At 39.2% G+C, this 72089-nt stretch overlaps 1 protein-coding gene across 2 annotated transcripts; it reads left to right on the forward strand.

Moving 5' to 3' along the window:
* Positions 1–6802: 6802 nt before the first annotated feature.
* ITGB1 (integrin subunit beta 1) lies at positions 6803–50096 on the forward strand. 2 transcript variants are annotated; one of them, XM_083864476.1, is made up of 16 exons: positions 6803–6849; positions 26339–26408; positions 26655–26740; positions 28239–28461; positions 30438–30608; positions 30929–31167; positions 32351–32506; positions 33518–33613; positions 34428–34517; positions 35145–35285; positions 35424–35626; positions 36615–36853; positions 38262–38484; positions 39261–39493; positions 41620–41786; positions 48834–50096. In XM_083864476.1, exons 1-16 carry the CDS (start codon positions 6841–6843, stop codon positions 48897–48899), a joined length of 2412 nt encoding a protein of 803 aa, XP_083720602.1. In that variant the 5' UTR covers positions 6803–6840; the 3' UTR covers positions 48900–50096. The 2 variants fall into 2 exon arrangements, with proteins under 2 accessions (XP_083720602.1, XP_083720603.1); XM_083864477.1 differs by lacking the exon at positions 6803–6849 and adding an exon at positions 26135–26152.
* The last annotated feature ends 21993 nt before the right edge of the window (positions 50097–72089 follow it).

A 72089-nucleotide genomic window follows, 5' to 3' on the forward strand; every position in this document is an offset into this window, starting at 1 on the left:
GCTGAAGGCATCTAAGAAAATCATTCTCCTGCAGTTGTGTGTTTTCCTTTGGAAAGTAAAAACAGACCTGCCATTTTCAATAGCGTAAAACTAAGATACAAAAAATTAAGTTAAAATAATTCCTGCAACCTCCCATTCTCAGGGCAAAGGTCTTAAAGCCATTAGAGGCATCTCTGGCCTTTCTTATCGTACTACAGCATTGTAAATTAGGCTACTTTATAAGACTGGACACATATATAAACTAGAATTTGACATTTTCCAAAGCTTTGTTTATAGCATGCAGACTCCAATTGGAAAGTAGCTTGGTAGAACCTGCAACTTTCCTTGGAACCTGCAGGTTCATTTTCAGAGGACATTGTGTGCCTCAACAGCTCTTGGAATTCATCTTTTCTGCATGGGAACTGGGGACAGATCAGTGCAGCAGGAATGCGTAAGCATGAGGGTGTACGTGCCACTGGCAAAACGAACAGCCTAGAGCTCACACTGCAGACCAGAAAAAGAGGACTGCTCAAAGCAGGTGAGGAAATCTGAATGATGACAGACGAAAATGGAGAGAATAAAAAGGAAGGACAGGGTAAGACGGACGATGGATCACATATGGTACAAGACTTTTTGTGATACAGACACCAGACAAGCAAAGAGAATTAAGATTCATGTTTACTAGTTTGAAGACAGTTTAATTTTAGCTAAACCTCAGCTACAGCAGAAAGCCAATGCCACATACTCAAGTATGTGGTTACAGAAAATACCACAGATCCCAAGTAAGCTGTGAGGCAAAAGGCTGAAAGCCAAATGCCTTTCTATCACCTGAGCAATGGGACATCCAGGATACCCTACATGTGCATTAGAATTATAGTAACTTTAAAATACATTTTTAACCTGTACTAGAGTGATCAAATCACCTCCTTGCAATGTTCAACCTTGTTCTTTTTGAGCTTTTTCTCAAAATCGCTTGTGAATCTCTCTGTTGTATGTAAGTTCATCAACAACTATATTTTCACTTTCATTCTTTGTTGGTTCATTACACCCAACTAAAATCAGAACTTCATATTTTTAAATACGTCAGCTGTGGCCAGAATATCCTACTACAAAGAATACTAGCAAATTGCAATACTCCCTACATGATGATGAATTTCATTTAAGAGCCTGCACCTGCAGAATGAGAAACTCAATTGTTTGCTTGATAAGTCCTGCCAGTTATACAGCTTACTGCTGCAAAATAACTGCAACTGCTGTCAGAATCATAAAGAAGGCAAGAAAACCTGGGTGAACAGACAACAGAAAGTCAGAATTGCTTAGTATTAGACTCTGCTTAGATGACAAGGTAGTGGGATAAATCAATATTCAAGCAAAACTGTTGTTAATGTCCAGACATAACCTCTTAAGAAAGAGAATATTGATGACACTTGTTCTAGAAAGACGACATCATACGGGGATCATTGAGAGTGCACAAGCAAAAGATTCTGGTTTTAAATCTCTGGCATCTTCATCCCAACATCATTACTGCCAAAGCATTTAAGATATAAGCCTTAAAAAAAAAGCTTCTAACAAAAGCCAATGAAATTAGTTGAAGAAACACAATCATGAAAATAACTTCAGGTGTGTAATAACGGGGAGGATAAATTGGGGGTTTCAAAACAATCTCAGTATAGGACTCTTCTACTTGACAGAAATAGTATTAGAAAAATATTCTGTTCTGCCATTTTTTCCATTATTTTCTACTAGAACAGCAAATCACCTTATACAAATCTTTTTTCCCAGTGGTATCATTACTATTTATTTCCTTCAGACTATTTTTGTCTTTTTCCTTGCCTACTAGTCTTGCTTAAAATATTCTGTTTTCCACATAGCTCCTCTTTCCCCTACATATCAATGAACATGAAATCTGTCCTTAGTCCCACTCTCACAACAGACTCTCAGTACTAGTAGACTGCTACCATCTCCTAATTTTACTGCAGCTGATGTTACCAAAATCCTCCTTTGTCATTTCTATCCTTCCTCTCCTCTGCAAAAGTCTAAATTTCAGTAATTTTATGCACTAATAACTACTTCATTGAGGTTGCAGAATGTCCCTCTGGGCAAAACCAAAGCAGAATTCTTCAAGGAAAGCTCTTGCAATTGTCCTTGCTTCTTTCTTTGGGGGCCGTGGAATTCATTTTTTCCTCGAATGAGCATGAGCTGCTTGTCTAAACAGTGGGAATCCCCTGAGAAGGAGGGAACAGAATATGTAAGCACGTGATCTCAGAGTCTCACAGAATAAAAGCAGCACATGGTAAGAATTAACTAACTGCTGAATCTCAGAAACTTACTGTGCATTCAGAATTATCATCCTCTGGGGATATTTTTAATCTCCCATAGGCAGATTTTCTTGGGTAATTAAACACTAAAATATCTTCAAGCCTGAAGTTTTTTAATCTAGTTCTCTAGAAAACATGCTTCATTTCAAGCAACATAAGGAGCTGGTGCAGACGTTCTCTGCCCTGTGTTATCATGAGTATGCTTGCTTGAACATAAATCTCAAAGACTTCAGTCTCCTCACTTAACTCCTGCTCACTTCTATACTTTGGAACACAGGTGGCAACCCGTGGTTCATGCCTAAGGATAAAAAAGAATTCCTGCCTTGCTTACTGAGGATCAAAAGTATCTTATAGAATTTCTGCATAAAACAAACGATCTTCAGAATGACATAGGAGCACAAAGTGCTTTGGAAGATATAAGTTTCACGTGACAAACAAGAAGGAATCTCTAATGGCAACAGGGATTGTAACAGCAACAGCTCAGCCTACTCAAACATACGCACAGAGGGGAGAGCAACTCTTCAGCTGAAGGAAGTGCAGAAAACGTGTCAGAGGAGGGATCAGAAGGCACAGTGTAACAAAAGCTGTCCCACAGACCCTCCACTCCAACAGCCTGCTCTGTGCCAACAAGGGCACAGTCCCACCAGAAGGGCCATGTGCCCTGGTGACCTTTCCTTTATTCCTGCCTGACAGACACAAGTTGCTTTTTAAACGCTGGTGAGCTGAAGGAAGGGCTTGGTGGACTCTGACCTTTTCAAAGGCTCATGTTAAACACAGGACTGCCGATTGAACAAAGCAGAGATCTAAGCATTGATCATAAACCAGGTGTTAATATATCAGCTTTATTGCACCTATGTGCTGCACATAGCTCCTGTGACCAGCAGGCAGACAACCTTGCAGAGCAAACCTTTGCCCCCAGGATACAATCTATGGCAATCTCCTGGCTGAACATTTGTGACTCACTTCACTCCTTGTGTGAGGCAGAAGAACCTGGCTCCAGTGTAAACACCACATTCCATACCATGGGCACACTGTACATGGCTGTCAGGCTGCCAGACTTGCTCTCTGCCTGCTTCCAGAGAAGTGTTGCTCTTCCCTCATGAGGAGCCAGATAGAGGCTGTTATCAAAAGCAATGACCACAACCATTTAGCACCATCATTTCCTGTACTAAGTGACCCTTCTAATAATACCTTCTCTATGAATCTTGTGTGCAAGCCCTAACATCCCCTCCATCCTCCACACTGGAAGCCAGAGCCCAGTGCTGACCAGCTGCCAGCGAGGTCTCAAGGCTCACTGTGCCCCTTGGAGACTGCACAGCTGCTGCTGGAATAAAACAGCAGCTGCAGCTGCTGCTGCTCTGCTCCAAGGCCAGACCAGGAAAACTGGGTGCTCCCACAGCCAGCTCAGCCCAGGTGGCTGCAGTCTGATGTGTTCCCAGGAGATCTGCTTGCTTTTCCTGGCTCCATTGCTATCCTTGGGAAAATGGGAAAATGACATTGGCTTTCTGTTTTCTCTCCCACCCTTTATCTATCTTTTGCGATTAGACCATGATTTTTCACCTCAGGTTTATAACTTGGTTTTCTTTAGTTCAGAAAGAAAAAAATTCCTTAAGTAGGGTAGGAGCATTTTGAAGAGGCAGGGAAGGAAAAGAAGAGGGGCAGTAAGGGAAAGTACTCTGCTGTCAGTAACAAAGTTTGTTGGGAAAGTGGAGCAGTAGGTAAATTATCACTCCCTGGGGCAGAGGTGAGCGAGATATCTAGTGCAGCAGGAAGAAGTAAAGGTGGAAATGTTAGCGGCTGGTGAGATTCTGAAGTTGCCTAATGAGTGCCCTGATGGGAGGCATTTGCATTTGGGTATTAATGTGCAAACCATGGCAGTCCTGTGTTTGTTATCGCTGAGGCCCTAGTTGAAAAATATCTCCCTCCAAACCCTCTGCAAGCTGCAGGAGTGGAGCAGATGCTGGAGAACAGGGTAACAGCTCCCTGGCTGTGGGCTTTACTAAGTCAGAGTTCAGAGGCTTGGCAGCAACATGTGGCCAACGGGAAACTGCAGCCAAGGAAATAACCCGATAACTGGTTAGGAGCTGCTGCAGCTTCTCCTACCAACCAGTTCCTGCTTCTCTGGAGGCAGTGGCTCCCGAGGCACCCCAGTGACCCTCATTCCTGAGGTTCCCAGCCTGGCACTGGGAGGGATTGTAGTAGAGCTGCCTGGCACAGGGATACTCAGCCCCAGCCCTGGAGCTGCAGCAGGGCACCCCTGATTTACAGAGCTGACTTCTTTACAAAGGCAACAGTGGACACACCAAAACCTGGTTTGGGATTCATTTCATGTAAAAGTTACAACGAAATCCGTATCTGCAAGATAAGTTAACAGTGAACCAAACACTTCCCAGCTTCCCACTCAATCCATAAAAAACCATCTTTTCTAGAGCCCTTCTGTGCAAAACTGTTCACTCATTCTCCCAGATGTCATGTACACTGCAGTATAGAGATGCTACATTAAACATTTTGACATCACCTACAATTGTGTCTATGGGCTCAGATACTTCCAGCACTTTTTTTTTCCCTGACATCTTTAGTACTTCAGAAGTGTTGGAAAATAACAAATGATTTTCATACCCATCTGTGCTCTCCAAAGGAGTCCAGAAAGCAGCCAAATAATTCAGTGATTTTTTTTCCAGCCATTTGTGAGACTTTTTTCCTGTCGATTTCCTATTGCTCAGCACAGCCAGCCACTGGCTACTTGACACAGTAAGATCTGAGCAGAGCATTGGGTAGCACTTGAACCAGTCTATTGAGCAGTTTTATTTACTCCTCAGAGCCCCAGTGATCTTGGGTAGCACATTTTTTGCCACCACTTCTTTGAGTTACACTTTAGTGAATGGCTGCTCACTGTTTGCATATTCTGGCAATATCACAGAATATTCCAAGTTAGAAGAAACCCACAAGGATCAAGTCCATCTTTTAAGTGAATGGCCCATGCAAGGATCAAAATCCACAACCTTGTCATAATTAACACCAGATGTGCTTTTTTTTTTCCTCTGCAACAAAGAAGCAGAAAAGAATACCTTGGATAAAAGTAATCTTCCAATACTTAAATTTCCCAGATTTTTGGCAGATCACTATTCCTCTTGCATTTGCTTTTAGTTTGAATGGCATAAATTTTTACCATTTTTAAAACTTTGGCTTTCTGGTGGCTTTCTTCTTTCCTGACAGTGTTAATATTATATATTGATTTACCTGTTGAAACATATAGTCCCTGCTGTCCTTATCTCTGAGTGTCAGTTATTTATCTACTATTTCATTTGTCCAGTGCTTGCTTTTGATGGAGCTGCTTGGAGCAGCAGTCTGTCATTTTAATCTCCTTTTCCAACACCACTAAAACAGTTTTGCAATTACAGCTGTACCAGCATTAAAAGCTTTTGCTAAAACAGCTGTTACAAGACTGCACCCTAAAACCACTGCACTGCCTGAGTGGAACACAGGGTTGAATCACAGGCTACACTTGAGTAAAGTAAAAAACATCATTCCTTTCTTATTTCAAAATGCAGCTAGAAAGCAAGCAGGGGAAAAGCTACTAAAATTATAAACAAGTTGTAGCACTGCTGTTTAAGTTAACACAAACCCAAGAATTGGCACAAGCCCCAGTTGTCACACATAAAGGCGCAGTGCTTAGAGCTCTGAGCTGTGAGCTCATAGCTTATGCCTCCCAACACCTTACCTTCAAAAAGGTGTCGAATGGCATGGGGTTTGTTGGGTTTGGTTTTTTTAATCGGTAATTTCCCAAGTACCTGCTCTAAAGGGCACTTTAAAATACCAAGGGCACGCCACGGACACCAGCGGGCTTGGGGGACTCGGGGAAAGCCACTTTTAGCTCGGAGCGTGTGTTAGCACCAGACAAGCCCACTCGTGGCTTAGTGACTCCCATTTCCATCGATCGCTTAGTGACTTCCACTGCTTTTGGAAAAGCTGCCGGCAAGAGGAAGGGGCGATCCCCCTTTGCTCGGATTCCCCGCTGGCTCCGCGCTGGAGCAAGGGAACAGCTCTGGCAAAGGCCGGGCTCGCACAGCCCTTGGGGCTCGGAGGCCGCGGGGCAGCCCCAGCCCCGTCCCCACCCCTCGGCCCGGCCCGGGGGCTGCAGCGCTGGGGCTGGGCCCGGCCCGGGCCGCCGGCAAACCCCGCCAAATAAGGCGCTGGCGGGCGGCGCGGACGGGAGCGGGAGGGAAGCGGGCACCGAGCCCCGCCTCGAACGCGGCTCTCCCGGTCCTGCCCGCCGCGCCGCAGACGCCTCCCCGGCCCGCTTGACGGCAGCGAGGAGGAATGTGTTTCCGGGGCGGGTAACGCCGAGTGCGGACCTCCTCTCCCCTCCCCCGCGGGCCGGGCTCCGCAGCAGCTCGGAGCAGGCGGCGGCGGGCAGCCAGCGAGCAGCGAGCCCGGGCGTCCCGCCGCGCCCAGCCCAGCCCAGCCCTGCCCAGGACGCCGGGGCACAGACAGGGAGCCGCAGCGAGCCGGGCGGGCCGGAGCGCGCCCGCTGCCCGCAGCCATGGCCCAGGTAACGGGAGGACGGGCGGGGATCGCAGCCGGCCGGGGGCGAGATGAGCGGTGCCGGCGGCAGCCCCGGGGCTCGGCGCCTCGGGCGGGCTCGGGCGGGCTCGGGACTGCGGGCGCCGCTTCCCGCCCCGGGAGCCGCCGCCGCCCCGTGCGCGGCTCCCTCGGCGCCGGTCCCGGGCGGGGGACGGGGCGCCGCCTCCCGCCGTGCCTGCCCGCCGTGTCTGCCCGCCGTGCCTGCCCGCCGTGCCTGCCCGCCGTGTCTGCCCGCCGTGTCTGCCCGCCGCTGTGGGCGGGAAGGTGGCGGGCCCGGCCTGAGGTTTCCTGTCGCGGCGGGACGGCGGCCTCGGGCCTCTTGTGCCGCCGGGGCCGGCCGGGCCTTTGTCCGCTCGGGGCCGGCCCTGCCCGGCAGCGCCCCGACCCCTCCTCTGTGAGGGGGACGGAGCCCGAGCCCGTGCCGTGTCCTGTCCCGCTGGTTCCCGGGGAAGGGGCAGCACTCAGTTGGAAAGTTTCGGGCGGCTTCCCGGGAGGGCGGCGTCCGGAGAGGGAAGGTGCCTGCCGCGGGAAGCGGGCGCTGGAGGCACGGGAATGGGAGCGAAAGGAGTGCAGGAACTCGAGTAGCCGGGGTTTGACCTGCCCGTACCTGCGGGAGGCCAGCCCTGAGAGCGGGGTATGCGCGGTTTGAATGGCGGGATGGTCGCAGTGCAGCGTTTGGCTGCTCCAGCCGTCCAAACTGGCTCTGAGCCGCTGTAGCTTCCTATAAACTTGTGTGGGAGGCCTCTATGTCATGTCCTGCATGGGGATTTCTGAAAAATCTTACAGCGGTAGCGCAGTGCTTTGTCTCCTCTTAGTGCCTTCATTTACTAGTGGTTGGAAGGAAACATGAAGCGATGGGAAATTCATTCTGACTCACTGTTTAGGCCCATGTCAGATGTCTTTATATTATGGAATAAGTATCTGACTGCCTGTTAAACTCATTAGGTAGTCTTTGTGACTCTTTGTGAAAAAAAGTTGATCAGCATTCGTGTTTGCTTCATTTGTCCTTGATAGAATACAACAGTCCATTCATGCCAGCACATGTGCACATAGCTGTTGGGTGAAAATGTTGATTTTTCTGGTAGATTTGCCATTGCTGCTACAGTCCTGTTCATGCCAAGATACACAAACCTTTAGGAGTAAGGATTGTCTCCATTTAGATTAGTGGAACCACTCACGGCTAATGCTACTTGTGTGCTAAGGTGTTGAAATGAAGCAGGACTTCATGTATGTGGAAACAGATTTAAGCAACTTGTACTCCTGGCACACAGATCATTTGGTAGGTGATGGTGGTAGCGTGAGAAAAATCAGTTTTGAGAAATGAGACAGCTTGGTAGCAGTGAGGGGGTTTTGTTGTTCTTGGTTGTTTGTACAAGGGTTTTTAAAGTAGTATTATACTACTAGAAAGATGTAAATTAGACTAAATTAAACAAGACTAAGAGTAGCAAAGACATTCATTGTCCAAATCCATCCCAGCGACGAAACCGATGATTCATTCTCCTGTCACAAAAAATATTACTTGCCTCTGGGAAATGATTAAGTAGCATTTTGCAAGCTTGCCTAAGGCTCTATTTTTAAGGGTTGCAAAAACAGTGAGCCATTGGCAATATGTTGGCAAGACAAGACAAGTTTAAGATGTGAACACCTTCAACTTTTGTCCTTTTCAAAGACGTTTCAGCTGAAAGTTGAAAAGCTGACAGGCATGCATAATCTTACCTTGATCAAAGTTGGAGCTGGTAAGTGCTGTATCTGTTTGCCAGCCACATGATAAATAAACCATATTTATTTCAAAATGAAATGTCAGCAGTTAAAACTCTGGTGTTCTTTGTAGGTGCAGCCAGGGAGCTCATTCTGCTGTGTTCAGGTATCTGATCTGTGCCATGTCCCCAGTAATGCCCACCCTTGTGAAGGACGGATTTGGAGGATTGCTTGTTTCTCTAAAAATATGCACGAGTTTCTGATGGGAGTGCAGAATTTCAGTGTTTTTTCTTGAGTGTTTTAAATGACTCAAGTGGTTTGCCTTATACCACTTCCTTTGGGAAGTGATTCCCAAAGCTGAAAAAAAACTGTCTGAGAACTTTTCCTGCTGTTCTTTCTTCCTGATTCGTGATTTCATTCGTCTCTCTAAACGGTCCTCTCTGTACCTCTCATTGAGTAGCTCTGCTGTAGTTCAGATCTGAAAAAGCCTTGTTTGCTCTAGCAGCAGCTCAGGAAGTAGATAACTTGGGTAGCAGAAAAGCAAACTTGGGGAGAGCTAAGCACACGCGGGGTGGGCACGTGCTGCGGTCTCCCTTGCCCTGAGTACGATTCCCTTGCTGCTGCTGGTATGAGTGCCCGTCAGTTTTTTGTAAATTGTTGTTATGCCTGCCTTTCCACCCAGTCTCGATTTAGTTGAGTGATGTGATGCACACTTAGCTTGTGGTTCTCCCAGCTTCTCATCAGTCTGCCATCGGCTTCGTGGTTGTCTGTGGTTCTTGCTACTGAAACAAGGTACTGCAGCTGTGATTGCTCAACAGGCTGTTAAGGACCTTCTCTTGATGGGACCTTTTAGTAAGCAAAGGCTCTAGCTCTGCATCGGGCTCCCTTTCCTTCTGATAGATAGCCAAGCAGAGTCCCTGTTGTTCCTCTGCTGCAGGTGGTCCCGGGGCCTGAGTTTCTTCTGTATGGACTGGCTCATGATGCCTCGTGCAGCCTTTGCTTGTGTCACATGTCACTGCTGCACAGGAGGTGGATGTGTGAGCTGTGCTACTTTCTCTGGTAGTTCTCACATGGTGTGGGAAGTCAGTTTTGTGGAGGAGGGCTGGATGGATCTTGCTGCCCATTGGTGTACCTGACCTTCCTCTTCCTCATTCCTTTCCAAATGTGTTTTGTACCCGTTCCATATAAGACAGCCTGTTGTAATCAGTGAGACATTGCAAAAATGAAGTTAAATCAGTATTAATCACTAGCTTTAAGATTGCTTGTGCCACCTTACGTGACACTTGGAAAAGGCATTGATATTCTCCCTCTTTTGCTTTTCTAGAATGTCAAGTGATTTTTTTTCCCCAACTTTTTTTAGGATGGCCAATCCCCTTGGCATCCTTCTAATTCTTAGGAGCTGCCGTCAGTGCTCTGAGAGGGAATCCTTGTTGGGAGTGCCTTTTTTTTTTTCTTTTTTTTTTTTTTTTTCTTTTTTTTTTCTTTTAAACTGTTTCTATTGGTAGAGCTCATAAAGCAATTACATAAATTAAATCAATCTTAAAAATGTAATTAAGGCAGTATGTAGTTAGATTTATTTTGGAAGTGTCATTAAAAAGTACTTGCCAGTATGTGTACTATTCCCCTGTGACTAGATTTTTAAGTCAGCTGCTATATTCTGTGCCCGGTGGAAAATTTCCGGTCTCCCAGCAGCAGAAAACTCAAGAGTTCAGTCTATGTTTTCCTGGCTCTCATCTCCCATCTGTCTTTATATTGCTGATTCTACAAATTGTTTCACTCGCCCCACTCGCCTTGCCTTGCAGTCAGGTTCTAATAGCAGTGTTCTCACCAGTTATAATGTTGCTGGTTCTGCAGTGAAAGTTTTTCAGGCTTCTACTTTGGCATAGGTGTGCAGGGATGTTTTTTAGACAAACACATCTCAAAGCTTCACATGACTATAAGTTTTTGTTGTATGGGAAAGTTAGCTGGTTTTTTTCTGAAGAGGATGTTTGTTTGCTTTTCAAGAGGGAAGGAGCATCACAGATTTGAGAACAGATGAACAAATTCTGTGGCTCTGTCTCTTGAACAGATACTGGCAATATCTGTGTCTGATTTAATGCTCCTTTTGTGTCAGAAATTTAAAAGCTGTTGGATAGTTCTAACGCTGATGAATATTGTCATTTATGGTGGCAGATATGTTCTCCTTTTTTCTGTGTAGTTCCTCCTTGCTCTGCCCTGTGGTGTATTGTGTTGTCAACTTTCTAAAAAGGATGATATTTCTTGTCATGCGGTAACCAGAGGGGACCACAATATTGACCAGTATCTGTCAGTTTTTGTGGTTATGGCGTTTCTGGCGTAACCTACAAAGCCATTTGTGTGTTTACCCACAAATGGGAAGACAAATTCTGTTTCTTTTTTTTCTTTTCTAATTTGTCCTGCATAGGTGTGGTCCAGTAACCTAAACTCCTAAAACTGTAAATCAGAATAAATTTATGAGAAGACTCTTTCTCTGAACTTTTTTCTCTCCCACCATGTGGATTATTAGTGTGCTAGTAAAAAATATGCACAGCTTCATTGTAAGAAATTGTCTTGTGCTTTAGCTGTGTGAGTTTCTAGCCTGATTTAAGACACATGTAAGCTTGCTGAACAGCTTCTGTTGGGAATGTTACACAGAAAATGAAAATTTTAACTTCTGTGAATGAAAAATAAGATACTAGGCACCTTGTTATACATCACTAAATAATACAGTTGCTTTTTTCAGTATTGAAGGTGCTCTCTTTAGCAGAATGTTGTTAATAAACTTCCCATATTTTCATAATAACCACCTTCTCTTACTTTTCTGTTCATAAAATAAGGTAGCTAGTGGACTTCCTGGGCTATTGTATTCCCCCATTAATAGACTGGATATATTCAGAGAGGTGGTAAAGTCTCTAACCTATAACAAAATGTGCACATAATCAAGCATGTGGTAGGAGAATTAACCTGATGAGACTATAATATTAATGTTTTCTTTTGCAAAAGGTGATAGAGTTCCTACTTGTAAATATCTTTGGGATGTCACTAAGCAGAGGTTCTTTAATGTATTGGTGATTTATTTATTTTTTTTTTTGCTATATCTTTCTCATTTCTCTTTACAGTCAGCTGCAAAATAGGTTATGAAACATGCTTTCTGTCTTAAAAGCAGTTTCATGTGCTTTTTTTTCTTTTCCAACAGCAGCAACAAAATACCATTAGTATTCTTGTGGTTTTATTAGAGGGGAAAGTTTTGAGTAACAAAGCTGAGGCTGGAATCTTAACTCTGTTATTGCTTGTAAGAGCTAAGAAGATACTCTCTTCTTTTTCTCACCATCCTTTTCATTCCTTTCTGTCCCAGAAAAATGCTTTGCAAATCTTTGTTAAATTAATGCAGTTCTCACATTTTGTCATCAAATCATTAGACTATGAAAGTTGCTTTCTCAAAAAATCTAATCTGCGAGACTATGTTTAAGTGCAGATTCCTCTTTATAATGCTCATAAACTGCAACATATACCATATCTAATGCCAGTATTCCCTCCTCCAAATGATTGGCATCATATTTGTAGTTCTCTTATTTCTGCTTTGTGTTTTATATGACATCACTTACTTAACTTAGTCCTAGTTTTGACACACTTAGTTTTAACTTCTGCTCTTGGTACATTCTAGTGCAAAAGCAGGAAGAAGGGCTGTTGTTTGTGCAAATTCTTGTTGCTTTAAACTATAAATTTCTCTGTAGTATTTATACTATGAAGAAGTACTTGCATGTAGTTATTTTTCTTTTACAGCTATTAAGAATTTTTTTTAAAGTTTATGGATGTGCAAGTAAAAGCATTTTTGATGTGGAAGCTGAACAGAAAAAGAGAAATCTTTCTTCTTTTCTCATCTTTTGTGGTAGAATGAAAAACAGTAATTATATATTGGGCTGAACTGAAACACTGAACTTACCCTCATTTAAAGATAACTGATTTGTGGTTATTTAAAAGAGAAGAAAAGTAATTGTTTAAAAAGTAATTGATTCATTTAGAAGGAGTCAGTATTTCACTTAGGAAATGGCGATGAGTCAAAGGTGGTATCTTGGATATCAGTGCATACTTGGTCTCTGGGAAACAAACCTGAAACTGGGATGTGTAGTTTGGCATAATCTTGCCCTTGAAGTAAATATTGAGATAAGTATGTGTCCATTCTATAAGGGGAAAGGGAGGATAACTTGTCATTCTGGTGTTTCTTAATTTTCTTTGGTGGAATCGTAGTTTAACGTATCTTAACATGTGTTAACCTTGGGCAGCGGCACCGAGAATCACATCTTCCCCTTGTGCAGGAAGCTGCTCTACAAAGCCATCTGTCTTCATCTCTCATCTGATCTGTCCTCATCTCCTCTGAGTCCTTGTAGACTGGCAAGACCTGCTGGGAATGATCTTCCACAATGCAGAGGATGCTCTCCCCGTGAGCAGTGGGGTAACCAGAGCATCCCAGGGACCATAGGAGGTCATTTGAAGGACCTGGCATTCTAGAAGCTTGGCCAGCATCCTCCACAAATTCAGCTGCCTGAGTATTAAACTGGCAACATCCAGCTTTGCCTAGACCCTCAGATGTCTGGTTTCCAAGATCTTGGGGTAAAGAGGTTTTGTATAAAGATGAGTACATGAAAGAATGTAATATTTTTGATGTTAAATCAGAGCACTCTCACAGATGTCAAAAGATGACGCATCTTAGTAGTTGGTTATCAATAAATCTGGAATAAATTTTATATCAGAATGACTTCTGATATTGCTTACACGTTTTTAAGAATGGAGTGGCTGAAGGCTTTGTGCTTGTCCAGTCAGCAAGTGAAATGCTCCCTCTTCTGTTAATGAAAAGGAGAAATGAAGAAATCTTTGCTGTCATTATCCACAAGGTTGGCTAGGGTAAGCATGGTTGATGTGCTGCCAGTGACTTCTGGCTGGGCTTTTTTCTTATTACACTGATGTTTTATTTGCTTGTGTATTAGGGAATTAGTTTTGGTGGGCTTAGGATAAAGTCAAGAATTACGTTCTCAGAGGTTTCTTTTGTGCTTTTGCAAGGTTGTATTTACTGTGCCATTACTGTGCTGACTTTGTGATGCCAGGTGGAGATTGTCCCAAAGCTGAAAGGCATGCTATAGCCCATCTGCATAAAATACAAGGCTTGTCAGTTTTTGAATTCTCAATTTGCTGATTTTGTGTTAGAATAGATTCAAAATCTATCTTTAGGTTACATATGAATATAACTTACTTGCATTTCCGAAACATCTGAAAGTGTAACATTTTAGAAGGTAACACTTGTTCTTTGCTTTTACTGTGCAGTTCAAAAATGGGGAGTGATTTTTTTTGTGTGTTGTTTTTGTCACTTCTATGCAAATACAAATCAGTGTGTGAAATTTATGTACAAGAACTTCAGTGTAATTTTTCCTGGGTGTGGGCTTCAGCATAAAAAAGGAAACAGCAAATTTCCTTTTTTGGAAGAACATGCTGTACATATCAGCTATAGGTTGTTAAAAATGCATAATAAAATCAATAAACTTTTTTTTTTCTATGTATGTGTTATCTCCCTCCAGTACACATGTTGTTTACATACTTTTCAAAGGGTAGTCTAAAATGTTACACAGCCATCTTACAGATATCTCGTTTCAGTGAAAAACTCAACTTCAGCTTTAAGGAGTAACTAAGATTGTGTAAGATTGCTGCCAGCATTTTTACCATTGCCAGCTGTCGAGTTTGGAGAGTATTTGGATAGTAATAAAAGAATTTGCACAGATACTGCCTCTTTTTGGTGCATAATTCACAATGCAGTTTCGCTTTCTAAATGAATAATATCTGTATTTAATATGATTAACATTTGTTTGTAGCTGGATGCATTTTTAATGCCGTGTCTCTGCAGAGTTAGGAGAAAAAAAGCTCACTCATTAGTGATAACTCAAAACTCTTCAGCAGACAATTGGTTTTCAAATTTACCAAAATGTTCCAATGGCTTTTGAACCATGAATTCAACTAAAATTATGTTTAATTTTCATAGGAGTGTGGTTCTGCAGCAATTTATAGCAGCTGTAGATCTCAGCTGTCCCTCCTGCCCGTAGCTCTGCAGTTTTGCCGTCCTGCTTGCATCAGCTGTGGAAGTTATAGGGCTGTGCATCAAGTTATTGAAATAACTGTTCTGGTTGAAAAATAGCTTGGCAAAAAGTTAATTTTCAGCTAGATCTGCTGTTGCAGCTATGAGACCACATGCACTGCAAGGGGCATGCTTCAGAGCCAGGGCAGGAACGGGAAAACCTGCAACTCATAGCGAGAGCGTGTGGCACTGTGGCAGTGCAGAGATAAGTTGGCATAAACTGCCGTGGAACCTCACAGCATCTGCTCGTGCCTGCTTCAGTGCTCTTCTGACTTGAGTAATCGATCTTAACTTGCTAGATGAGGTGAGAAATCACTCAGCAAGGTGTTATTGCTCAGCTTGTTCCACTCTTGGCTCAGCCAAGAGGTGAAAGTATCGTCCGCAGTTGGCACCAGAGAAATGAAGGGTGCAGAGTGGGGAATTTTAGGGTCTGGAGAAGTTGAGCTGTTGCCTGGGTTCGGTAGTAGCAAATGGGTACATGTACTTGGCTACTATGATGAGAAACCTCATCTTTTATTATCTTTTGAAGTGCTCTTAGAAGCAGGACTCCAGGCTTAAAATCCTGCTCTGGAAAGCAGCAGAAGTGTATGAATAGGCAGATTTTTCAGGCAAGAACTGCTTTTTATGAAGTACTTTGTGATGAGTCTGGGTGGTTTTGATTTTTTTAATTTAAGAGTCTTTTAAGCTTGAAGTTATTTTTTTTCTTGAGATTGATGAGCTTTTTGCAAGTGCTCAAATTTGCATCAAAATCTGGGTGAAGTCCACTGTTTGTTTCAGTTTGTGCTTCTGCCTTGCCAGTTGTCACTGCCATTGAATTAATAATCATTGTTAGTTATGTACACAAAAATATATAACATACATATGAAAAATTAAATATATATAGAATTAAATTATATTCAAAATCTCATAGGTACAGATTTATAAGGCTGTATGTAGTTCTGTAGGATGACCAGGTTTTTTTTATTTCTGCATGGTCATTTTTCTGGGCACTTACTTGGCATTAAAAGAATATTGAGGATGAGAGTTGTTTCAGTACAAGTCTCATTCTAAATTGTTTGAATAGTGAATATACAGTGAATATTTTTTAAAACTTGATGTTAAATATTTGAATATTATCTGTAACTATTATTTTATGTGCTTGCTATTCAAATTCTGAACTAAAATATGAACAAACAACAACAAACCTAAAATCTTCCAGTATTTTGTTCTTTGCTTGTGTTAATTTTTTCAGCCAACTAATTTATTCTGATAACCTGTAAAATAAAATCAGAGTAATTCCCCAAACTGGCTGGCTGTGTTACAGAGCATTTATAAACAATTTGTCCAAGATCAGCTTAGGATAGTTGTCCAAGATTAGCTGTGACAGCCTGAATTTAGGCTGGTTTAGCAGCAGAGAGCCCAGTGTAATTTTGAAGGGCAGTCAGTCTGACAGCCACCTGCCCCTACTTAGAAGCTGTTTCCTCAGCACTCCTCTGTCCATATGGAGGTCTGGTTTTCACTGAGGCTCACAGAAAGTGGCTTTTGGCATGGAGGGGAAGAGGATGGCTTAAGGTCCTAGTGGAGCTGACTTGGGATAGAAGCGAGGGAGGTCCCTGAGTGGTAGTGCAGAGTCAGAGGTTGCTCTTTTGGAAATGCTGCAGCACTGCTGATGCTTTCAGCTGCAGTTAGCTTTCATCTGGGTTTTGGCTGTTGAAACCGTACCCTGGGTGTTAATGATAACTCCTGGTGGGTGAACTCTGCCATGTAACGACGAGAAGTTTCCGCTGATTTTGCTCTTTGCGGTGTGCCAGCTGCTGGCTTCCTGCAGTACCTGCAGCAACAGCCAGCGACATGTTTGCAATTGTTTTTTCTTAAAGAAATAGATGAGAGAGACATTGCACTTATTGAAATTCTCTAGCTTTTTACTCAAGAGCATACTTGCCTCTGTTCTGTTTTTCCTTTAAAAGCTTGGATTAAAGTAAGTTTAGCCAGATGTTGTGGCAGTCATGGAGGCAATACAGCCTCGGAAGCATCAGTTACAGTCAGCTGTGTAAGAGCTATATTTATATGCTTAACTAAACTTTTCATTTCCCCATGTGGATAAATGTGAGGTTTAAGTTGCACAAAATTAAATAGTGTCTTTATGGGAGTAGTAAGTGGTGCAGAGTGTGCAGGAATTTAATACCACCTCACAGAATGGACCCCCATGTTTTCTACTAGAATGGCTCAAAATATATGGTATTCCTGATTGTAATCTGCCTGTGCTAAACTTAGCCAAGAAGTCTTGTAGGCTGGAAAAAAAAACTATGTAAACAAGTTAAATATCCAGTTCACACTTTCTCCCACCAAGAAAGGTGTTATATTTAGACTAGAAAAGAAATTAAGTTATTATGGCAAAAACAACTCCTGGTTCTAAAAGCATTTGAAAAGTAATGAAACAACAGATTTTTAAAATTCTGTGTTAACCAGAATTGTGTGAAGAGATGCTTATAATAATGAAAATCCTGAAATACTTGTTACAGAAAAAATCCTACTGATAATAGAAAGAATAAGTAGGGTGATAAGTCTTAAAAATTTCTGGAGACAACATGCTTTGAGTCAGTAGTAAGGAAACTTATGTTTGAAATAGTATGGAAAAGGGATATTTTTGACAGTGATAGTTTTAAAGGTAATACAATCTACATATTTTTGTTATTGGCACATGTCCACATTGTATATTTATCCTTTAAAAGGAAACTTTTTAGGTGTGCGTGTTTTAGAGGTGTTGTAGATGCAGCAAACAGTTTCAACCGCAGTATCGGGGTAGCAATGGGCTTGGTGTGTTTTAGTGGTTTAGCTTGGAGAGGTGCCTTTGCAGGGTGCTTGCATGCCAGCATAAGCAGCACAGGAACAGGTTCTATTGTTTTGTCCTTTCCTAAAATTCAAAGAGCTTCACAGTATCCATATAGGAATCCCCAGGTTCTATGGGCTGGGTGCACCAACATGGGATTTCATAAGCACAACAGCTTGAAAAGTGTAGAGCAAGATGCAGTTGCAAACTGGATTGTCAGAGATGTAAATGTTATAGCTTAAACTAGATATAAAGCCATAGGTAATTAACACGTAAAGCACATTGCTGATGTTTTAATGAGGCGTAGCTGCAAGCCTGAGTGCTCTGATGGAAAGCATGCAGAGTTGTATTTCTCTCCTAATTTAGTGTTGAACAGTAAGCACAATACACCTGTTTGTTAGTCTAGTTTTCCAAAATACAGCTGTCAGAACTTACGCTGTAAATTGCAGTTTGTGGATAACTGCCTGGTAAAAATATTTAAATAAAAAGGAACATTTTCATGAGAAAGAGTACCTGATTTGGCCATTGAACAGTTTTGTATACGTGGCTATCTTGCACAGGTTGCTTGTTCTTGTGAGCTGTGTCGAAGTACTACCTGTCAAAGTGTTGAGATGCTTTCCAAAGGAACTCCTGAACTGTGGAATCTTGGCTTCAAATTCTGACTCAACAGGTCAAGAAAGTGTTATACAAATAGTCTCTTCATGTATATAAAAACCAAGCCAGGGACAAGGATGGTTAATACAGCAAAGTAGTGTTCTTAAATTAGTAATGATTTGTGGTATGGTAGTAATGTGAAGATGTAGTAGTGAATTACAAGCTGTCTGTGCATGGCAGTGTGTACACACACACTGTTTGAAAAAAGGTCTTTCCTTCAAAAGTGGTGCTGACTAACCAATGTTAATCCTGCCTCCACCACCCTGCTCTCCAAAAGGCCTGAGAACAAAGGGAAGAGATCAAGGTTGCACTTGGGGTTTGCTGACTAGAAAGAGGAAGGAAGGCTTTGTCAGTAACTGCATCTTCAAGTTGCCCCTGTGCATCTTTCCCCCATTCTTTTACCTTGTGTCAAGATCATCAGCATGAAATTTGGACATGTGTGGGTTCTGAAATAGCAATATTTCATGAAAAGACAAATCATGGTGTGATTCTTGGGACTGTCCTGTGCAGGGCCCAGAGTTGGACTTCAGTGGTCCTTGTGTGTCCCTTCCATCATGAGAACATTCTGTGAATAAATTGAGTGGGCTTTAGTAGCAGTAGTCTCCTTTACAATTTGCTACGGCACTTGTTTTTCTTGTGATGAGTATTACTTAGGTGTGCAGCTGATTGCAGGAGTTTGTCATTAAGAGAAATTATCAATAGATTTTGCTAATGAAAACACAGAAATATAGTGAAACACATATAGAAATACAATTAAATCAGGCATGGTATGTAATTTACCCTGCCTTAATGGGTTTGCTATGTTCTATAAAAGTCTAAATTCTGTAGGTTTTTCTGGCTTTCCAGAAGCTCCCTGGCTGCCTTTGGTTCCTTGTATTTAGCTCCTTGCATTCACTTTTAATTTAAGTCCCTACAGAAGTCCATATAGTTTGGAATGGTCAGGTCTTCAAGTAGAGAGAGATTTCAGCCCAATGTGCAGTGGTCACTCATCATCCACGACACAGGAGGTTTGCAGTCGAAGCTCTTATGTGTCTGAGTGTGAACGTATATCTGTTTCCCTTCAGTTTCCTTCAGGGTAGAGAGCATTTGATAGGGAAAAAAAAAAGGTTCATACTCCAAATTATGAACCCAAGTCTCTGTTTTTTCTCATGGATAATATGCTGTAAATCTGTAAATTTTACGGGGAACAGTAACTGGAACCCCACTTACACCTTTTTATCTGCCTCCTCCTATATGAGCCCTTCAGTAGGAAAACTACAGGCAAAACTATCAGTTCGTTTTCGGTCTCTGTGTCTTTTGTTCTGTGTAGCAGCTTTGGTTTAATTAAAGCTCTTACTTGTATATCCTGTAGGATGACAGAGCATTCCCAGGAAATGGGAATGCAAACCCTCTGGGGCTGGGGAGGGACCTTTTAAACCTTGTTACCTTACATCCTGTGTATGCCACAGTACTGTAAAATATCTGGGATCCGTTACCACCTTCTGTCATGTCCTAACTGGATCTGCTGCATTTTATCTTTCTCATTGTGGAGAGATGTCACATACCAGAAAACTTTATCATCTGCAGTTGTTCTGAAACCACTACCTGTATTTTTTCTGATTATAGATTAAATTGATGTTTTCCATTAAGAAAAATCTTCCCCTCCACAATTCCCTACAGGCAGCACCTAACTTGGGCAGATTTGTTTCCATTCCATAATTCAAATCAAAACAAAAAAATTCTTTGCATAAAAATACCCAGTTGTTTGTCATTCCATTATTTAGAACTGTCAACTTTCTAGTTGAGAGTCCTGTGAAACCCAGAAACAGATACCGGCAAATTCTGTGTAAAAGCAATAATATGGTCAAACCATGTGAGTACTTGTGAAGTTAGTGGTTCACTCTTGAAGCAGCTGTGTCCTGTATAAACTAACAAACACCCCATACTCTTGGGACACAAGATGATACCATGAACAGCCTTCCAGCTCTGTTCTCATGAGCTGTGGCCTCAGCCTGCTCGTACTTGTACTTGAACATTTTCATTTATTCTGCTGAAGAGGCATGTGATGTAGCGGCCCATGCTGGGATTTCAGCAAAAGACACAAGGTTATTTTGGAAACTAACACCTACTGATTTTTCCCACTACATTCAGTCCTTCTTGGTGAATTTCAAGCTACTTGATTTTGTGGGAAATTTTTTAGAGCTGTATGAATAAACTGTGGGGTAGTAATGTAGTGTAACACAGTCTTAGCAGTTGCGTTACTCTTCATGTTTCTCTTCCTTATTGGGCACAGAAGCAGGGCACAGCAGTTTCAGTATCAAACTTGTAGAATTGTGATATCTTTTCTCATGGTTTGGACATGCAGAAATGCATATTCTTATCTCTTTTTGGCCTCCAACCCTGCCAGGGGAATCCTCTGAACAGTGACATACACTAATTGTGGCAGGTGACCTTACAAAACTGTGCTGGAATGGAGGAGCTGGTCTCCTTAAGCTAAGCAGAAAAACAGTTTTCTGTAGATTTTAACTCTCTTGTAATTGAAACTTAAATCCTAAATGATTTATTATATATTATTTTAGTATATGATGCCTTGCTAAAGCAGTGTTCATGGAAGCGATTCTCATAAATATTTGGAGACTTGTTTTATTCCATTCACTTAGAAATAACTGACAGAAATTAAGTCCAATGTGAAATACTGTTAATTTTTTTATGCTGTACCAACATGGGAGCTGAAGTGGTTATGCCTTAAAGTTTTGTCAGGAAACATTTTGAGTAAGCAGTCTTGATGTGCTGAACTTTTTGTGTAAAAGTTATTTCAGTGCTAAAGAATTTTTTATTTTGCACTTCAGTCTGAGATAACATCCCATTCTTTCCATATTACTGCAAGCAGTTCAAATCCTGCCGTGTTCATGTCTGTGAAGTTATTAGGGGCAGAAGGAACATTGTGGTCTTGAGCTGTGCTGTTAGGCTGGTAGTTACACAGGCTGTTGAAGGAAGGCTTACCTCTGGCATTCCCATTTGGATTGGTGTGTTGTGAAGTTCAGCTCTTGGGACTGCACTTGTGTTGTCCATCTTGGCCTTTCACATCAAATTCACTTTCCCTACATGGTGTGATGCTCTGCTAGCTCATTCCTGATGATGCAAGGTCAGGAGCTGGGCTTCTCTGAAGGGCAGCTATCATAGGGCTGGTCTGCATCCAGGGAACAAATAGTTTTGCAGGATGAGTTTAGGATTAGGTTCTCTGATTTAAATTGCTGGCAATTCAAGCACCAGTTTTTATCCTGAATCTCTGCCTTGCTTAATGAAGAGTGCATCACATAGTTTCTTAATGGCGGTCCTGGAATTTACTGTGCAGTGTATTCTAACTATACTTCAGTATCACAGTAACACCAATTAAGTAAATAAGATAGCTGCGAAGGTCATAAATGAAGAATTACCAATTTAAAATTTGTGGGAAAAATCTATACCACAGGCTTGAAAGCTTTCATCAAAAGTAACTCCATGTAAAACTTTTTTGTACTGGTCCTTTACTCAGCAATATGCTTCTCTCAAAGCAGAGCAGCAAGATACCATTTTACTGCTTTCATTTATAGTGAATTGCTTCTTTACAGTGAATAGTTGTACAAGCAGGTATGTTTAGCGTTGTTTCATGTGCAGGCAACTTGGGGATTGTAATTAATGACATCTGTTGTGGGAGTTCTGCTATCAAGAATATTTGCAGGTCATTGCTAGAGGTTCATAGTGTCTGTATGATTGCTGTCCCATGTCACTAAGGTTGTTTGGTTTTCAGTCCCTTCTTTTCCCCCCACTTTTGTTTTCAGAAATACCAATGGGATTCATTCTGCCAGTCAGTAAAATTCACACTGAAAAACATAGCCCTCAGCTAATGCCAGGAAACCTTCTGGAGGGAGGGAAGAAGGAACTGTTTTAGCAGGGTAGCCATCGAGTTCTGAAACAGGCATCTCTAGAGACTATTTCATTCTGCTTATTTTAGAAAAACATGTCTCTTCCTGCTCCTTTTTTAACCAGAGCCTTCATGCCGGGGGGTGGGGGCTTGGCTGTGTGAGCAGTGTAGTCTAGCACACAACCACAGGCTGTGGCTGACCAGCACGAGCTTTTGCTTCCCCACCCCCTCCGAGTTCTCTTTTTCTCCATCCTCATCTCATCACTTCTGCCACACCAGGATAAGCGATTTTGTACCCAGGTGGAAGAAACAAGACACTTTCTTTGTTGGATTAGTTTCAGACAGATCAAAAAGGAAAGCAGTAAGAATAATCAGCCGGGAGGTTGATTAACAAGAGCGAATAATCAACGAGGAGGATGGGGCAGCTCTTTTAAGTGATTTTCTATCCTTGCGCTACATATGAGTGGCCGTAAACATAATACCAGCTCTAGGAGGAATCAGTTCTGTGCAGCATTTCTGAAGCAGGATTTAAACCCATGAAACTGCAGCTCATGGTAAGAGGCGCCAGGCTGCGGGAAGCACGAATGCGAGTCCAAAAGTGTGAGTTGTGTATTCATTTCTAGGTTTATAAGTGTAATTAGAGTGGTGTGTGGGGATATGAGTAAGTTGACTGTCTGGATTCTGCCTCAAAAAGGTGGCATGTGCACAACAGCTCTGAAATGTTTCCCCTGTGGTCTGGTTGCGTGTTTCAGTGGGAAGCTTTGCAGTAAGGCACAGGTCAGAACGCAGCAGGGGCAGATGCCATGTAGTGTTTTCCTGTGATTGCCATCAGCTTGGTTGGTACTGCATTACTGGGTGAGATGAGGAGCAACTCAGCTGAGTGGAATAATACTGCAGGAACCTAACATGTTGTTGTTAATATTGCTTTAATATCTGTATAAACTGTGGCCTGTGGCTGGAGAGTGATGAGAGGAGATCAGCATAGCCATCAGTATTTAATTTCAAAGGAATAAATGTGTGTAGAACTCTTAGCTTTCTTCCTTGATCCCATTTGCCCAGTTAATTTTCTGCAGGGATGCTATTGCCGTTCTAATAAATAAATTTAAAAAGGCTTCAATACTATGGAGTGGTTAATTTCTAAATATCTCGATGATTAGCAGAATGTGAAGGTCCTAAATACTTAATTTACAAATTCAAAATTCTATGGAGAAATAATCCTTCCTTCTTTCTGTTGTCACTTAATGAGTCTCTCATTTCAAATTAAAAGCTCCAGAAATTTCCATCAAAACTGATTTTATAAATTAAAAAAATTCTTCAGGCATTACTGTTTGTCAAGACAGACAGTTATCAAAATATAACAACTTCAAAAGCATTAAATCTAAACATTAAAGGTTATGTCCATGTTTGTTTTCCTAAAATATTTAACAGAAATAGAGTATGGTTCACAAATGTGCAGAAATTATTTTAAAATCAGTTTTTCAACAGCACATCATTTGCAGCCTTTTAAAAAGGATCCAAGCAGTGATACAGTTTTTATTAAAGAGATTTCAATCACTTGGCTTTGAGTAGCTTTTTTTCAGGGAGAAAAGAAACCCACTTTTTCAAGGATTCTGGAATATTTTTCGAGGATTTAGAAAGGAGAGAACAAGTATAATAGAAAATAGTTAAATGTTGCGTAAAAATAGTAATTTATTTCTTGTAAAAACAATTGGGGTTTTTTTCTGTTACAGTCATCTGTGGTTGAATACTGACACGACATTCAGTTGTAGCTCCACCAAGGATTTCCAAAGGCTTCCTTTGGCCATCCAGTGTACTCGCGAGTTATTTGTTTGGATTTATTCTCTCAGTGGAAAAATCTGCAAGAGGGCAGTTCGCAGTGCTGACGGGGGACTTGCAGGGGAATGCATTTGACGCTGCAGCAGCTGGCAGGAGGGTCGGAGGACGAGGGTGTGCATGGCTTTATCTGCACGGGACAGCAACCAGAACTGAATCCCAACCAGATCCATGCTCATGTTTTCCCAGTGCTGGGCAGCTGGAAAAGCTGTTAAGCTGTGGAGGTAAAGGAAGCGAGCTGCGTGCGCCGCTCCGGGAGAGGCCTTGCCGCAGCCATATATGGAAAAGGACATTTTCCTTGTTAACTTCACCGGGACTCTGTGCCCAGAGCTGCATTCGTCATGCGCCTGCATTTCCACTGGAACCTTTCTCTTCCAAATGGTCTTAATCATAGCTTTAGCACTGTGTCACATCTTTGCTGACTTATTTATATAGTCTGTGCAGACTTGCTGTGCATCCACTCTTAGTCTGCCCTAAAAAGGTGAACTGTTTATAATTTTCTTGTCTAGGCTGACAGAAAAGATGGTACTCACCTGTTGCCAGCAGCTTGACTTTTTTCTTACTGAAAAACCCATCCCATTCAGGGCTGTACTAAAAGCAAAACTGCTTCTTGAGTAACAAAATACCCTTTCACCTGGGGGAAGCAAGCTTTGCTGAACACAACATACCTACCATAAAACCAGGAAAGAAGAACCTAAAAGTTGGGCAACCTGGTAAAGACTCGCTGTCCAGACTCCTGCTCTGGTAGGTGAGCTCCTAACCTTGTAACCACTGACTTTCCAAGCCTTGGTTCAGTCCCTTCATCTGTCTTCCACCTGCTTGCATTCCTTGAGTCATCGTTCCCCTCTGATCGAGGTTTGTGGTTGCACAGGTTGAATTTAGGTGATCACTTATAAAGGGACTTAATAAAAGAGTATTCCTGGAAGAGAGCTTTTGTGAATAAAGGACTGGTCACTTGCAGCAGTGTGCAGACAGGAATTTGAGTTTCATACATAAATATGTATGCAGTACATATGCAGTAAATAGTGTTCAAATGTTAAGTAAGATGTAATCCACGGTTCAATTTTTTCCTCTTTTTTTTTTAACCAATAATTGCTTTTGTGCTTATGCATAACATTTATCAAAGTAGTTCAACAGCATATTCTCTTAATTCTGCTGTGTCTAACTCCACTGCCTGTCCTATCACCATAGCGTCCACTGAAAAGTGAGCCAGAATGATTTATCAGAAAAATATGAGCCCTCTAATACTGTTGTTGGATACAATTTGTTAGCAAAGGGTTGGCTTCTGTTTGAAACTTTCCCCATCAGATTTTGGAGCAGCCATCCGTTCTCCAATAGGTCTGGCTGGACGGGCAAAGTAACAACTGTGTTTCAGTGCGCAAAAACCAAAGCTCAACTGCTGTACTAATTTGAGCATTGCTTGCTTTGTTGCTAATTAATAGGAATTAATAGGAAAAATAGTACCTCTTCCAGAAAAATTGCATGTTCAGTTTAGGAGATCCTGCCAAATTCACTTTCTTGGTTATACTGCAAGATATTTTTTAGAACAAAAAGTTATTAAGAATACTTTTGTTTCCAGGATGCCTGGAGAGGCTTTAATTAGCAATATTTTAGGGTGTTCAAGGAAACTGGCCATTATCATATAAGTTCTCAGAACTCTTAAAATGAGTAAAAAAGAAATAGAATTTAAAATAGTATCAAAATTTAAAAGACAGCTGACCCTGGCTGATAACCTATTACTAAGGTAGAAAAAAAATTAGCCTTTCGTTAATACTTAAAGCACTGAACAAAGCGGTTTTTTCTTTGACATGGGCGATATCCATTAATTTTCTGTTGTCTGTCTAAAGAAGAAAAAACAGGTAGAATTTATGTCAGAGATGGATGCTTTATGATGCATATTTTGAGAAGAAATTTCTGGTTTGTTGTATAAAGTGCAAAGTTAATCTGTAAAATGCCCTTTGAAGATTCTGAAGAAAATGTTTTGTAAAGGGCCTTGCTGTTCATCTTGAAACAGAGATGTGGGTATAGAAGCTCTATTTCCGTCCTATATTGTTGCGTCAGCTTTATTTAGAAGTGTCTCTCTGATAACATTCACAGCATGAATATTTTTTTATAAGGTGTTAAAAGGTAGGTCTGGGTTCTTCCCCCCAAGTGAAGGATGTTTCCAAATTTCTCATAGCTTGCTGGTTTACCTAGCAGAAGAGCATTTCAAAATCATTTAAGAAGCCTACCCTGTTTGATGATGTCTTCTAAATACAGTGTAGCCCACAAACATGGTTTGTATTAGGGCAAAATCGTCCAGCTGGTACAACTAAGATAATTAGATTTGCATTTGTTCCATGTTCCTTGTCTCCTCTGAGCACAGTTGTATGTCCACAGCTTCGTGAATTTTTTTATTTTTTTTTTTTGCACTTAGTCATTACAGTAAATCATCCAGTTTGGTTTCTGATTTTGTCTTCCAGACTAATTTCAAATTGCTCACATGTGCTGGCGTCCTCTGTTGTTTGATATGGAATGGATTTGCCCAGCAAGGTAAGGCACTTGATTGCACTGCAGTAGTTAATTGCTGCTTAAAACTGTATCTGTTTAGCAGTTATTTATTTGGATAAATACGACCTCACTAGACAAATGCTAGTGGCAGTAGGTCAGCCATATCTCATGTTAATAACTTGTTTGTAGTTGGAACTTAGTTTACAAAACCAGAGTGAGCCAAAGTGAAATGCTGTTGTTGTAAACACCTTTTTATAAATGAAGTGACAGATTTGTGTTCCTCTCTAGGTGGAAGCGACTGCATAAAAGCTAATGCAAAGTCATGTGGGGAATGTATACAAGCAGGACCAAACTGTGGCTGGTGTAAAAAAACAGTAAGTGTTGCAAAAATCTTTTTATGGTTTGGTTTTTTCCCTTGGTTTCAAACTTTAGTGAATACTTTACCTGTATGGACAGGACTGTTTTCATTAATAGTAGTTTCCTCTAGTTCTTCAATTCGATACTTATTTGTACTTAGAAAATCAAATACTATGATTTTTCTGATTTGAGTATAAATGTTTTTCGCAGTGTGTTTACTTCTCCTTTTATAAATCCCAAGTGTATACAGACCCTATATAGGCTGTCTCATAGTTATTTAAAATTACTCCAATGTGGACTCTGTCTGAGTATGCTTAATTATATTCTGCCCGTGACGTTAGAGTAAGAGGTAATTTCAGACAGATGTAGGTGGAGTAGGGAAAGAGATTGAAGGGGTTTTTTCTTCTAAAAGAAAGATTTTCAAATTTTAGTTTTCTGTTGGTAGACTTGAAGAGTATGAGATAGGTTTGTGTGGGTGGGTAGTTTGTTTCATTACAAAACAAAAAGGGTATGTTCTCAGGTTAAGAAAAATTAAGTTCAGGAAACTAAAAAGTATAAGATATAACCAGTGTATGCTGTCATATCTTCTTCAGGTTAGAAACAGGAAAATGTTTTCTATAGCTCTTCTTTGGTTTGTTATTGGAAACTGAGAAATTTTCCTGTTTCTTGCTAGGAGATGATAACTTATATTTCTATATACTGCCTACTTACTATTCTCCAAACCAGCTTATAAATTTGTAACATTTAATTAAACTGACTGATTTTATAGTCAGTCTTGGCCTTGAGCTGTCAGATTTTCTGTAGGTCTGTATCACCAAAAACTGACAAGCTTTAGTATACATTTATTTATATGCATATTTTGGGGAAGGGGGAAGAATCAGAATTGCCAAGTTTCTCAATTAGAAGCCATATTTATTTATATATGAGGTTAGAGTTTTTTTAAGGTTTGAGGTAATGATACTTTGTTGTTCAGAACAAAGTTAAGGATTGGTTTTGCCTACGAGTGTTACTTTCAGATTGAATTTCCCCAAAATAAGAGTTGTCTGTCTTTGCCCTGCTCTGTCAGCATATAGCTATTACTTTGTTGTGGAGTACGAAGGTACACTTATGTAATCTTAATTAAGAGGAAAGAATGTTAAAAGCAGGCTGTATAAGTAGGTTCATACTATTTGTAACTATATGAAAATGAAAGATTTTTCTACTTGCAGTCACTTCTAGAGTAGCCAATTTAAACAGATGTCCCACTTCTGATGGGGGGGACATTGGGCTTTATTCTTGTTTTTCCTCTTACTTGCATCTTATACACAGATAAGTCTAAGTAGATGCAAACTTCTGGAACTAAGTAGTAGTCACTGAACATAGGTAGTATCATTTCATATATTTCAAGACCATGAGTCTTATTACTGAATTTTGGGGAAAAAAAAAGGTGTGATCATTGTAGAAAGAGCAGTTATGGGTAGAATATAACAACTTGCATAGCTTTAAACTAGATACTCTTTGTCTTGTGTTTTCTAGGACTTTTTGCAAGAAGGAGAGCCAACATCTGCCCGGTGTGATGACTTGGCAGCCCTGAAGAGTAAAGGCTGCCCTATGGAGGATATAGAAAATCCCAGAGGCAGCAAACAGGTGCTCGAAAATAGAGAAGTAACAAACCGTAAGAAAGGTGCTGCAGAGAAGCTGAAACCAGAAGCCATTACACAAATCCAGCCACAGAAATTATCACTGCATCTAAGAGTTGGTAAGGACATTTTTCTGTCACCACCATGTCTCTCATTTTTTGATTTGCGTGTGTAACCATTTTGTTACAGAAATTACTATTTTTCAGATAATGTGAATGATAACAGAGGCACTCGTTTCAGCTCCAGGTGTTTAGGCACACCAGATGCTATTTGATTTTTAAGAAAGATTAGATACTAACACTTGTTCTATTTTCTCAATAGAACTGAAGAGAAAATTGATACAACATAGATTGTTAGATATATCAGAAAGGTAAAATTATTTTCAGTATTTTGTCGTTGACTTTCTACAGTGTGCCTGTAGGATGAAAGTAGAGGAGTCAGCAAGAACTTTTAAGTTATGAGAGCATTTCCTTTTGCTTGAAGTAACTGCTGTTGACTGAAGTCTGCGTGTCTGAACAAAGTGTTTTTCGTAGTTATGCAGCACGGTTTTTGGATTGCTGTGTGAGATACCTTCCAGAGGCTAAAGATGTGGACGCAAAACCACAGTAATGAAAAAACAAAGTAGTTGTGTAACATTTCTAGCCCTAAAGAGAACTTTATCTCATTCAAATGAAGGTGCCGAGGAGGAACAGGGCTAGTGGCTCATTTGAGCACAATGGAGATTGTCCTCTAGGGGAGTTCTCAGGTACTGTTGATCCACTGAACAGCTGCCTTGTATTTTCCTGGAAGAAGAGCTTGTCCTTGGGGTCAGCTGCTTGGTGGTAGTTGCAGTAATAATTGGAAGGTGATGCAAAGCAGGCTCAGCATGATGTAGAGAGGAAAGTAATGAAAATTATTTTGCAGTTTTGGTATGACTCCTGTTTATTTCTAATGTGAACTTTTTTGTTTCAAACCAAATTATCGTTCCTGTGTTGACACAGAAGTTTCTTCATCAGAGCATAGCAGGGACCTGGGCAACCAGAATCTAATTATCCAAAAGATGCTTGTAAGCACTTCCATTGGTATATGTTCTCTGAGGGACTGTGTCCTTGCAGAAGGGGATACTTGCTTTCTGTGCAGGCTTCTTGAAATACTACCAAAGGAAAATCTAAACAGATTTTTGTGCTGGGTTTTTTGTGTTATGGCTTTTTTCCCCTCTTTGCTTTGTTGCTTGGGGGTTTTTTTGGGAAAACCATGTTATATAGCTATGTGATCCATATGCTATTTAACTTGCCTACTTAATGTTTTTCTCACTTTACTAATTTTGCTGATGTTTAGCAAATGTTTACTAATTATTAGGCAAACTTAAGTAGCAGCAATACTACCATTTAAGCTCAATGACCGAGGGGAGCAGGAAATCCTATTGATTTAATTCCTTATTTCATATAAAATAGGCGAAAAACTGTGGTTCCAGTTTCTGAGAAAGGAAGTGTGTGGTATGTTTGTGTAATCCTTCTGTACTGCCTTTCAGCATCAGAGTGAGACTACATTATTCCGTTGGTAAAATGCAGAGTCTGGGCTTACAATCACAACCAATACTAACTTGCTATTCTCCCACTGCCATTTTTGTGCTCTGGGCTTGGTAGGTGCAAAGTAACTTGCAATATTCCATCTAGAACTAATTTTTCTTTTATAAACCTATTAAAACAATGTGGATTTTTAACTTATGAGAATTATTGAAATCATCTCGGATGAAAATAGATGTTGAAAATTTGTGCTATTAAGTCTTACGGGGACCTTGCTAGAACGATTGCAAGTATTAAGATTTGAAATTGCTGCAACTACAAGAAGCTTGAGTTTTGGCATGCTAATTTTTCTGTGGGGAGATAAAGAACCTCAGATATATGAAGCTGAACATTTGAAAGAAACACTTGTTGGCATTTTTTCATCATAACTTGATGTTAAGCATTTCAGTGAATGGGAGAAAAAAATAACTCATCTGTAATTCAAAACCTTCATAAAGATTTACAAGTCTTTCCTTAGAAAGGTATTTTTCTTGCCAGTGCAGTTATGGAATTTGTAATGGTTTCTGTTTGTTGTTTAATCTCTGAAACAGGGGAACCCCAGACATTTTCATTAAAGTTCAAGAGAGCTGAAGACTACCCCATTGACCTTTATTATCTTATGGACCTCTCCTATTCTATGAAAGATGATTTAGAGAATGTGAAAAGTCTCGGAACAGCTCTGATGTTAGAGATGGAAAAAATAACTTCAGACTTTCGGATTGGTAAGAAAAAATTGCCTATTCTAAAAAAACAATAATTAAACCCCCTCCCCAAGTTTCCTTCCTGACATTTTTTCACGTGAGTGTATATGAAAAGTTTTTGGTTTTTTTAATTTAGCAGTATTATGGTAGATGTTCTAATACATAGGACCTGTTGAACACCATAGAAGTGTTTGGCATTAGTGGAGAAGGTGGGACATAAACAACTATAAGAGCTATTTATGATGTCAGTTCAGCTACAATGCGTTCGAATTCTGTTGTGTGATAATAGAAATGAGACTTCCATTCTTCAACTTACAGAGATTTTATTGTTCTTGTCTTAGGCTTTGGCTCTTTTGTGGAGAAAACTGTGATGCCTTATATAAGTACAACACCAGCCAAACTCAGAAATCCCTGTACAGGGGACCAGAACTGTACAAGTCCATTTAGCTATAAAAATGTGCTCAGCCTTACCAGTGAAGGAAACAAATTCAATGAACTTGTAGGTAAACAGCACATTTCTGGGAACTTAGATTCTCCTGAAGGTGGATTTGATGCAATAATGCAGGTTGCAGTTTGTGGGGTAAGTGTGGTTTTTTGGGGTTTTTTTACTGTTCTATGAGATGAAATTGTTTGAATGCAGCCTTTGTGTTTCATGTGGCTGGCATTTGAATATGTCACCTCCTGCAAGCAAGACAGGGTTTGTAAGGAGGAATTCAGTGAGTGAATGAAACTGGAAAATGTGAAAATGCTGAACAGAGGTTTTGATCACAGCATGTAGAGACAAAGCTTTTAAAGTTTGCTGTAGAGGAAGAGTCAGGTTCTATTTAAAAGCGTGTGAGATCCTAAGTAAGCAATTGTTCTCGTATTATTTTAAAAGTCTGTAAGCTTCTTGTGGTTGTGGTTGCAGAAATTTAGTGTATTGTGACTTCTACTAGTTTCTGAGAAAGTAGATGGTAAACTGGTTTTTTACTTGTTTTTGAAGGCCTAAGGAGTCTTTGCTTCTGTCATTTTGACAGACTGTTCTATGCACTTTTATAAAATGGACTCCCAAAAAAGCATTTCCCAAGTTTATTGCTTTGTTACCATATTATGTTTGCTATTAATCAATGCATCCAAGACTTTCTGAAATGGAGTCTTGATTTAAAAGTGAAGTCTTTATCCTAAGCCTTCTAGGGTTTTTTTGGTGGTAACTGTCAGTACATGACAGTTTTACTTGGTCTTCTTTTGTTAAATTAGCTATGGCTTCAGGTCCGTGGAAAAGTTTAAAGAAATAAGCCAGTTTACATAATTAGGCCCTGCAGCTGTGAGCCAGGATGCCCATGGGCCAGTCCTCTGGCAACACTGTGCTGGGTGCAGATGTGCACTAGGCTGGCAAAGTCTAATGCTGGGCAGGTCAGAACTGCACAGCAGCATCCTGGGCTGCCTCACCATGGCGCGGGAGTGGAACTGGCACTGGAGAGCCTGGTTTCTAAACCCTGTCACTCCTCAGATACCCCAGTGAGAACTGAGCAGGGTCTATCTCAAACAGAATCTTTTTGCTTTTGATGAAAAACCTGCAGCAGATGTTTTGGAGCAGATATTTAATGAAACACAAGTGTTTCCAAGGTTTGCATGAATTAGTGTTTTCCAGGGTGACACTTTTGCAATGTGGCTTCTCCTAAGTCTGCCTACTTTTCCATGAACTTCTCTCTCAACTGTTGGTCCCCAATGCTTTAAAATAAATTGGTATGAAATACCAAAAATCTGTTTGTGTTTTTCCCAAGGAACAAATTGGCTGGAGGAACGTAACTAGGCTATTAGTGTTTTCCACGGATGCTGGATTCCACTTTGCAGGAGATGGTAAACTTGGTGGAATTGTTCTGCCAAATGATGGGAAATGTCATCTGGAAAATAATGTGTACACAATGAGCCACTATTATGTAAGTCTTTGTGAAATGAATATTTTATGATGCTTAAGCTCAAAAGAACTCATTGGGTCATCTGGTATAGTTTCAGATCACTATGTCTTAGAAAATTTATCTCTTTACATCAAGTGACTTAAGCGAAACTAAAACAAATGTGCAAGAATTAATCCAGTCTTAATTGGAAAATTTCAAGAAATGGTAACTTTCATGCTGTGATTATGTGTTGCTGGATTTTAACCTTTCTGATGACTAATAATCCTGTATGCCACACTGCATCACAGAATATTCTGAGTAGGAAGGGATGCACAAGGGTCATAGAGCCAAACTCCTAAGTGATGGGCTTGTAATGTCCACTGGAAAACTGCAGTGGCTGTTTCATTATTTTATCATTTCACCAGTCTTCTTTTTCAGAATATTGTTCTAGTGAAAAAGACTGTAAAATATCTGCTTGAATAGTTTTTTAAGACTGAAATCTTACGATGCAAAGTTTATGGTAAGAGTATGGTTAACATTGCCTTTGTGGTTTACTGGAAGGGAGATCAGACAGAAAATGTAGAGGGAAGCATTTACCAAATGGGGTAACCACAATAAGCTTTACCAAGTTTGTATGTTCATATATTCCTAATTTTGAGTGAAAATTGTTCAATAAAAACCTGAAATTAATTCAGTTTTATTTCATCAGTTTTATTTAATTCAGTTTCATTTTTTTGTGAAACGGTGCAAAAAGTAGTGGTTTTGAGGGACTGAAGATAATTTTCTGAGAACACTGAGATTAAGGATTTAACCTTTTATGGAATATGGTAATGTGAAGGAATTCCTATCTTCATGAGGCATATATGAAATCTTACCAATGCCTGTTTGTTTTCAGAGGTTGTTTTGCTTTAGAACCGTGACATGAACTGGGTAGTTAGGAGTTGTATGTATGTTTCTAAAGATAATTTGTATTTACGATGTCAGAGTCTTTCTGATTATTTTCTAGCAACATGTCTCAAATTTGAATTTAATTTTATGCTTGATTTTTTTTAGGATTATCCCTCTATTGCTCATCTGGTACAGAAACTTAGTGAGAACAATATTCAGACAATCTTTGCTGTTACTGAAGAGTTTCAGGCAGTCTATAAGGTAAAGAAATTGCTCTGAAGTTGTTAAAATTTACTTATTTGAAATGAAAGTAATTGTGGAAGTAAGTGATCATGGAAGTAATATTTTGCTTCCCACATACTTTATTATTAAGCTTTTTTTTTTATTTCTTCAAATCAAAACTGACTCTGTGTGTAATTTCCAGTGAGAAAGTGTCCGTTCTCCTTGCTGCTCTTTATAGATATGAGTGAGTGGAAAACACATTTGCTGTTCTAATTTTTGTGAACATTTTTACAGCAAAATAGCTGAGGGGGGTGTGGACACTGAATCAGGGGACACACTGATGAAAGAACATATTTTGTCTCTTGTGCTCTATTTATATACCCCATGTTTAAAATTAACTAAACTGCTGAATGTGATTGTGCAATAGGAAATGACTGTAAAGGACATGCATATTTTTCCTTCTTTAAACCTGTTTTTTTGGTTTTGGGGTTCTTTTTCAAACTGTATTCAATTTTTTTTTCCTTTTTTTTTGGAAAATGATGCCTGCCTAATTTTAATGTATTCTAACTGTGGTTGAAGAGAAATTGTGGTCAACTTGTACAAGAGAAGGGCTTAGCATTCTGTTACTAAATACAGAGTTAGAATGCAAAGGAGAAGAAAAGGCTGGGTGTTTGTGCAAGTAGGGCTGTGTATAACCTCAAAAACTGTGTTCATCACTGGCAACACAGCTTTGTTTCCTGAAGTGCTTCACTAGTTAATCCACTGACACATCGTATCACCATTTATTCTGCAAATTATACTTACTTTGGTAGTAAGACTGTACTTTTCCTTCTGTTTTTGTCAATATTGAAAGGAACTGAAAAATCTGATACCAAAATCAGCAGTGGGAACATTGTCTTCAAATTCCAGCAATGTGATTCAGCTGATCATTGATGCATATAATGTAAGTTCAGATTTTAGGTATTAATTTTTCTTGCTCCTAAGTTTTTCAAGCAGAGACTCCAAGGTGGCTTAATTACTATTCTGCGCTTTAAATAAGCTCCATTACTGTAAAACCAAACATTCAGACTCTATGGCAGTAAGAGGTTAGATGAGTAAAAAGACATCTCTTAAAGCCATTTAAAATGGCATCACAAAGAAAACCTACCATCTACATTTTCCCTTTCAAAAAATAAAATTCACAACCAAAACCCACACTGTTTCTTCAGCTTCTTCACTTTCACCTTCTTTCCAAGTGTTAGCAGAAAAGGTTATTTTGCTGGGTTTGGCCTCACAGTATTTTCTTCATTGTTTCATTGTGTTTAAATGAGCCTTGCTTCTCCTTTGGAGTACATGGCATAAGTGAGTGCCTCCAACATCTGTGGAAACCTCTTCTGACCTTCTAACAAGTTCAGACATGAGAAGGGATCACCACAGCATGACTTTGGGCAGCCCTGGGCTTTTGTTTCTCAGAACATTGGAGCTTAAACAATTCCAGTGTGCTCAGACTGGGCATAGTTGTATAATGTCTGTTCTTCAACAAAACACTTCTGCAACTCAGTTTGAAGTTAGGTAATAACTGTTGTTTCAGTCCCTTTCTTCAGAGGTTATCCTGGAAAATACTAAGCTACCTAAAGGAGTGACAATCAGTTACAAATCTTTCTGCAAGAATGGAGTGAATGACACACAGGAAGATGGAAGGAAGTGTTCTAACATTTCAATTGGAGATGAGGTAACTCAGAGTATATGTGCTGCTGCTCAAATACAAAATGCACTTAGTGTCCAACACAGCATTTCTTTTTAGTAGTACAGACAGAACTCCTTGTAGTAATGTGACACTCCTTTTTTTTTTCTTTTTTTTTTCTTGCAGGTTAGATTCGAGATTAATATAACAGCTAATGAATGTCCAAAGAAAGAACAAAATGAAACAATTAAAATTAAACCACTAGGATTCACTGAAGAAGTGGAAATTAATCTTCAGTTCATCTGTGAGTGTCAGTGTCAGAGTGAAGGAGAACCTAATAGTCCAGCCTGCCATGCAGGAAATGGAACATTTGAATGTGGTGCGTGCAGGTAAATAAATAGACATTTTCCTTATTTCTACAAAAGAGAAATATGAGCAAGATCTTTGTTTCCTTAATTAGGGTTTACTTGGGTTTACGTTTTTTTTTTTTCAGTGAAAAAATAAACAGGCCTGTAACAGCAAGTCTTCTTTTAGGATATTTTGAAATGCTGCCATATCTCTGCAAATAATCCCTATGCTTAAATATAGATCATTAGATCAGCATTGTTGTATGAGTCAGAATTCAAATTTGGCCTTGAGTCAGTACTTTAAAGGATATAGATCAGATTTTGGTGTTCTTTTTAAATAAAGAGAACAGATTTTCCTACCTATGTGTATAAAACTTTTTATACATGGTGTCACTGGTGTCCACTTTGTTTCACATGGCAAGAACAGGCCTGTGGGTAACCACAGCCTTTTGTTTTTGTAAATGCAGCAGTTTCCCAGTGATCTGTTGTCTCTGATGGACACCACATAACAATCTGATGATCACTGATGGGAACAAGAGCAACCTCCATTTGCTCATCAATATCTTATCTTTGATAATGGGAAGTGCTGATCTCTGAAGATCTCAGTTTGGCAGCTCTGAAGATCATCTACTCTCCAGCTTAATTGTTGTTCATGGGAAACCTTTTCATTGACAGATGACAGCAGCTACAGGGAACAGTTGCTGTCACTTGAGAAATAATTATTGTTCTGTCACATGAGAGAGGGATTAACAATGATTATGTGACAATTTAGTTAGAAGGGGTGATACATAGTCTCGCACCTGGAATATCAGGTAAGATAATCACCATAAAAGCAACTTAGTCCAGTTTGCTCCAGGGCCCTCCAGAACTGGTACCATGGGTGTCAGCTGGAAATCTCATTTGAAGTTTAAGTTGGAACATCCCTTGAGAGTGCAGTCACTTCTACTCCTGTTCTTTGTTCTAATCTTGTGGCCTTTTTTGTGTGACTTTCAATTAAGGTTACATTTTCAGTCATGTTTTTACCTTGCAGATGTAATGAAGGACGTATTGGAAGACTATGTGAATGTAGCACAGATGAAGTAAATAGTGAGGATATGGATGCTTACTGCAGGAGGGAGAACAGCACAGAAATCTGCAGTAACAATGGAGAATGCATTTGTGGACAATGTGTGTGCAAGAAGAGGGAAAACACCAATGAGGTGTATTCTGGCAAATACTGTGAATGTGACAACTTCAACTGTGATCGATCAAATGGTTTAATCTGTGGAGGTAAGAGGTGCTTCAGCAGTTTACAAGTCTGTCTCCTCTGCCCAGCAGAGTAGGGATACTTAGCTAAAAGATCAAAGCCACCTGATAACAGAGATGAGGATACTCACAGATTTAGTGATTGCGAACACTTGTCTGTTAATAAAACAGCCCTCTGAATGTGTAGTCTGTTAATGCACATTTCACCTTCCTTGAATCACAGCTCTGAGAAGGATGTTAAGTGAACTTGACTTCTGCTTTTTATTGCAGAAATACCCTCAGGTGTTACAGTAAGGAGGGCTGAGAAAACTGTCCTGAGATTGTAATGTTACACTGGCTCAGTGTAACCACTATGTCAATAGAGAGAATGCCCTCAGCTTACTTGTAACAGTGAGTGCTTGACTTTGGTGGTTGACAGGATACCAGTGAACTGCTTGACATTCTTCTGAAAGATAAGTGAAGACTAGAATGTGCAAGATCCAGAAAAAGGGCCTTATGCACTTGAAGCAGGACTTTGATGATAGTTAATTCCTAAAATCAAAAGCAATTTAAAAAACATTCAGCCCCCAGTGTCTAAATTATTTTGCTGCTTTGCATGTGAAAGTATCTGGTAGGAGTATAACTACTACCTCAGTGTTGTCTGTGATACAAAAATAAAACAGAGAAGCCACTAAGCTCTAACTGAGTGATGAGAATACCTCATTTGTCTGATTTGGTCAGAATCCACTATTCCTCCACAAAGGATGGGAGCAGTGGTGGTGATGTTCCAGAATACATGGTGACAGCAAAGTGTTGACTGAAACACTTTATTCTCATTGGAAAAGGAGAGGTGTAGTCAAAGATCTTTCCTTGCCATCCAGATCAGTATAAAGGCATCTTGTTTCTTGTGCAGAGAGCGTAAGGAGCATGAAGTTGGGTTGTGTGTGTGAGGTCAGAAGTACAGCAAGTGAACATTGGTATCCTGTGGAGCCAAAGTGGTTTTATTTTTCTGCGTTTTGAATACTCAGTTAGTGCACTCCTCATCTTTTTAAATCTCGCTTTATACATTTGTATAATGATAGATGTGAAGACAGGAGCGGTCAATTTATCTGTAGGTGTACAAGATTGGGAACTGAATCACTGCTGTGATGTTCTCCACCCAGGGGATATGGTCATCATATTATACTATTCTTGATCTGATATTCCTGAGTCTTGTTATTTTGTTTATGAAAGGAAATCAAAATGTATAGGAAAATGGAAAAATGGACAAATGCCTGCAAGTAGTCTTCCAAGGAGCTAAAATTTATTCTGTGCCTCTTAGTTCATTAGAGTCTTCGTTATCTCTCCACCATGGTTTCTTTTATCTACCTTGTGGTGGTAAACATTTATTTCTCACTGTCACAGGGTTTTTTATATTAGACTTGATTTCATTGCAATACCTTTCACTGCACAGGAAACGGGATCTGCAAGTGCAGAGTGTGTGAGTGTTTCCCCAACTTCACTGGCAGCGCCTGCGATTGTTCCTTGGATACCACACCGTGTATGGCGTCTAATGGGCAGATCTGCAATGGAAGAGGAACCTGTGAATGTGGCACCTGTAACTGTACAGATCCCAAATTCCAAGGCCCCACGTGTGAAATGTGTCAGACTTGCCTTGGTGTCTGTGCAGAACACAAGTATGTACCCAGAAAACCAAGTCCCAGCTACTGTGCATTTTGAGTTTGTTATATGTCAGGAATTTTAAAACAAAGCTTTTGATACTTAAAACTTCAGCTAAGCTTTTTGCCTAAAGAAATGCTATTGAAATTATACTAACTTGACAATCAAAAACTAAACCTAGACCTGTGTGGGCCAGTGAAATTTGCATCCTTCCCTTTGGAAATCCAAGTTTTTTAGAAACCTAGCATTTTCTGCATGAAAACTTATTTCAAAGTTTAGGATTAGTGGCTGAGCGGGTTCCTGTGCAACTCATTTTGTGCTGAGAAAAAACCTTGGTCTTTTTAGTATAAAAGTCCTGTTCAATCTGCTTTTTTGCTTTTTTCAGTTAATTATTCAGTGATACCCCACTGTGAAACTCTTTACTAAGTTTGTTCTTTTTAACCTGTGTGTGTTCCACTGTGGATACCCTGTTCTTACAGTGCCTTCTCTGAGAGTATTCATTTCCCAGGTAGATGTGTTGAACAAATTTGGGTTTTTTTCTGTCCTTGAATCTTGTGAGTCATTCAGGGAAAGAGGAATTTATGAAAAGGGCATTTGTTAATCTCAAGGTATATAAATGTTCTGACTGGGACAAAGCCATGTCTTGCTTTATTTTTTCCTAACCTTTACAGCAAAAGGTTTGGTTTTCTTGGGCTCTTTTCCTTGTTTTCTCCTTAACCTTTCTTTAGATTAAATGCTAGAAATCTTCCATGAACACATCCAAAAGCCCTGTTTCTGTTTTGTTCTTGCCCAGGGACTGTGTTCAGTGCAGAGCTTTCGATAAGGGCGAGAAGAAGGAGACGTGCTCCCAGGAGTGTATGCACTTCAACATGACACGCGTGGAGAGCCGGGACAAGCTGCCGCAGCCCGGCCAGCCCGACCCCCTGTCTCACTGCAAGGAGAAGGATGTTGATGACTGCTGGTTCTACTTCACTTACTCTGTCAACTCGAACGGTGAAGCCAATGTCCACGTGGTGGAGACCCCAGGTAGGAACACGATGTTGCCTCTTCCTCCTTGTTGTTAATTTGTGCAGTTGTTGGGTGCTGCAGAGTACCTCTGGTTGATTTGAGTGAGTTAAATGCATTCAGGTGCCTGTTCCCCAAGTGACAGTTGTGCATGTCTGAGTGGCTTTAGAAAAACATAAGTCTCCCTAGATCTAGATTTTTCAAACCCTTGGGCTGATAGAAACAGATTCTATTTTTTAAAAACAAAAAGTAAATCAGATATGTATATTTGTTGAAACATTTCCTGTTTGCACTTGATGTACTCTCAGGCTTATTTTACCTCTCTTGTAGCAAGTCCTATTTAGATAAATTTTGATAAGTTTTGGGTTTTTTTACTAGGCTTCTGCTATAGAGTATAAACAATGGCATCTGTGGGGTTTTGTTCATTTTTTCTTTTTCTTAATAATTTGGGATCAGTCTACATGAAATTGTGTTCTATGCTGCAAACTGCTTGAATTATTTTATGCTGAGAACCTTTGCTTTTATTTAATTGTGGTACCTTCAATAATAGATCCCAAAATCATTTTGTTTAGTTAATCCTTAAAAGATCAATCTTCTGATAGAAAAAAAAAAGTGAGAACAATTCTATAGCTCCATCAGTAATTTACCATTTATTTACCAAGAGTACTGTTAGTTTGAATCACTGTATATTGCATCTAACAGAGCAAAACTTATGGTTCTGTACATTAGCAGTTTGTGGTCTCCTGATTTTTAATATAGAAAATTCACACCTGAGAGATTTGGTGCTGTATTATATATTTGAGGAGTTTTCAGAATTGATCTTTTTGACGGTCATGACTTAACACAGTCCACTGGCTAGTGGCTCTTAGAAATAAATACTGTTTCAATTCAGAATGTTTTAAATTCTCTGTAAAAGTAGTCCACATAGAGGAAGAACTTGAGCTCTGTCTCCTAGGACAAGCCATACATGCCCTATGCTTTTGGGGTCTGACCTTTTCTTCATGTATAAACTTCTCCTCTCTTGGCTCAGAGGTGGATCAAGAGGAGGCACCTTAATTTGTGCCATACTGGTGCTGAAAGAACAAGCTCTGGCCGATAGAGCTGTGTTCTATGGAGCAGACACTTGTTCCTTACTGGCTCCCAAGGAATTCCTCGTGTCCCTTCCACTTCTCTCACTCATGCAGAGGCAGCTATGAAGATAGGAAGTCTGCAGTGTGAGAGAAGCTTTGTTCTATCCACAGTTGTTCTATTGCACAGGAACTTGCATTCATTTCCTTCTGACTCCTTCAGTCTGTGCACTGAGCCCTGTACAAGCCTTTCTTCAGTTTGTGATTATTGGGAATTTTATTTTAATAGTGGAGTTAGATTTTAATTTGGAGGATTATGATTTCTCTGTCAGCCACTTGAAATCACCTTGCATCTCATCACAAGCTACAGCTTCCTTGTGAGGGAAGAGAGGCAGACAGTGATCTCTGTGGTGACAAGTGACAGGAGCCAAGGGAATGGCCTGAAGTTGTCAGGGGGAGGTTTAGGTTGAATGTTAGGGAAAGGTTCTTCACCCAGAGGGTGGTTGGGCACTGAAATAGGCTTCCCAGGAAAGTTGTCACAGCACCAAATGTGACAAGAGTTCAAGAAGTGTTTGGACAATGCTCTCAGTCAGGGGCATGGTGTGAGTCTTGGAGACTGCCCTGTGCAGGGCCAAGAGTTGGATTCAATGATCTTTGTGGATCTCTTCCAACTCATGATATTCTGTTTCTGTATGTGGGGCCTGTTCTGCTTGTCAGCATTTGTGCTCCAGCTGCCACAGCTTTGACTCGAAGCTCTTGTGTGTTTAAATACAATTGCCAGTTATTTTACTCTTAATATTGTAAATAAATAGCTTAGGGAGTTAGCAGTGTATAAACATAATCATCAGAACAGGTTGTTCTGTTGCTAAGATCAAACACAAATTAGAAGGATAAAAATAAGCTGGAATGTTACAGAATGTACATATTCCAAAAATTCTGTTATTTGAAAGAAAAGTAATGTATTGGCATGTCTGATATTCAAAATACTGGCTTCAGTACAAAATCAAATATTAACAGCTTCTGGATATGCATTACCTTTACCATTTTGTAAAATCATGTTTCTCTTGCTTTGTTCCCCAGAGTGCCCCAGCGGTCCTGACATCATTCCCATTGTAGCTGGTGTGGTTGCTGGAATTGTTCTTATTGGACTTGCATTACTATTGATTTGGAAACTACTAATGATCATTCATGACAGAAGAGAATTTGCTAAATTTGAAAAGGAGAAGATGAATGCCAAGTGGGATACGGTGAGTCAAGAAGCTTTTCTATGTATAAAAGCTGCAGTAGTGGAGGAAAAATAGAAGATCTTTATTCATGTTCTTTGAAGTGTTTCAGATTATAACCAGTCCTCTTAGAGAAGTATTTCTTGAGGCAGAAAAGGAGAGTAGTAACTTGGGTTTAAATAACATTTCAGAGAGGAAATGTGATGGTGACAGAACAGTTCAGGTTTGCAGTTCTACCAGGCTTTACAACATTTGAATAAAATGTTTATTACAAAGATGAGTCACTTCTGTAGAAAGCAAAGAAGAACATTTTGCGCTCATTGAGGAAATCTTGTAAATACTCACACAGGGTTAGTTGGGAGACTTCCATGAAGTCGCAAAATCATGGCTGGTGCTGGTTTGTTGAAATCTTCCCAGCTCTTTGTCAACAGAGAAATGTGCAAGAAAAACAAGCCTATGTACAAGCTTTCACAGACTATGGAGTTGCTGCCTCTGGGCAATGTCAGGAGTCTGCTAATCTAGAACCTCTTCGCTACAGCTGTGTAGATGTCAACGCCCCCCCCCACCCCCCACCCCCATGTGCTTGATAAGAAAATATTTTTTTTTAATTGTCCTAGGAAGCCTTTTGGTTTGATTTTAAAAAATAGATTAATCTTGTACTGGGGAAAAAAATTACTAACACTTTACTTTATATACAGCATGATTTTCTTTCAGTAATAGTTGAGAATGTTGGTTTTTTTCCTGTTGAATTATTCGACATTGACCATTTCTTTTACTTCAGCAAGAAAATCCAATATACAAGAGCCCCATTAACAATTTCAAGAATCCAAACTATGGACGTAAAGCTGGTCTCTAAGTCTCAGTTTGTATCTCCTTTCATTTTCTTTCCTTTTTTTCCCCTTTGCATGTCACTTTGAACTCACTGTGTGTCACAGTCAGTTAATCACAGTTTGAATGTTGCTCAGTGTATCTACTGCTGCTTTGATTGTGGGGTTTTCAAGAATGCAGCTTGAAAATTTTTAACTGGTTTTGACAGTGAGATTGCTTACTTACTAATACTGCCAGGACTGGCTTAAACTGTTCTGCAAGTGATTTTTAAATTTTTTTTTGTGTAGATGTGGGGATACATAATAGAACAACTCCTAGGATTGAAGAATATTTTTGGATTGTAGAGAGACACACAGAAGATGCTTTGTCTTCTATTTCTTCAAATCAGCAGTCAGTTTGCTTAAAATCAATATTTTTGCTAAGCTAGATTAGATACTCCTAAAATATCCCAGCCTATAAATATCACTGTTTTTATTAGAATAGCTCTGTGAACATGCAGAGTACCATTACTTTTTTTTTATAAACTGCCTTGGCTTATTAACCTAATCTGTAATTAAGGTATGAAACACATATACTCTACTAATTTTAAAATCAAATATGCACCTTATTTTTTTTATCCTTATTTCTACTGAAACTGGCAATATCACAGTCCTTGTAACCTAGCCAGCTTTAGGGTGTCTATAGAAATGAAACATTAATAGGAGGAAGTATTCTTGTCTCCTCTAGATGTATTTTTCACTCAATTTCTTACTCTCTTCTAAACTCAGCCTGAGCACCTCATTTGATTGGAATTCAGTTGATTGAACTCATTGGTTGAGTTCAGTGCTCTTCACACCCAACACAGCAGAAGTAACAGCAGTGTCCAGGAGAGGAAGTCAGTGAAGCAGAAGTGATGAGTAGATAACCTTCTGCATTCTCAGATTGCCCTTCCATGGGTGCTCGAGGTGTTCTCTGTCCCTGGGACCTCCTGCTGGGGGAGGAGTGAAAGGGAGGCTGAGATGGGGAATGGATGCCAGAAGAGCACTGAGAGAAGGTACTGCAGAGATGAGATGAGAGGGAGAGGAATGAAGAAGTTGGGAAGGCAGCATATCCATTAAACATCCATGGAGTTTTTTTCAGAATCTGTTGGAAGGGGAAGGATCTGTATCTAATTTTATACTGTCTGCTGTTTCCCCTTTTCAGTGTTGCATTTAAAAGATTTTGTAAAGGAAAAATAAGGGAAGAAAGCAGAAACTGAGAGTATTTAAGCTCTATTTAAGTTCCAAATACTTTGTGTAGTATTCTGAGCCCTTCTGATGAAATATACTTTATACTTTCTCTTTGCAATCATTTCACTTTACAGTGTGTCCAAAATGGATTGTAAAAAACGTTCCTTTTGCCTGCTACATCACCCATATTCACCTCTTTTTTCATTTTTCTTCCCAGAGCCAATTATTCTGGGGAGGAAATTGGGGTTTTGGTCCTTTCTAACACTCCATATACTCCATCTTGATTAAGTCTCTGTTACCTGTTCTTCTGCCATTCATTTAATTGTGTACTTTCTGTTGCATGCAGAACAAGCACCTAACAAACCATACGGTGTGTAACTTCTATTCTGTGCTCTTGTTCTCTATCCTGTGACTCTTCAGGATGTAATGTCCTTGGTGCTGCCATTTCTCCTCAAAAGTATTTCCTGCAAAAAGCTTTCCTGTGGTGTAAATGGAAGGATTGCCTTCTGCCTTTTTGGTTCACTCAGATGTGAAGGTTAAAAGTGTGAAAGGGTGTGGTTTGGGTTTTTTTAAACATGACTTTATCATTTTTAGTATTCATAGATATAAATACTAGAAGTCTGGGGAGTGGGTGGGTTTATTCTTATGGACCACTGGAAAGGAGGAGGTCAGAGTAGGTGAGCCATGAGATGTAAAACAAGGTCCTGTTTTTCCCTATAGATAAGATTTTCTGGTGGCTTTAGATTATTGCCATAGCCTCTCATTTAGATTAAGAATTTCCTTGTAATGTCAAGGCAGGAAGGTCATCTGAAATCCCATTATATTAAAATTACACCACAGTGGATTCCCTCCAGGTGTGTGCGTACACAAATGAACTTTGTGCAGTATGTGTGACCTTTCCCCTCTCCCACAGCCACCATCCACACACAGGCTGGGGCTCTGTGGTGAGGGAACTGCAGCACCATGGAGTTTGTCATGGACCAGGTACTTCCCTGGTGCTGATCCATGGTGGTGCAGATGATGCCATGGCATCAGAGTTCTGTTTGCCCAGCTTCTACCCCAATCAGCCGTACAGGCTGTGGTGCAGTCATGCTTCTAGCAAGTCTATGGATGAATTTCTTCCGGACTAAAAAGCTGTATCGCAAATTTGAACACAAAACTGCTATTTGCAGTGAATGCCATTAGCACTCCTGCATGGGGATAGCTTGTGCATTGCCAGGCATCTTCAAACAGACTCCAAATTCAGTCATCTTGAATTTCACAAGAGATAAACACATTTATATTAGGCACTAAGTCTATAGTAATTTGGTTAGCCTTATTAGCAGCTACTGGTTTAAAAAACCCACAAACAATTCAAAGCGCTCAAAATCGCAGGGACTTGTTCTCTCCTGACTTGGATTTTATGCTTGTAACTTGCCTTGCTGCTGAGTGATGAAGGTGCTCTGGGTGTGGGAGCCGAGATGCCGTGTGTGCAATCCCTTTCCTGTCAATCCCGGTATTCAGTGAACGCTGGCTCGTGGCTCCAAGGGCGGATGGAGATGGGCTTGGTGGCGCCCTCTGGCGGCCGCCCGGAGCCGGGTCCGTCCCTGGAGGGGCCACCGCAGGGCCGGGCTGGACACGGGAAATAGTGGCCCTGGGAAATCGTGCTGGACATCAGCACGGGCTGGAAATAGTCACAATCAGCTCTTGAACAATGTGTGTGCATGAGTTTAAATTCTGTTTCTTACAGTGACTTAGGTCTTAAACTCACTGTGTGGAAGTAACTTCAGTGACTGTTGAAACAGTGACCCCCTGGAGCAAAAGGAATAAGGTTAATCAAACATCTGTGTAATAGTTTCATCTTTACATAACACTGGACTGAACTGTTGTCCCCTGAACAGCCCAGTCTAGTTGAAAGTGAATATTGTTGCAAGAACATAGCTCTTTATTCTCAACTGAAGGTACTTTTCAAAAGTACCTCCACCTTTATTTCACTCAGTATTTCACTGAGTATTTCTTGTATGTAGTTACTGTTTGTTAATTTTTATTTTGGCTTAAGTGTGCATGGAATTTTCAATTGTAGAGGCATGTGGTAAATGTGTTTTCCCTAACTCTGCATGCTCAAAACAGTGTATTCTCTGCAGTGCCATAAAGAAAAGGTGGTATTTAAAAGCATACTATTTGTCTAAGACAGAAAGTTCGGAATCCCATGTTTTAGTGGCCAATTAAAAAATTGAAATGCTTCTAATGCCTGAAAATGTATACCCTCTGCCAGCTGTGAGGGGCCCTGAGCAAAGGGAGCATCGTGTTGGATTAATGGATATTTATTTTAATGAAGAGCTGTCTGCAGGAGACCCTGCCAAGCCAGGCCCAAGACAGGGTGGTAGAGGTGTGACTGGAACACAAGGGAGCAGGGAAGGACCCTGCAGATCCATCAGGTGCCTGTGTTGCAATTAAAGGCAGTAGAGCCTCAGGAACCATTTAGCTGATCAAATGTCAGGTTGGGTTAAGCTGAAGAGTTGTGAATATTGACTAAATCCCCATTATTTGTAATGAGTACTGAGACATGGACCTGACATGGGGAGACAGCCAGTCAAGTGCTTTATCCAGTGATCTAAATCCCACTGTGTGTTTCTGACTAGTGCAAGTACAAGGGAAGGCAGGACAGAGTTTCAATATCCTTACAGGGCTTATGCTGACTCAAGAGCATGAAAACTTCAATTCTGACTTCTCTTCAAAAAGCAGTATAGTAAAAGTATTTGCAATCTTACTTTGCAAATTGTATTTTAAGCTTGATTTGAGGTTGAAATTAGTTGTATGAGTAGCATCTAGCAAATTTCCAAGTTTTAGTCCTTACCTTTAGACCCATTCCTAGACTATCTGGTAGAAGTTATCTCTCTTTTACAGCTAGAAGATGTGAGTGTATACCCCCTGTATATGCTGGGGGAGTATGTTCTCCAAAATGTTGTAGGCTAACAGCACAGTGTAACAAGTATTCCACAATGCCTTGCTATGGAAGAGCTGTACAATAACTTCTGCTCTGCATATGATGCAGCCTCTTATTCTTACAACTTCCTCTGCCTCATAAACTTTATTGGTTTATATTCATATTTTTAAGAATTCTCCATTAAAACTTGTCAAGGAAATAAGCAATGTACATTGATTGCCAAGAACTTAGAGGCATAAAGAGATACTTCAGTACCAGATTAAATCCCTCATCCCTGTTTCATTTCTTTTGCATGTTACTGTTGCAAACACTTTGCTGAAAATATTGGGGAAGGTCATAATTTTGCATTGATTAATTAGTCTGAGAACTAGCCACATCACATGATTTAAAATTTTAAAAACCTGACCAAATGTTACTCCTCATCCCTTCCCAGACCAGTAGGAGATACACTTTTAATCAAGACAGCATTTGCCTGGGAACTGACAGAAGGGGGAAGGGACTTCTGCTCTTATGTGTATTTGTGAAGTACAGCCAGCACTGAACACCCCGCAGCTCCTCCTTCACCTCTGTCCAGGTGACATTGACTTGAGAGGACTGAACAGAGAACTTCCACTGTCTGGCAATCCAGGTTCTGGCTGGACAAGTCTCTTGGATCTAGGCAAAATTGGCTATGCCTCCTTGCTCCTCACATGTTAGAGCAGCTGGCTCTGAGGAGAAGTGCTTTTTTCCTGTGAAAGGAGCCATGACAGCAGCTGCAGGGTCTCCCTCAGCAGCAGCCACTGTTGTTGGGGTCGACCAGTTACTCATCCTGTGCTGGGCCTTGCCAAGAGAAGGCAGCAACTTCCAGGAACCATGATGAGAAAATTTCACAGCAAGTGAGGTTCTTGCTTGACTTTGGCACATTCTGTGGTATTCCTGGCTGACTTTCCAGGTTTATGACCCTGAAAAATAGACACCTGATGTTTGTGTGTCCTTTAATTGAGTGTAGGAAAAATTGGTTTAACCTGAAATATTGTAAATAGAGTCAAATATTAGTAGAGTTGAATTAATATGGTTGTATAGCCCATCTCAGATTGAGGAAGGAGATTTGAAGGCTCTTTGAAGCTTTGAAGAGATTCCTTTACTGCTGCTGAAGGCCAGGTACAGCCCTGGCCAGAACAGCACTCGAGTTGACATCTGCATTGAGCTGAATTTTCTCAGGAATCAGTTGTGTATGCACAGAAGAGCTTCATGCTGGCAGAAAACATTCATTTAGGCTGAAGTTCAGGCTGTGATAAGAGCTCAGAGCTGCAGCACCAGGCTGTTCTAGCAGCGGTCCTTTCTCCTGTGAAGATTTATCTGTTAATTTTGACTTCCAGCTGTTCATCTGAGGTGTGCAAGGATGTCATAAATGGAGTAAGATTTACTGAGATAGAAGGAAACCTGGGAAAAAAGGAAACTTAAAATAAGCTTAATTTAGGGAGTTTTAAATCTCAGCAAGAGAGATGTAAGCAATTTTTCTGTAGGCTTGTCTCGTATCAGTAGAAATAACTTTTTTATTGCAGCATCCATACCAGTACAGAAGTTTATTTGTTTTATCTGTACATTTTGCCCTTAAGGTGGTGGGTAGACCTGCAGGAATAAAATGAGAATGATGAGTACTGAATGTTCACTGTAAATATTGACTGTGTATTAGCAAAATACTAGAAATCTTTCCACATTGTTCCTAGAATTCAATTGCAATGTAAGATAAGCTATTTAGATGTTTATTATTAGCAGAATGTGGTCTGTGGTCAGTCCTGGTGTCAAACAATGTTGTTTACAGTTCTGATCTTTATAAAATGCCCTGGGTGATGGCTCAGCCCTGAGATGAGCCTGCAAGGGTTCAGCTGCCTCCAAGGAACTCTGTGGTGCAAATGGAACAGGATCCTGCTAACCCTTTGCTTCATTTATTAGCTGTGCATGTTTTTGGTCAAGTTGCTAGAAGGAAAACTAGTTTGACTTAAGCTGTTTGTGTGTACAAACAAACCATTAATGGGTAATTTCTTATGCTAATTTTTATGCTTCTTGCAAATACATATCTTTTTTCATATCTTTAAATGTTAATATAATTTTTTCTTCTTTTTCTAGGGTGAAAATCCTATTTACAAGAGTGCAGTGACGACTGTGGTCAATCCTAAATATGAGGGAAAATGAACACTGCTTGTATAACTTCACAACACTGTATGCAGTATAGCAACTTTTGTAGTCACAGTAAGATAGATTTAGGGCAAACTGCAGTGATTTTACTAATTTGTTACATATAGGTTTGTTTTCCTGTGTGAAAATGTACCATATGTAATTTTTTTTTTTAATTTTTAAATTTTTTTTCTTTTTTTTTTTTCTTTTTTTTTTTTCTTTTTTTTTTTTTTTTGCAAATAAGAGTTGGTGCCAGAGGTTGGACAAAAAAAAACTTGAGACTGTGTAGCCTAGTAAGCCCAGGTCACATGGTGCCTTTCTGACCTTTCCCATTCCCATGCTGTGAATCCAGGTCTTGTGCAGGGCGTGATGCTGCATGGCATGACTGGGAGGGAAGGGGTTAAAGCAATCAGCATGAGGGCTCTGCCTAGCCATTTAGTATTAAACTTTTTAGCTTTACAGGGAAATCAGGGCTTGAGTTTGCAGATGTAATGAAACTCATGTAGCATGGAGCTGGTGGTTAATTGGTCTTTGACTTGCTAGATGTATGATTAAGTATTTGGTAAGTTGAGTAAGCTGGAAGGAAGCAGTGTAAAAGACTGAAAAGTGTGTGCATACTTATCTTTCATTTTCAAGTTGCATATTGACAGGTTATGGTTAAAATGAAAGGTTTTGAGAAGAATGTTAGAAGGAAAAAATAGCTTTAAATCATGTGCCATTACTGAAGAAGTTGCTGACTGGTAACTTGATTAGTTTTTCTTTGTAAATTCAAGCCCTGGGTGGCAGTGTCATGAAGTACCTTACCAAGACATCCTCAGATCACCTAAGGGCCTTACGTGATGCTGTGTCTTTATTCTGTAATGTTTCTTTGCTTTCAAGCCTGGTGCTTCATCACCTTCTAATCTTTCTAACGTATTTGGTTGCAATTCATTTTGTAATATTTTTGTATCAACACAAGCTTTTTTTCCTCTTTTTTTTTTTCCAAGCAGTCTTAGCTGTAAATTTGCCTTTACCCTGTAGCTAAGATTGCATAGTTTGTCATGTGACAAGTCACACATCATTCTTGACATGTGCCATGTATATTTGCCTCTGACCATTCAAACTGCATCATAGTCATATTCTTGTTTTAAGTGCCTTTTTATTTTAACAGATGTTCACTTTTTACAGTCCTATGCTGAAGTTATTTATTAAATAAAAGAACCTTAAAATACTTGATCTTGTCTCTTTATCTTGTGGAAATTGATACTATTCAAAAGAACTTGAGAATTGTGTCTCTGCAAGGTAATAATTGTAATAATACCAAATATGCCCTGAAAGGAATTAAGTTGATCTTGGTTAACAAACACGAGCTGTTGTAAAATGCCCAGGGGTTGGGTGCAGCACCTTGTTATGCACAGGGGCTGTTGGTGTAGAGCCCCCTAAGCTCATTTGCTTGTGTGCTAAAAAAGTTCTGCAGTTTAATAACTGTTCCAGCAAATGGGCTCTTGTTTGGTCAATACCCTTTCACAACACACAGCAAATGAGAAAAATCACTGTGTTTTGTAAGAAAATAAAGTCTTCTGAATTTTTTTAAGAGTATAATGTTGTTAGATAGATTATCAAACACATTGTCGTTAAATATGAAGTATATTCATGGAATCTGTATGATTCATTGGGCTTTTTCAGCTCTTGATACTTCAGTTGTGCTGAAGCTCTGTGGGCATCAGTTCTGAGCATCCCTTTTAACACCCATCCGAGGGCAGAAGGGGCCTGGTTTCCATGCAGTGAGAATGAGGAGTGAGGGCAGGATGGGAGGTGTGTGTCTGTCTGAATCCTGTCTGTAAGGGGAGCAGAGATCCAGGAGCAGCTCCTGCCCAGGCTGAGTGTGCCAGCCCAGCAACAGGAGGGATGGGCATTGTAGGGATCCTGCACTTCCCAGCCATGGGCTTTCTTCTGGTCAGCAGGAAGGGGCAGGGAGGAGGCTGTTGTCCCAGTTTGTGTGTCCCAGTGCTGGATTGTTCACTCCTTGCTGGGAATGAACACACCAGCTCACCTCATCACCCCCGGTGATGGACCTGGGGATGCAGAGCTGCTGCAGTCTGGCTGCTTGTGAGCTCCTGGATTTGGCAGCAGGAGCATTTTTGGATAGTTGGTGACAATGAGAGCAAACTCATGGATGGAGAGGTGTGCAGTAATTTAGCCTGTAATGCTTAATGACAGAGTCCCACCTCAGGGAACCAAAACAGCCTGAGAACCATCTAACCTGGCCACAAGATCAGATACAAGTGGCAGCTGCACCTGCACGTGCAGCTCATGTTGTCAGTTCCTCTTGATACTGACTTTACGGAATCACCTCCATAATGGATGAGATTTTATTTGGGACATTTCAGAACTTGCCTCCCTTCCTAATGCTTTAGTCATTTCCCCAAGAGCATTGAGGATTTTCAGTATCTACATAAGAAAAGATGCAGACATTTGTTCTAAACACATTCTGTATTACTTGTCCGCAGCAACTGAGACAATGCAGCTTGAACAGAAAGGATCATTTCTGACACTTTTGGCTGTTGGTTTGTCAACCTTGTAGAACAGATTAATTGCAAATTTCTGGTTTGGACTATATCAAAGTCCCCTTCAGATCAGTCTTTGTCCCAGACTGCAGAGCTATTCTGAACTATGCAAAATTAATGTCAGACAGGAAGCTGACCTTTAATAACACTGACCCCTATACAGCATTACCAGTGCTCCCAAATTAGGCAAATATTTAATTACACGTGCATTAAGCTGGTTGTGTGCACTCATTATGTACATGTTCTGCAGTTTGTTTAACGAGTCTGGTTTCAAAATGCTCTTGTGGATTGGTAAGCTGCTTTTTCACAGAGATCTTGAAGGCTTTGAATTTAAGTGGCCCATTAAGAGAGGTTTTCTAAACCCTTGTCTGAACTGGGTTTCCAGTAGACGCTTCCAGGCAGATGGAAGCTGCTTAATATCTCCAAGTGAACAGTTGCTTAAATGAGAGAACAGCTGCCATCCTACACCAGGATCAGATTGTGGGATTTGCTTTAAAGCAGGATTTTAAAGCGGGAGAGAAGATGTAGTTCAAATAGGATAAAATTCAGATGCTGGGAACCAGAAGTAGTTGTGAATCCTGCTTGGTTTGTAAATAGTGTCCTCAGGTACATCCCTGGATTCTGCCAGTTGACAAAGCAGTGAACTATTACAGTCGGTAGCAGTGCATTGACTCAGAAGGCTGTGATCCCACACAAGCCGCACGTAAGATCCCAGCAGTTTCTCTGTCTTAAAATAATGACAGTTAATATAGTGTCACTATCCTTAATCCATCCATTTCCTCAACTCTTGTCTAGTAACTAAAGAGCTAAGCTAGAATTGTTTTATGGCAGTTGTAATAATCAGGGGTTTTTATCCTGGTTAGAAACTAACAACAAAAATACAAGTCAGCTAAAGAAAATTATTCTCTGTAATCATGTGGTTTGTTACTTAACTGATTTTGCCATAGTATGTTGAGCTTCCTGCCTTAAAACTACCTCTAAGGCTGCTTGGAAAGTAGTCTTAGCACAGTCTTGAGCACCTACAGATGAGGAATCTGGACTGGTAAATTGATGCCCTTTGGATGCTAATGGGGCTTTTTTTCCTTTTCTGCAAAATCTACAATGTTTTCCATAACAAGTAAAAATTCGTTCTCAGAGGAATCTAGAATGTGAGTAGGATAAAGAGAAGCTTTTAGTTAAGTAAAATACTGATGAAGTAGAGATAGTGAATATGTTTTAGGTCCACAGTTCTACTATTTAGAGGATGTTTTTCAAGCACTTCTGGTTTTCTTTTTGAAAAATCAATTGCTGCCAAATCATTTATCTAGCAGAAAGAAAATATTTATTAGCAACTATGAATACAACTACCAGAACACAGATTGCTGCAATTGCTCCAACGAATGTTCATTAATGATAATAAATACATTAACCCCATCTCAATAAAATAGATAAATTGCAGATAGAAAAAAAACCCACTGTAGAACATAATTTTAAAGTACTTGATAATGTTTTTAATAAGGGTGCTGACATAGTATAGTATCAGAATAGTAATAATACAATCAGAATAATATCAGAAACTAAAAATACAACAATTGTTAGGATATTATCATTGCAAGACTGCTAAAACTCATATCATCTACTACAGTAATGCCTAAGTGCAAAATGGGAAAATAATGTTAATTCAAGAAGGTAACTATAAATATGTTTGAATGGAGCCACCAAATTTTTCTTAGACACCAGAGAACCTATTCAAGAAAAAATTTAGAGAAATTAAACAGGCAGTAAAAGTAGCTGATCAAAGCAAGGTGTCCTTAAAAAACTGAAAATATAAAAGAATAGAAATTTAAACATTAGAAGTGTGCTAAAGAGGATTTAGTTCCTCATGAGAGGCACAAGAAAAATACACTATAACAAGAAGTCTGACACTGAGATTAAGAAGGACAGTTGAAATAAGAAATGACAGAATGTGTAAACTCATTCTTTGCTTATATATTTGTTATGGAAGAATTTCATTAGATAGTCAACCTAACATTCCCCAGCAGAGGGCCAATACCAGAGAAATTACTGAAAATGGAGTGTCAACAAAATATTCTAGAGAGGAATCAACAGAAGGAATAGCAGCAAACTATCAAAAGCCAATGCTAATAATTTGAGAAGGCTTAAGGAACTCAAAGATGAGTGCCAGGTCTCATTGCCATATGAATGGGAAATGGTTAACATACATAGTGTCTATTTTTAAGAGTCTCTCTGGGACTTAAAAAAAGTTACCCAGATGTTTCTACTATTACCTGGTAGAAATTATAAGTGGACACAGGGATAAGTGGGATATACTGTGGAAGAATCAGCATGGGCAGAGGGATGTCATATCTCACAAATGTGAACTTCGAGGGAAACAGCAGCATGCAAAGAGATAATTTCATACAACTGGACTTGCAAAGCCGTCTAACAATGCTTTGCATCAAGGACCGTTGCAGAAACTTCCAGGGGATGTAAAGTCTTTGAAAGAATAAATAGCTGTTAAAGACAGAAGGTTAAAAAACACAGCATAGGAAATCAGTTACCAGTTCTCAAATCTGAGAGGTGCCATGGATGAGTCTTTGACCTGCTGGCAACACTTCTCTCAGTGCAGTCCAGGACCCCACTGGCCACCTTTGCCATGGGGGCACTGCCCTGTCATTGTGTTGTCACCAGGGCCAGCAAGGTCCTTCTGCAGGGCTGCTTTCCACAGGCTGGACCCCAGTGTGTGCTGGTGCTTGGGGTTATTCCTCCCCAGGGGCTGGTCTTGGCACTTCCCTTTATTGAATGTCACAAGGTTTCTTCCATTCCCAGTCTGCCCAGGTCCCCCTGCAGCACCAACCCTGCAGTGAATCAGCCACTCTTCCCAGTTTTGTTCATCTGTGAAGGTGCTGAGGATGTGCCCAATGGTTCAGGTCATTCTAAGGAATGTTAAACTGGGAGGGGCCCAGTGTCAAGCCCTTGGACACACCACTGGTGATGCCTCCAGATTGGTGCCACCAGTCATGGCCCCAGGCTCAGCCCTGGCATTTCACCCAGTTTTCAACCCACTTCACTGTCCTCTTGCCTGACATAAATTCCATCACCCTGTCTGCAATGATGCTGTGGCAAATAGTGTCAAAAGCTTTACTAAAGGTGAGATAATGTCCACTGCTGTCCCCTTAGAAAACCATATCCATGCATTTAAACCAGGATAAAGGGTGCAAATCAGTCATTACCTGTATACATTCAGAACCACCTGGTGCCTACTCAGGAAATAGGATACAGACCATCAGTTTAATGCTCAGTAACAGTCAATAAAACACACAACAGAAGTAGGGATTACTAAAAAAAGAGTAGAAGCAAAACAGAAAACAGTAATTTTATTTTTTTAGAGAAAAAAGGACTAGTGTGACTAAATCTTAAGTATCACTTAACTTTCAGCCTTCTCAGCAAAAATAAAGTGAAATGAGAAAAGACACAGAGGAGAATGACATAAGAAAAGTTACATAGCAGTTTCTGTACAGGGAATTACTAAATACAAAGGGGTTTTCAGCCTGGAAAAGACAAGGAGGATACCATAGTGACTTACCATGAGAGGCAGTGGAGAAGGCGAATAGAGGAAGACCAAAGAGTTACCAAACAAAGCCCCAAGAAATAAATGTAAGGTACATCTTCCCATAAACCATAAGTTGCAAAATATTCTGAAATGCTCTGTGTAGTATGCATTTAAAATGACCAGATAAATGACAAGGAGTTAGTTAATCATGGGATATTAGTTACAGAACCTAATATTGCTTAGCTTGAAATTGGAGATTATGCTGGGAAGAATCATATTTTGTTGTCTACACATTTGCTTGTGAACACAGATGGAGAGAGGGCACTGGGTTATATGAACCCTTAAACTGACCCAGGAAGTTCAGGAACCTTTATATTCTTTGGCATTTACCATTCATGTCCCAACACTGAACAGCTGTAAGAGCCCCACCTTCTTGCAGACATTTCCAGTTTGAATCAAATCTTGTAAGCAAAAGCTTATAGTTAGCTCCTGCATTTTCTTTTCCATCACAAGAGAAATACTTTGAAGCAATAATTGGAAGTAAATTATGTTTACTATTTTAAAATATGAATCAAAAGAAATAATGGAGTTATTTCAGTAAGGCTGTCTGCCCTGCTCCTTTGTGTCACACTAATGGGCTCAACAAGATCTCCCTCCCAGAACAGAAAACAACAAATTTCTTTAATTTCCAGACTCTCTACTGATGTACTACTAGAGCACTTTCCCATCAATCTGTCAAACAGCAATAGAATATAATGTGTATTAAGAGATCTGGGAGCTGTTGCAGAAAAGATTCATTGCAATAAGAGACACTTCACTTTAGTCTGATATATCAGAAAAAAATACACAGGTTGTTACCAGAACCTGATTAAGGAGACCCTACCAGCCCATTGCTTCGTGTTCAATTTTTTCACATGATGCATGAATTCTACTACCAGAACAGAAAGTGCAGCCATTTTGAGATAGTTTACAGACTCTGGAGTTACCAAAGCCACCTCTAACTTGGAAGCATCCAAATACATCTACATTTCTGTAAGAACTGGTGTTTTAGTGAAATGATCCAAATGCCAATTCATTTAATCCTCAAACTGAAATAAAATTATTCTCTGCTTTTGTTTGAATTATCTACAATAAGCAAAAAGAAAATATTAAAAATTAAATTTTATGTCTATTATTTCCTTTCACTGGCACCTTCATCTATACAGGATCCAGAGCCCTGAGCCCTGGGTGTAGGCAAGTATTGTACAGTTCAGTGGCTGGAGAACACTACAGAGAAAGTTTTGTTGGATCCCATTCCTTGATGAAACTGGATCACTGTGCAGTCAGAAACCAGGAAATCTCTTGGACAGTTGAAAACCAGGAAGGCATGGTACTCTATAAATAGGTAATTATTTAACACATTCAGCTTTTGCTGGACTGCTCTCTTTGACTTGGGCAACTCAGTTTTCTGTGGAACATTCTACCTTAAGTGGCAAAGCAGGTGAGGTCTGACCTTTGCACTGAATTCAGGGTCCTGCATAACATTAGCCATCAGGTTTTCCTCAATTAAATCCTTTTGAGATAGAAAACTAAAATGAAAATAACCTGTTTTAATTTTACATTGGCAAGGAACACACCACAAAGCTGACGAATATTCAGCTGGAATTACTTGGCAGAACAGTTAATTCCATATTTATCTAATTTTGTACTGCAAAACTCTACCAACTTGCAGATCTCAGCTCTGCCAGCATTATAAATGCTATTAATAAATAGAGTAACTTCAACACTGCTCAAAAAAATAAATTAAGTTGGTTTGCATCTTATCTTCTATAAAACATGAATGAGTGACATCAGCTATATTTCCTTCCCTTAGTTTCCTATTAATATTATCCTCCTAAATGGTTCAATATCAAACTGATACTGTCCCCTGTATTCTTTTGAAATACTAGCACAACCATTGGTTTTTAAAACACTTGCACAACAGTAGCTCCATTACAGCTTTCTGGAAATTTTCCACAGTTTCAAGAATAACAGTAAATTATCTGTCCAAGCAGTTCCTTGATCATCTCATTTGTTCAGTACCTTTCTGAGACAATCTTCACCCCACAAATAAGCATTGTTCATGCACATGCAGACTGGGGCACTCCCTGTGCCCTTTTAGTACAACATTTTCAGTGTAACAAGGTTAATATTTCTTTCCTGTTATCTGAAACATCCCATCAGTTTCATTAGAATTTAATAAAACCAGAAAATCAGACAAAAAATAGTATATAAAGCTTTCTGAAGCAAACTTTTCCTGCTCTTGGAAAATCTTTGAAGGATTCATTATTTATTGCAGTAATTCCCAAATAGATATTATCAGAATTTATAGTCTATCAACAGTTTTATACCAAAATGGTTTCTTATAACTACAATATTTTATCATCAAGTTTTCATATTAAGTTTGTATACAAAAAACGTCAGTAGCCACATAACAATTACAGACAGTAATTAAGAGTTATATTTGGATATAAAACATATCCTAGCCAACACCTAAATCATAGCACAATTTTTCAGAGGCTTGCAGAAGCAAGGCAGCTGCAGCTGAGCAGAGAAGATGAATACAGCCTGTAAGGGTTCTGCATCTTCAGTAGAACTACAAGGACACAAAACCAGCAGTGACTGCAGTGAAAAGAACACAAAAGAAAAGTCTACATGAATTAGCTCTGCCTCTTGTGACTTAGAACACTGGTCTTCTAAGAAGCTGGCTGCAACACCACAAAATCATATTTCAAAACTCATTGAGAACCTTCAGGTAAATTTGATTAATGTTAAAAAAATTTCAGTACATATTTGGATCATTATTTTTTCTGTTCTATTAATTAAGTTCTGAATTAGAAAGAAAGAGAGTGAGGCCTCTATCAAAAAAGGAGTTTAAAACCCCCTGGCTTGCCTTCCCATCTTGATAGAGCAAAAGACTCTTAAGGCTAATTATCTTTTATAGATAATTATCAGCATAGAACAGTTCAGAATACTCATATTTCATCTGATATATTCCAAATCACACACTAGTGTTAATAATATGTATTTTCAGTTAAAATAAAATTTAAAAATAAAAAAATACTTTAAGCAATTCTAGGACTATCTACCAAAGCCATAATTTTTACTGACTGTACATGTAGATGAATGCCCATAAAGGGTCTCACTCTCTGACCCATGTGTACTTGGCTGATATACTACAGAATTCCTCACTTGCTACAGGTCTTTCAATTTTTCTTTCAGACTTGCAGCTAAAATTGTTTTCAGCTCATATCCTTTCTTCCCTATAGGAGATGAGAGATATATTACTCAACTGAAAGTTTTACAAACTTTTGTAATGTAAAATCTTAAGATAGAGTGCTTACTGTTGAAAAGTTGCCTTTGCATTCTCATGGTAAATACAGTATACTGAAATTAGACACAGAAAATATTAATATTAATGTTAAAACATTTAAAGTGGAGCTTAAAAGAAGACTATAAACCGAAATGTACTTTGACAAAGATATAATGCAAGTGTATAACACCCTCTCTCTGTACAGCTTAGAGAATAAAAGCAAGTAATTCCTACCTGCTGAAATTTATATCTTTGATAACATTTTCCATTTATTGTGATAATCTAGTATTGCAGACATAGATCAGAAATATATTTTTATGCATCTTCAACTAATATGCTCCTAGGTTATCAGGCTTTTAATGTTTTTTCTTTTAAAATGCTTAAGTAGCTCTCAGACAATCTAAAATATCATTCCCCCATGTCAGAAGTTCAGTCAATGACCATTTTCTCCTCTGTCAAAATAGATATTCCCTTCAACTTCCTTTCCTTCACATCTCAAGGGAAAGAATTCTAAACATTAAAAATTGCTAAAAATATTTTCCATGTTTATGAAAAGCCAGTTCTGTGCTCTTACTCCTGAGAGATATGAATGTCTCCATGATTCTACTCCACGGACACACATGAATAAATAATACAGCATCAGACTGCAGCTGTGTGTTACCGTTTGTGCTGCCTGCTTGGCTGCCTGCCAGGCCCAGGCTTTCCTGCAGGTCTTTCAGATTGCATTCCAAAACTGCAAGAAGCCTTCACTGGACTGATAGCTCCTTTAGCTGGAAAACTACATTCATGTTTTTCTTTAAAAATTGAATCCTAACAAATGGATCCTGCTTAAAATTTATTTTATGTTGGAAAAAACATCCATGATAAATTATTAGCCTATACTGTGAGTGATGTTTAAAAAGAAATTTCTAAGTCTTGAAAAGAAAGCTCATATTTAAACAATACCAAAATTTAAAAGTGCACAGGAAATGGAAACCCACAGCATTTCTATTATCTTGTTAACTCTTCCCTCCTGAACGTGTTGTACTTTATATTTAAGCCCTCCAAAACACAGATTATCTTCTTGTATTTATCACAATGCAGCTGTGATTCTCATTCCAGCCTCTAGATCATAATAAATTATTTTCCTATCTTACACATTGCAATAGAAAGAAGGAATGATGGTCAGACATAGGCCTGGGGATGAGTTCCTGACTGTAATTAAACCAATCACAAAATTCCCATGAACTGTGCCAGAGTCCACCACGAGTGACTGAATACAGTGAATTACCTGCCAGGGGCTGAGCTGCCTGTGCTCAAGGCTGGCTCTGAAATGATGCAGCTGGGGAGAAAGCTGAGCAAAGCTGTGCCAGAGTCAGTGGTAAGAGGGGCTTCTCCCTTCTCCCCAGGGTGGGATCTGTGAGTCCCCAGGGCCTGCCCGGGCTCTGTTGTGGGTTTGCCTTTGCCTGGCCGTGGCCTCACTGACCTGGCCCCGCTGAGTCGTTTCCCTGCCATGGCTTTGGGCCTGCCCGTCATTACTGTCCTGCCTGACAATCCCTGCACTGTCCATTGAATTTGGCTGCTGTCACCAGCCCTGATTCTGACCCTGATTCTGACTCCACCTCAGATTATGTCTCATTGTTTTGGACTGGCCTTGTGGGCTGGACTGTTTAGTGACAGCGACAACCATAACCTGACCAGCTCAGCTTGCCTTGCCCAGTTTAGCTTGCCTTGCCTAGCTTCTGTGGGATTGTGCCCCTGTCAGTACCTCTGACCATCCTGCTGTCATTGTCACCTCCCAAAGGGCCTCCCCATGTGGGAAAGCCTACTCCTTCTGCTCCTTGACATGTATAATCTCCCTGTCCTTCATCCCCATACTTTCTTTCTTTTACCTTCTTCCAACTTTTGATGCCATTGATCATTCTTGCCTTCCTGGCATTTTACACCCACTAGACTTGAAGATTGTTTTTTTTTCGCTCCAGCTCTCCTCAAGACTGTTCTTGTAGTTGATCTTTTGATGAGTATTTTTGCTCTTTCCCCACTGTCATTATTCCCCAGGGCAGTATCTATAGCCTTTTTCTCATCTTACATTATGCTCTCTCTCTAAGCAATTTCATCAGCTGACACATCCTCAGTTATCATCTCCATGCTGATGACTAACAAATCAAGCTCAGCATCATTAATTGTTCTTCTAGCAATATCCTCCATCTGTCCTTCTCTCAAATTATGTAATTTCAAGGTTTTATCAGCTTTAACCAAACTTGAGAAAAAGAACTAATATCTTTCTTCTCAAAACCTTGCCATACCTTTACTTTCTGCACATTCAGGTACATGTCCTCAGGATACTTTCAAAGTTTTCTCCTCATATTGCTGTTAAAAAAGAAAATCCACATGCCATTTTGGGTTCTTCATCTACTCAACATCCTGCTTCCATCTTTGTCCAAATAGAAGGGGCTTCCTGTAAGTCCTAATAAAATGTTATAAAAAAACTTTTCAATTTGTTCATGCAACACTCTTGCATGAAGACTATACCAACTGCATTCCTCCACCAGGGCCCAGTTCCCTTTGATATAAACCTTATATTTTTCAGTATTGCTTTTAAATGTCCACGTGGCATAAATCTGCATCTTAAAAAAATAATAAACTGAACACTAGACAAGATAAACTATATCTATTTGCCAAGCAGAAGAAATAGCTGAGCTAGTTTTAAATTAGAACCAGTGAAGTACCCCCAGCAACAGTGGTTCTGAACTTCTCAGCAGGATGTATTAGTTCATGCACAACTTTATGCATTTGTGGTTATTCTTCCTGTTCATCTGTATAGCTCTACAGTTCCCTCATAACATATTTTCTCATTAAGCTTGATGCCTATTTATATTTCGTATATTCTGCCAGTATTCCCAGTCTTGTGTCATTTGTTTGACAGTCTGTCATCTATGTAAAAATAAAGTGTTTTACCCTATTTAAGTTCCTCTTAAAATAATTCTACTTCACGGCATCTCCAGTAACTTTCACCAGTCTGTCTCTTCATCCTGAGACTGGGAGTGGCCACAGCAGTAACATTTCTTGAATAAGTGCATGTGAGGTGGTAGAGTAAATTAAACAGGGACCTAAATAATAGAATACAGATCTCTGCATCTCTGCTGCATTTAGCAGTGCTTCTGTCTATTTAACTGTCTTCAAAAGCTCTTTTGTCTTTCAGATCTTCTGTACCTGATGACAGCTTAGCAAGTTTTACTGTGCCAAGGCTCCACTGTTTCCTTCGCAAAGATAAAAGCTACTCAGAAGGATGTTCAATAGAGAAAACATCTAAACAGTGTCTGCTTTTCCTCCAGAAACTGGCACATGGTGTTTTCTGAAAGGAGTGAAGAAAACTTTCTACAACTCCAATTCTTAGGCCTTTCTGGCATTTCTTGCTGCAGGCCCGTGCAGTCCCTGCATTTTCACTCCATGGTGAAGGCAATGTAAGAGCAAGTCCAAACACAGGAATTTGGACCCATTTTGGAAAGCACTTGCATAGCACAGAGGTTGGCAATTTCATTCCCAGATGAAAACTTTACATTTCACTCCAGCATATCTTTACCTCATCCTATATTACATGCTTACCTCATCCTTTACTAGCCTTTTGATACAGATAGATGAGGAACTGGCACAAACTTAAGATTCCATGGAGTTGGTCAAGTTTCAGTAATAGCTGGGGAAAAAAACCCACAAGAAGACAAATAGCACTTCACTGAGGGCAAACTATCAACATTCTCATGACATGTTTAATGTTCTCTAATCAGGACCTTACATGAGCAGCTTTCCCTTACCAGTTTCCAGGCCAGTTTCTGTTTGTTGGATTTTACTCACTTGATTTATTAACTAAAGCCTTTTGCCATTTAGTAGAAGTTCTAGTTCCTTGGGAATGGTGAAAAAAGCAAAGGTTACTTTAGAAAAAACACATAAGCTTTAATCTAGGACATAGAGTAACATATTTTATTTTAAAACTATGTTCTATATTTAATTCTGTGATCTTTTTGGACTATAGGATCTAGTGATCTGTATTGGATATAGGACTATATGTAAATACATAATACTTTACAGCCTTGATAATAATCTATATTGAATCTACTACATACTTTCCTGCTAATATAATGAAGCTTTTAAATAGCTGAAGCACCACATAGCACAAAACAAAATAAAAAAAGGATTAATATATATCATGTTTCTGTTTTTATATATTTACCTAAAACTGAGACTTGAAGTTTTGTTATATTGTTACAAACTTATTTGTAAGAAGAGAATATGCTCCCAAGCAAGCAAAGCTACCTGCAGACATAAGAATCATTATCTCTTTCTAGAGAAGCAAAACCTCAAGGTTCAGGGGACAAGGATGCAAAAGGTAAAGAAATAAGTTAATTGCCAATGTGGAAATATCAGTGCAACATCCAAACAGGACCTTTTTTTACAATCTGAAGAGACTGAGAGCACAGATAAATTCCAGCTTTCTTCGCTAACTAATGAACAAAATTATTTCACTAACTTTTAGAATTTTAAGAAGTGCTTATATTGCCGTATTTTTAACCCATAAACAAGGAGCATGTAAGGCTGACAGTCATTTCAGGAATTCCACCAGAAACTTTAAAAGGCCAGGTGTGTCTGATTTCTCCTGTTCCCCCTGCAGGTTCAAAGCATTTAGCAATTAAGGCGACATAATGTAGTCATTCAAGGAAAACTGACTGCCACAGAAAATAAGCCTAATAATTTATAGTGTAATTTTGAAAGCAATCATTGTCATTTTAGAGACCCTACATTATTGTGTGTCTGGACCTAATTTAATTATGGGTATTTTCTGCTTCTGGTGTCAAGTGAGGCTCCTCATTTGACAGCTATTACAAAAGTATAAGCTTTACTTGTATAAATATTCCCATACAGCAAAAATATTTTTAAAACACATTAATGCATATAAATGTTCATACAATTTTCATCACATTTTATGTTTTACAATTTTTAAGATTCATACTTTCTGTACATCAGCATGACTGAATATATTTTATATACAATTAGCTCAGGTGGAAATGTGTTCATTGGTATAGCAAATTCCCAGTGCATCAGAGAGAAATGGTCCTCAATATTGTTAAAACACTGCATTTGGGAAGCGTATTCCAAGGTCTCTGGTGATTTTTGGCATGATGACAATAGTTAAAATCTTTTTAAAGGAAAGAGAAGATTTATCTTTAACATCTACTACTTCATTTCAAAATAGTCCAAAGAAGACTTTCTTCTTCAGGTAAGATGGTTTCCAAAGTTACATTCTATAATGAAAAATTATAACATTATCTGATATTGTTTATTCTTGTTACAATATTAGTCAGCTTATAGATGTTTTTATTTTAACATATCCAAGTCCATATCCAAACTCATTCAAACTACAAATTAATGAGCTACCTTTAAGAACTCAGAAGTAGTTAATTAAGTTAACAAAACTAATTTCAAAACTGACAAATTGAGTAGTTTCCCTTTCTTTTTCTCAATTTTATTTATACAAATTCACAGAATCTTATTCAGAAATGGAGTTCCTTCTTCACTTTTTCCCATCAACATTTTCAAGATTGAGAAGTCTGATATGAAACCAATGAAATGCTGGCAGTTGATAACTTAAAAGAAATTCTTCAATATTTGGAAAGCTACAGAATATATATTGTTGTGGAAGTATTGGTATGTATTTTGAACATCTGCATATGGGAACAAATATGACAAAGAAGAGAGTTCTCACACAGTAGTGCTGGATGGGCCATGTCATCTTCCAATGGTCAAAGGAAAACAGAGATAATAAAGGGTTGCTGTAGGTTCCCACTGCTGCTGTAAACTCCTTTAGAATCATATTCATTGTTTCCACATAGCTAGCAACCATGGAAGTATTTTGCTCCAAAATATGCTATTGATTATATTTCAATGCTTTTAAGGATAATCCTATAAATTTCAATTTCTGTGTTAGGTTTTTACCTTTGTCCATCAGGAGATTCTTGTAGAAGGCTCTGACATCAAATACTGCAGTGTAAGTGTCACATAACGGTCTAATACATTCCACTACAGTCTCTGTTACTGTCATATAGAGAAACTTAGGAAGCCCAAGACAGAAAATATTTTCATGCAGAAGTCCCCAAAAGCCAAACTTGCTCTGTTCAGCTGCTGAAAATTAATTTATGGGAGAGTTACGTGGTTCCCTACAGTTTAAGGAAGCAAAACTCATTAATATGTTCAAACATGGAAACTAAGAATACCCAAGAGCTAACAGATTGTCTTGGAAATAGAGGAAATATTTTGTTTCACCTTATAATCTAGATTCAGTTCCTTTATATTATTTGTATTTTTCTCTCACAAAACAATGAGAAAAGTTAAAGTGAAACATTTTTGATCCTGGGAATTTCACAAAACTGGAAATATTAATAGGACAGGTAGGAAAACAAAAGAATCCCTTCTGCAATCAATTTCTCCAAGTTTAAACAGCTACAGTTCAGGTTATGAACAAGACAGTTTTCTCACTGAATTAAGCTAAGTGTCAATTGCTAACAGACAGAGAGCACTGACACAGTAATATTGTAGTAATAAAAAATTATTAATTTCACCTGTCCAGTGTATGAGAAAATTTAATAACCTCTGTCCTTGTTTGCTTCTGTCTCTTCTGGAATATTTTATTACTATACTAAGTTCATGAAACACACTTCAAGATTGGAATAGGCAAAATGCAGTGCAGATTTTCAGGTAATATGGTGACCAACATCCTGGAAAATAAGACTCTACCATCTCCTACCATCTAGTTCCTTTAGATGAAAACCACCAGTAAAATACATCTTGCTGTAGATATAGACTGAATTCAGTAATTTGATCAGGTTTTCCTCTACTGGGTTTCTGCCTATTTACAGTAAAACAAAAGGAGGTAGTTATGATGGCTGATTCTTGATACTGTATTAGTGAGAAGGGAAAAAAAAATGGTAATGGAATGGAATATGGGAATGGGATGGAATGGGATATGTCATTTTCTCTGGAAAATGACAAGCACAAGTATCATATCCCATTCCATCCCATCCTCCTTCACAAGCACCTGTTTTTTTTTCCAAGAATATGAAGGAACCCTGCCTGAAGGCTGGATGAATTTAGAGTTTATATGAGTGAAATACAAGGCTTTCTATTCAGATGGAGAGGAAAGAAATAAAACAGCCACTGGACACAGACATAAGTCAGCACTACCATTAGAGGTGCTGTAAATTATAGTGACATAAGGTACTTTCATGGCAGAATCTAAAGTATTACCTATGAGAGCCTGGCGGGATTCTTACCTCTCTGTAGCACAGATTTCACCTGCAGCAAGTGGATAAGAATGCCCATCTATTTTTAGAAATATTTGTAATAATTTCAGGTTAAAATTATTGCATGAATCAGCCCTGTGAATGCCAAAGGCCTGGAATGCAGATGCAGCAGTTTCCTCTTATCTGTCTGAGATTAACTGGGGTGCATCTAATTCCTTCGGTTTATCCAGCTCACCTTACTTCCAAATATGATCTTTTTTCTTAACTTGCCTGCTGAACCCACGAGTGCTACACTTCCTTCTCTCTCTGCTAATCATTTTTATCATAATTTAACATCCTTTTTTGAGGTGGTGCTCCAACTGCTTCAGTTTCTTCCCGTCATGCAGGACTTTTCCTTTTTTATATAGGTTGTTTTCCTTAATTCACTACTGCTCTTGTGAATTTCTGTACTAATTCATCAGTTTCAGTAATGAACTTGGAAGGTAACACTGTACTGTTGCCTTCACTTTTAAGTCACTTTTATGTCCTTTCTCAGGTAAACCTTCAGCATTTTTTTTCATAGTAATGTCAGAAACACCAATGTGATCCTCTTCTATATTTTTGTAATTAACTTTTCTTGAAAAACTTGTGTCTTGAATACAAATAGATTTTGCTAAGTTGCTTGTTAGCCTTTGAAGCTTCCTAATAAAGTATATATTAAAAACATATTTGCATTAAAATTCTGTTGCTCTGGTTCACTTCAATGCATATAAGTACTTCCTAAATCCCTTTTCAGCTGGAGAATTCTTTAAATTTTAATATTGTTTAAGCTTCAAGTCAAATATTGGCTTAATATCTGTAGCACAGCTACACCAAACCACATTTAAATACAAAAGTTAAAAAAAAACAAACAAACAAACAAAAAAAAACACCCCAACGTGGTTTAAACATTATTTAAAGCTTTTCAAATAGCATGAATTGATAATAGAAAAGCTGAATTAAACTTTTATGAGAAATTATTGAAAATTTTCCCTAATTTTAAAGTTCCTCAATTTTTACATTAAAACTTGTTTAATACTTTGAAATATAACAACTTCCATAAACAGAATTTTACAAGTTACAAAATGGAAGTTTAAAATCAAAATTCAGAAAGATAAATTAATATATAAAATTTTGCCATACTTTTAAAATTGGACATTGGTACATTTACAGAAGTTAGTACAGTGGACATGACTGATCAAATTTCCATTTCTTGCCTTTTTTTTTTAAGCTGCTGTATTTTAACATTCCATCAATGCTTTTGGTGTATAGGAGATATTTCTCAGTATTCCAGTTAAAAGTATGGGCAAGCTGTAACCTTGTGTTAAGATTACAGAGAGTCAGTAATTTATCTCATTCAGTTTACATGTCTACATTTGCATTAGTCTCTAATTAAGCTTGTTTGACTTTCTGGCAAGTTGAAAGAAATGAATGTTTCTAGAATGCAATTAATCTTGCCTGAAAATAGATCCTAAAAACAGTTCAGATAAATTAGCCATTAGAAATGCCTGATTATCTCTGTTAACTATGAAAAGAGTTTAGTAGACCAGCTCAAACACAAATGTCTGTGTGACAGACCTCCAATGTTATGAGAAATTAATCTTATGTTACATTTCCATTTCTTTGGAAGAGGAATAAAAGAGTCCACCAAGGCAATTTGACCACCCTCTAGGAATTTATCTGTTTCCTTTTCCAAATTTAAAAATTTTTGTTCCTTTTAAGAAAGGTATCAAAACAGCAACAACAACAACCAAAAAAATCATAATAACAAAGTAAAAGCAATATATATATTGATAAAAATACTTTTCCAAATTCAGTACTTGTAATGCTTCTTCAATTTTTCATAAAGGATTTTTATCCTCTGATTCAATCATCCTTTGGTGCATGAAAATTGTGCTGCTGATACACCAATTACAGGAATGCCTTGAAAAACCAATTTATTTTGAAACATCTAGATTAAGTTTTACCACAATACAAGCAACAGACTTTGCCTGAAGTAGAAACTTGTTTAATTTGGCTTGAAATAGTTTTATAGGTAAATGGATCAGTAGAGATTAATATCTGAACATATACTGACACTAATCTGTAACTGTCCTCATGTAAAAATAACAGCCATGCTGCTGCAGAGATTAAAGGTGATCCTGTATTAAAGGCCTGCACTGTCTCAGATCTGCTAAGTGATTTTAGGTCATTCAAATAAGCTCTCCTTGCCTCAGTTTCCCCATCTGTCAAATGAATATCTCTGCTACTTCACTGAGACATGGCAACATTAATCAATATGTGTAAGGTACTCAAATACTATATAAGCCATAAATAAAATACACTGTATTCTAGTTAAATGTTGTGATGTTCATAAACTGATGTTGGTAATGAAAAATGCATTCACAGAAAAAAGAGCCAGTACCAGTGAATGATGTCTTTACAAGCTCACTGTGAAAAACCCTCTGTGCTATTATACAAAAATAATACAAGCACACTGCTATGCACAGAAGTCATGACTATAAACAAAAATAATACAAATCAAAAGCATAATTAAGGTATAGAGAACATTAACAGAATGAGACATGATCCACTACCTGTGTGAAAATGTTTTTCTAGTGGAAGGGAAGTGATCCTGGAAAGAACAGTAAGTGGAGCTTACTGTTTTATTTCTACAATGAAATAGCGAATGTCTAAATAAAAAGTTATACTCAGTCTACCCATAGCAGGATTCAGATTATACCCACTTCTTCCTCTTTCTATGTGTCACATATGTAACATAACCTATTTTGAAACTGATAAGGCAGGTTGTGGGCATGGGGGATGTGATTGTCACAGGAGCCGCCTCCAGCCTTTCAGCAATTTCTTTCCCCAGTCTCCTGGTCAGAGTCCTCAGGTGTATTTGTGTAATTTGTTTGCAGAGACCACATTGTCCCAGTGTCTGTGCAGCAGCAAGAACCAAAAAGCTATCCATGATGAGTGTGGTGGAGTCCAATTATTGTATTATCTGCATAATATCTAATGATTAGTGACTAACAGCAGGACAAGCTTAAGATACACCACTCTAGTGCAGTAAACTCATTCACTGAAAATTTCAGTAACACTCCTTGACATAACCATGTTTTTTCTATTCTCAGTGCTCAGCTCCAGTGAGAGAGAAATCATCCCTGAATAAACAGAAACTCCATCTCTCTCATAATGTCCACAATAAAACAGAGTAACATTTGCACAATAAATTGGATAAAGCAAGAGCAAGCAATCATAGCTAATTACTTTAATATGCAAAAGTATGTAGTCTTTGCAACTGCATGTTTATTTTATCCATTCACTCTTCATTATAGTGTATCTTTACTAAGATATAAATCATGTAACTAGGCAAAGAGATGAATGCGATGACTCACTTTAAAAAGGTGGTTGCTGAGCAGCCTGTAAAAACATGTGGACTAGGTAGTCAAATTTCCTATTTAATACAACAAAGAGCACAATCCTGGACAGATTACTAGACTGGATTATAAGCATTGAACTTGGACATATGCTATATTTAAATACTTATTACTGTGTGATCAAGTACTTGCAGGTTAGGAAATGCTATAACTAAGCCTGCACTTCTAATTTTGATTCCTGCTTCTCTGTACTTGATATGTCATAATATCTCATGGGAAAATTCATATGTCATCATGTACCTGAAACATCTTGGCTTTACACAGTGGGAATCCCTAAACCAATTACTGTTGATAACTTCATTCAAATTGTTGATGTACATTACACAACTTACAAACAATGCTTTGGAAATGGATTATCACTTTCTGATGGCTTTTTCCTCTTTCTTTACAGGGGAGGTCACCTCTGTGAATACTTTAAAAACATTAATTCATGCATTTTCAGAGACACTTTGGATGATGGATGAGGTGATGGTGTAATTTTATACACAAGTGTAAAGGGAGCAAAGTCAGTAATGTCAGCCTATTCTGAAAGTCCAAGGTGAGCTTTGTTTTTTTTTCCAGTGTTAACACTTTGTGTGTTCTGGGTTTCCACTGACTTCACTTTTGACATTTCCAAGTTGTACCTTCCACCACTTCTCCAGCTTTTACTAGAATAACTGGGCCAGGATCATACAGGAAGACAGAATTTCAGTCCAGCTGGGGGGTGCTGTGTAGCTGCCTGGACCCTTTATTTGTCTGGGGCACATTTCTGCCTCATTTACTGCACATTCAGTTTACATATTCTGGAAAGAAATTATCTGGGAATATCAGAGACAATTTCATTTTATGAAGACCAAGCTTCATGCACTGTATGAAGCAGGGATCTTGTAGAAAAAGTACAAAGTAACCTCCTATTTGCAGAAGTTCTCCAAACAATGGTTGCACACACAGCACTTTCTCAAACAAGAAACTTGCAACTTTAAAATGTCTCAAAAACTGGGCTTCAAGTGTTGGTCTTTATTTTGCTTTAATATGAACATAGCTTCTCAAATATCTAAAGAAAAAAAAAAAGATAGAAGGATAAACATGTACTACTTTCTCTGCCCTGCCTCTCCAGAAATTTCATCATGTGTAAATAAGTTATACCCACATAGGATCTGAACAATTCTGGGCCATTCAGACTGACAACATCAGGAAACTGCCCAGCAACTTGCTGCTGTCTTCTACACAGAGAAATCAGAAGAGGTCACATACCTTCCTATTGATTTCAAAGCTATTTGGTGATAGCAGATAAACACAATGACTCCAAGAATTATGGATTAATTCTAAGATCCCTGAGGGGTTTCTCCTTCTTCCTTTGCTACTCAGCTTTTGTTTTTTTTCCTGCTAACCACATTCTCTTTGTCTTCTTTAATATGCAGCTGCCCAGCAGGCCCATGCACCAGTCAGTCTGCATCTGCAAGCTCTCCACTTGATAGTGTTTGAACAAGGAAAGCCTGAACATTACCCATAGTCTCAGTTTTAGCACCACAGTGACTTTCAGTTCCATGGCAGAAATGCTGGGCATTATGCTGAGCTCTGGAGTCCTCAGACTAAGCCAGCAGGGTGGCAGGGAGAGTGAAACAGCTGTAGAGATCCAATGACCCCACTTCCTACAAGGCATAGCTGAGTAAGAGTCTCATTAATATACAGGAGCATGTAATGAAGAATGCTACATATAGATGCAATATTTCTAAAAATTATATGCCACACATAATTGCCATAAAGAAGTCAAAACAATAAAATCAGATGTCTTATAGTTAAGAAAAATCTATTAGTATTTACTGAACACATAGGATTTTTTTCCCAGACTTACTTGGCCAAAATTTGACAGCGGTCCTAAAAAAAAGCAAATTTACATCATTAATATCAGAAAGGTTCTGCTGCTGAATTCCAAATCTCTGCTCCAAAATGTGACAATAGTAGACCTGATCATTCTAAAATCTCAGTACCAGGGAAACTGTGACCAACATAATCCCTTCACAAGGTGTCCTGATATGATCCTGGAAACTCTAAGCTCCTGAGTGTGACCTCCATCTTGGGAAAGTTATTGGCAGAAACTATTACAGATGCAATGTTGAAAATGGACAAATGTAGTTACCTGAGAGAAATCACCATCATTTCTGTAAGTGCACACTGGGAAGATAAAGTGCAACTGCGTGTATATAAAAATGGGTTCTAAGTCAACATAATTCCTCTTCCCTCTCCGGAAAAAAAAAATAATTATGTTATTGTAGCTAGTTCTGCAAAGGGAAATAACTCTTAGTATTAAGTGAATAATGTTAAAATCTTCTGGATTATTGAAATGTTAAAATCTACTGGATTATCAGCAGAGGATAATAAGCAAAGAAAAAAAAATCAGAAAAAAAATCATTGTTCTGCTGTACGCATGGATGGTACGTCCACATCTTGACTACTACATCTACCTTTGGCAGTCCTACCTCAGAAAGAATAAAAATGTAGAAAAGGAGCAGAGAAAAGTGACAAAGATAGCAAGAGGCATTGAATTGCTCCACTCGAATCAAGAAATTGATTGTAGTTTTCTCCAAAATACAACAGAATCCTTCTTATCTGAGAGATACAGTAAAGCCATGGAATTAGGAGTGATGGCAGAATGTAAGTTAAAAATTATCATTGTTTCTAAAATCAGGGCAGATTAGAAAATCAATCAGCCATTTACAAATTAAGTTCAAGCAGAAATAATTTCTATTATAGAAACGAAAAATAAAAATGGCTTTTAAATACGCTTCACAAATTCATGGAGGGTATGTCTGTTGGTAAATAACGAGCATTGGGAACCAGAGGCAGGAACAACCTCCCCACCTCACCACCTGTGGGCACCTCAGGATGTGTCCACCTCACAAGGATCACCCTGCATGTGGCTCCTCCCCACGTCACTCCCCAGGTGTCTGCTGTCCTCAGGAGCTGCCTGACATTTCACTTCCTGCCCTGGCTGTTCTCCCTTTCTCTCCTTACTGACCAAACATACAGCAGCTCGTGCCAGATAAACAAGTGGGAACATTCCCAGATCTGCGCGGGGCTGAGAGTCCCGTGCTCTTTTCCACGTCTC

Source organism: Zosterops lateralis (assembly GCF_965231275.1).
Source record: "Zosterops lateralis genome assembly, chromosome: 1".
Classification (NCBI taxonomy): domain Eukaryota; kingdom Metazoa; phylum Chordata; class Aves; order Passeriformes; family Zosteropidae; genus Zosterops; species Zosterops lateralis.

Bases quoted from the DNA above. Each gene is read 5' to 3' on its own strand.
- ITGB1 (XM_083864476.1), top strand. The intron at 28,462-30,437 runs GTAAGGACATTT...TCTCTGAAACAG, and splicing joins ATCACTGCATCTAAGAGTTG to GGGAACCCCAGACATTTTCA. The intron at 38,485-39,260 runs GTATGTACCCAG...GTTCTTGCCCAG, and splicing joins GGTGTCTGTGCAGAACACAA to GGACTGTGTTCAGTGCAGAG.